Source organism: Sciurus carolinensis, chromosome 17 (genome assembly GCF_902686445.1).
Source record: "Sciurus carolinensis chromosome 17, mSciCar1.2, whole genome shotgun sequence".
Classification (NCBI taxonomy): Eukaryota; Metazoa; Chordata; class Mammalia; order Rodentia; family Sciuridae; genus Sciurus; species Sciurus carolinensis.
Window position 1 is genome coordinate 9,700,089 of NC_062229.1, and position 66,485 is coordinate 9,766,573.

The 66,485-nt window shown below is 38.4% G+C and overlaps 2 protein-coding genes and 1 pseudogene across 2 annotated transcripts; 1 reads left to right on the plus strand and 2 right to left on the minus strand.

Moving 5' to 3' along the window:
* Nucleotides 1-25,560: 25,560 nt before the first annotated feature.
* LOC124969061 (olfactory receptor 7D4-like) lies at nt 25,561-26,499 on the minus strand. Its single transcript, XM_047531875.1, has one exon. It carries the CDS (start codon nt 26,497-26,499, stop codon nt 25,561-25,563), a length of 939 nt encoding a protein of 312 aa, XP_047387831.1.
* A 9,198-nt stretch (nt 26,500-35,697) lies between these two features.
* On the minus strand, nt 35,698-36,306 carry LOC124967996 (olfactory receptor 7D4-like). Its single transcript, XM_047530405.1, has one exon. It carries the CDS (start codon nt 36,304-36,306, stop codon nt 35,698-35,700), a length of 609 nt encoding a protein of 202 aa, XP_047386361.1.
* A 22,260-nt stretch (nt 36,307-58,566) lies between these two features.
* LOC124967997 (olfactory receptor 7D4-like) lies at nt 58,567-59,504 on the plus strand (annotated as a pseudogene).
* The last annotated feature ends 6,981 nt before the right edge of the window (nt 59,505-66,485 follow it).

The window sequence follows — 66,485 nt, forward strand, 5'->3', positions numbered from 1 at the left end:
TGGAGGAAGGACACTCAGGGGAACTGCTTACTCTTCATCAGAACAAACATGGCAGTTTGGGCAGCAAGAGGGCATTTACTGATTTGCAGAATTTCAGGTATGGGGCCTGTGAAATCTATCTTCTTCATTGTGGCCCCAGTTTCATAAATCAAATTCAAAGTTTTGAACTCCTGCATGGATTCTTCTTCCCATATTCATCTCATTTTTGTTAACATAAAATCCCTTTAACTTCCAAAATAATAATGAAGTTTATGTTGAGAATGATAAGGATGAGAGTAACTATCACATCACAAGCTGTAATTGAGACCTTCCTCATGTCAGGGTCTGAGCTATTTTCTAAGTAGTTTGAATCATTTCATATGGATATTCATTCCCATATTATGATCACCTACACTATTCCTATTTTACAGAAATGAAAGCAGTAGAATGTCTTTATGTAACTTCTACTAGGTCATTATGTAGTGAAGGGAAGGTATGGTTTTTTCAGCCTGTCCGACTGGAGACAGCCTATCTTTCCAGGAGAATCGTGGTGATTTGTCCCCTTGATAGCCATTTCATCTTGTTATTCTAGGCATCCTTGGTTAATTACAGACATACTCTATATTTGACACCTGTTGCATCAACTCTATTAAGGACAACTGGGATCACAGGTGAAGAGTAGACACATGGTCAGTATGACCTCTCTTGCCCTCACTCCAGGGAATCCTTTCACCTGTCCTTGCCCAGGATCATTATCATAATCATCTGACTTAATCTCAGAAGTAGACATATGAGGTAGAGCTAGATGTTGGTTGAGTGAGATCCTCCAGCAATCATCTTGCCTCAGACACAATGAGTTGCACAGCTATTCAAGCACCATATTACATATATAAGAGCTGGGGAAATCAAGTGAGAGAGCTTAGTGCCTACTTTTAGCATAAAAAATGAAAAGACATATTGAAGAAGGTAGAAGGGAACTAGTTGCCTGTGTGACCCCTGTCCCATCTCCAAGCAGCCCAGTGCACAGAGACATGCCTCCCACTAAGGAGGGAGGGAGATTAAGTATCTTGGACTTAAAATATAGAACTAGGCCTGCCATGGTGAAATCTAGTGCTGGGAAGAGCCCTGCTACACTTGCCACCATGTCAAAAACCATGGGGCGAGCTGCTGAAATTCATGGAGCAGGTGGCAAAGAGACTGCCTCAACACTGTTGCTCCCAGCTTAGATGACAGAGCAGCACTCCATACACTGGGGACACATGCAGAGGTTGGCACAGGGCTTTGTCTTGGAGTTCAATGTCAGATCCACCCTGGAGATAACTAGATCCCATAAAAACTGAAGATGCTGTACACAGACTAGACCTCCCAGAACTTCTAAACTGGACCCAGTATCAGGCAGAGATGAGTGTCCCAGTGCAACAGACTCAAGTCTCAGCAGCATCATTTTCAACCTTGGATTGTGTCCGGGGCATACCTGCCCTCCTCCCAGTGCTGCAAAGGTCTCTGTGGATCTGAGGCATAAGTGTGACTCAGTTGAGCATCAATTAGCTGGGTAAGACACTGACTTCACTTCACCAACACATCTGCAACTTCAGGAAGCATAGTGTCGTGCAGAACCCTGTCCCCTGTGGGCAGGACAGGGTAGTAAGCACAGATCTTTGCCCCAGTATTTGTACTGGGCTGGTAAAACCTGACACCAGACAGATTCTAATGTCTCCCATTCATAGACCTGCCTGGGAACAAAGTCTCAGAAGTAGATCTAGTGCCAGGGAGAGAAATGTGGCCCAGTCTACCAGATTTCTCTTAGCCACCATCAACTATGACTAATTGCAGCAGTCTTGGGTCATGAGTCCACCAGGCAACCCATAGCACTGTGATCTTTGGCCCTATTCTAGTGTCATGCTGATCCTGACAGACTGTGAGTTCAGAATGTGACAGAGTTTGGCAGCATTTGTGGCCACGTATGTGGTGTAGGACCCTGAGACTGGTCCATCTCTTGTACTCTATCAGGTTCTGCAAAATTCTACAGTGCCTGAATATGGGTGAGTAACTGGGAAAAGCATCTGGGCCTACACTGGCCCCATGAAGATGCTTGTAGGAAGAGACAAAGTACTCTTCTAGTTCATTCTGAACCACACACCAATGATAGATTTGAGATGGACCTTAGTCTTAGATCACCCTCTGGTGCTTAAAGAGTAACAACACACCACCAGCAGATTTCTGAGGACATTCACTGGAAGAGTGGAAGTGTATATAGGTTCAGAGAAAACTAAAACTAACAGCTGGCCTAGAATTTTGGAAAGACAAAACAAAAGAAGTCAGATAGAAAAGACTGGAGTAAATACAAAATCTTTCAAATGCCTGCATGACATTACAGGCCAACAAGTATCAAGAGCATTCAGGAAAGCATAACTTCACTTGACAGTCTAAATAAGGTGCTAGCTGGGTGTGGTGGTGCACACCTGTAATACCAGTGACTTGGGAGACTGGGACAGGAGTATTACAAGTTCAAAACCAACCTCAGGAACTTAGTGAGACCCTAAGCAACTTAGCAGGACCCTGTCTCAAAATAAAATGTAAAAAGTAATAGGGATGTGGCTCAGTTGTTAGGTAACTCTGGGTGCAATCCCCAGTACCAGTAATAATAATGATGATGATGATATACCAGAAGTCAACCACATAGAAATCAGTGTGGAAAAACTCTCAGAGTATTTAAAACACATTAAAAGAAACTCAATGAACTTGAAGAAAGCACAGAGCAGTGATTGAATACTATCACAGATAAACTTAAGAAAGACATTGAAGCAGTTTTTAAAAATCACACAGAAATCCTTGGTCTGAAAATACACTTAGTACAAGGCATGGTGGGCAGACAACTGTAATCCCTGCAGCTAGGGAGGCTGGGACAGGAGGATCACAAGTTTGAAATTCCAGAATCTTCATGAGATCCTATCTCAAAATAAAAAATAAGTAAAGGCTGGGTGCAGTGTCATATGCCTGTAATCCCAGTGGTTCAGGAGGCTGAGGTAGTAAGATCCTGAGTTCAAAGACACTCTCAGCAACTTAGTGAGGCCCCAAGCAATTCAATGAGACCTATCTCTAAATAAAATACAAAAAAGGGCTGGGGATGTGGCTTAGTGGTTAAGAGCCCCTGGGTTCAATCTCTGGTACAAAAAAAAAAAGAAGAAGAAGAAAAGAAAAATATACTTAACAAAAATAAATGCAATATTTATGTGGTTTTGTCTCTGTGTCTTCTGCTCTGAACCATTGGTCTGCCTGTCTATTTTCGTGCCAATACCATGTGGTTTTTCTTACTATAGCTCTATAGTATAGTTGAAGGTCTGGTATTGTGATACCTCCTGCTTCACTTTTTCTGCTCAGGATTGTTTTGGCTATTCGAGGTTTCTTATTCTTCCAGATGAAGAATTGCTTTTTCTATTTCTATGAGAAATGTCATTGGGGTTTTAATTAGAATCGCATTGAATCTGTATAGTTCTTTTGGAAGAATGGTTATTTTGACAATATTAGTTCTTCCTATGCAAGAATGTGGGAGATCTTTCCATCTTCTAAGATTTTCATCAATTTCTTTCTTTAGTGTTCTGTAGTTTTCATTGTAGAGGTCTTTCACCTCTTTTGTTAGATTGATTCCCCAATTTTTTTTTTGAGGCAATTGTGAATGAAGTGGTTTTTCTAATTTCTCTTTCAGAGGATTCATCACTTATGAATAGAAATGCATAAATACAGTCACCTCATACTAGACAAAGGAGCCAAAAATATACAACGGAGAAAAGATAGCCTGTTCAACAAATGGTGCTGGCAAAACTGGAAATCCGTATGCAGTAAAATGAAATTAAACCTCTATCTCTCACCCTGCACAAAACTTAACTCAAAATGGATCAAGGACTTAGAAATTAGACCAGAGAATCTGCACCAAAAGGAAGACAAAGTAGGCTCGAATCTTCATTATGTTGGCTTAGGATCAGACTTCCTTAACAAGACCCCCTAAGTTTGAGAAATCAAAGTAAGAATCAATAAATGTGATGGATTCAAACTAAAAAACTTTTTCTCACCAAAGGATAGAATTGACAATGTGAAGAGATAACCAACAGAGTGGGAGAAAATCTTTTCCACATGCACTTCAGATAGACCACACATGTCCAAAATTTACAAAGAACTTAACCAAAATTTACAGTGTAAAGGTGGGCTAGAGTTTGTTCTTGGCATGATCAATAAATGGGCCATGTAATTGGACAGAGACTTTAGAGAAGAAGATACATAGGCAATTAGTAAATATATGAGAAAGTTTTCAACATCTCTAGTGATTAGAGAAATGCAAATTAAAGCAACTCTAAGATTTCATCTTGCTCCAATTAGAATGGCTATTATCAAAAACACAAACAATAATAGATGTTGGCATGGATGTGGAGAAAAGGGCAAATTTTTACATTGCTGATGGTGTTGCAAGTTAGTGCAACCACTCTGGAAAGCAGTATGGAGATTCCTTAGAAAACATGGAATGGACCCACCTTTTGACTCAGTTAGCCCACTCTTCAGTTTATACCCAAAGGACTTAAAACCAGCATACTACAGTAACCCACCACACCAATGTTTATAGCAACTCAATTCACAATAGCTAGATGCCCTTTAATAGATGAATGGATAAAGAAATTGTGGAGAATATCATGCTAAGTGAGATAAGCCAATCTCAAAAAACCAAAGGAAGAATGATCTCGCTGATAAGTGGATGATGATACATAATGGGGCGTGGGAGGGGTTAGTTTTAGGGTTAGAGTGAGGGTTAGGAAGGGGTCAAGAATAGGGGAAGGAAGGACTGTATAGAGGGAAAAGAGGGATGGGAGGGGTGGGGGGAATGGGAAAAATAACAGAATGAATCAACCAACATCACCCTATGTAAATTTACAATTACACAATTGGTATGCCTTTACTCTATGTACAAACAGAGAAACAACATGTATCCCATTTGTTTACAATTAAAAAAAATTGCCATTTAAAAAAAATAAGAAATTGTGGTATATATTCACAACTCTAAATGGATCAAGGACTTAGTAATTAGACCAGAGACCCTGCACCAAATAGAAGACAAGTAGGCCCAAATAGAATATTATTCAGCCATAAGGAAGAAGAATATTATCACATTTGCAGGTAAATAGATGGAACTGGAGAATATCATGCTATGTGAAATAAGTCAATCTCAAAAACCCAAAGGCCAAGTGTTTTCCCTAATAAGTGGATGATGATATAAAATGAGGGTAGGGAGTGGAGGGTGAGAGAAGAATGGAGGAACTTTACATTATGTAGAGGGAAATGAAAGGGAGGAGGGATATATGAAAAATGGTGGAATGAGACAGACATCATTACCCTATGTTCATGTATGATTATGTGAATGATATGAATCTGCATTGTGTACAACCATACAAATGATAAGGTGTAAGATGTACCCCATTTGTGTACAATGAATCAAAATGCAGTCTGTAAAAATAAAAAAAAATAAATGCAAAAGAAGGCATCAACATGAGTACAGATCAAAGAGAAGAAACAATCAGTAATCTTGAAGACAGGCCATGTGAAAGCACATTTGGAGGAGAAAAGGGATGAAGAAAGCCTATAGGGATTTTTAGACAGTATTAAATGAACAAATATATGGTTATTAGGTTGCAAGAGACTCTTGTAAATTCCAAAGGGATAGAAACCATATTTAAAAATATAATAACATAAATTTACCTGAGGTTTGTGAAGGATACATGTATTCAGGTCAAAGTTCACCAGTCAGATAGACCTCAACCAAGTCTATCCCTGAGACCTCTTATCATCAGGTTCTCAAAGGGGAAATTCCACTGATCTCACCTATGTGTGGAATCTAGAAGAGTGGAACTCACAGAAGCAGAGTGGAGTGGTTGTTAAATGTGAGAGGCTGGGGTTAGAGAGTGTTCTCAGCTCAAAAGCACAGGCAGGGTACAAGATTCCAGGTAGAAATGGAGACATATGTTTACCAGATACATTTTACAACACAGCAACTACAGTTAAGAGCAATGCATTGTACTCTTGAAAATTAGAAAAAGTAGATTTTATGTTCTCTCCACAAAATTCTAAAAGGATGTGAAATAATAAATATGTTAATATACTTGATATAGTAATTTCACAAAATATGTGTATTTGAAAATTATATTTACATGGTAAATATTTGCAATTTTGATGTCAATTAAAAATTAATAGTTTCCTTTGCTGAGAGAAAGCTTTTAAGTTTGAATCTATCCCAGTTGTTGATTCTTGCTTTTATTTCTTGTGCTATGGGAGTCCTGTTAAGGAATCTGATCCTAAGCCAACAAGTTGAAGATTTGGACCTACTTTTTCTTCTATAAGATGCAGGGTCTCTGGTCTGATTCTGAAGTCCTTGATCCATTTTGAGTTGAGTTTTGTGCAGGGTGAGAGATAGGGGTTTAATTTCATTCTATTGCATATGGTTTTCCAGTTTTCCCAGCACCATTTGTTGAAGAGGCTATCTTTTCTCCATTGCATATTGTTTGAACCTTTGTCTAGTATGAGAAAATTGTATTTATTTGGGTTTGTGTCCATGTCCTCTATTCTGTACCATTGATCTACCTGTCTATTTTGGTACCAATACCATGCCGTTTTGTTACTATTGCTTTGTAGTAGAGTTGAAGATCTGGTACTGCAATACCCCCTGCTTCGTTCTTGCTACTGAGGATTGCTTTAGCTATTCTAGGTTTTTTATTCTTCCAGATGAATTTCATAATTGTTTGCTCTATTTCTGCAAGGTACATCATTGGGATTTTAATTGGAATTGCATTGAATCTGTATAGTACTTTAGGTAGTATAGAAACTATGAGAAATGTGAAGAGAGAGCCTACAGAGTGGGAGAATATCTTTGCCAACCATACCTCAGATAGAGCGCTAATTTCCAGAATCTATAAAGAACTCAAAAAACTCTACAGGAAGAATACAAATAATCCAATCAACAAATGGGCTAAGGAAATGAACAGACATTTCACAGAAGAAGATGTACAAGTAATCAACAGATATATGAAAAAATGTTCAACATCCCTAGTAATAAGGGAAATGCAAATCAAAACTACCCTAAGATTTCATCTCACCCCAATTAGAATGGCGATTATCAAGAATACAAGCAACAATAGGTGTTGGCGAGGATGTGGTGAAAAAGGAACACTCATACATTGCTGGTGGGGTTGCAAATTAGTGCAGCCACTCTGGAAAGCAGTGTGGAGATTCCTCAGAAAGCTTGGAATGGAAACACCATTTGACCCAGCTATCCCACTCCTTGGCCTATACCCTAAGGACTTAAAATCAGCATACTACAGAGATACAGCCACATCAATGTTCATTGCTGCTCAATTCACCATAGCCAGATTGTGGAACCAACCTAGATGCCCTTCAGTTGATGAATGGATAAAGAAACCGTGGCATATATATACAATGGAATATTTCTCCGCAATGAAGAATGATAAAATTATGGCATTTGTAGGCAAATGGTCGAAATTGGAGAATATCATGCTAAGTGAGATAAGCCAATCTCAAAAAACTAAAGGACGAATGATCTCGCTGATAAGCGGATGAGGACATATAATGGGGGGTGGGAGGGGCTAGCATTAGGTTTAGGGTTAGGTTTAGAGTTAGGCTAAGGAGAGCGGTAAGAATGAAGGAAAGAAGGACTGTGTAGAGGGAAAAGAGGGGTGGGAGGGGTGGGGGGAGGGGAAAAATAAAATAAACATCATTACCCTATGTAAACGTAAAAAAAAATTAAAAAAATATTCTATCATTAAAAAAAGAAAAAAAAATTAATAAATTTAAAGTTAAAATATACTTTTAAAAGCATTTAGGAGATTGTGAAGAAAAATATCACAACTGCAAGCAGTTCTAAGACCTTTAAAATTCAATGACTTTTCTTTTGTTTTCTTTTAGCACTGGAGATTGTACCCACATGTCTATGTTTACTATATTTTTCAGGACTTATCAATGAGATTTTTCCCTAGCCCTTTTTATTTTATTTTGGGACAGGTTCTCACTAAGTTTCTTAGGGCCTCACTAAGTTGCTGAGGCTAGTCTCAAACTATCAATTCTCCTGCCTCAGCCTCCTGAGTCACTTGGATTTCAGGTTTGCACCACCACGCCCAGCTAAAATCTCATCTTCGTCAAGTGTTTTTGCAATAGTTGACATACCCAAAAATGAAATTACAAATAGACTTGTCTTTTTATCATTCAGTTGAGAAGCCAGAAGGAAATGTCTGTGTCCATGATCTATAAAGGTGATGTAGAATAAAAAACTCATTTTACTAAACCTGAAACACTTTATCCCATAAGGAACCCTATTTGTTATTTTCTGTCAATTTACTTTTACATTGCAAAAAATTCCAACACACCTATTGTCTAATTCCCTAGCTGATAAAGAATACAAACAAATAAATGAAGGGAAGTCATAATGAGAGAGGTGCAGGGAACTTTTATGTGTGGTAGCTGTGGAAATGAGCAGAGAAACTCACCATGACCCTAACTAGCAGGGAGGAGACAGGAAAATGTTAAATGCACCCACCCCAGAAAGTCCCAATGGAATTAAAGCATTTCATTTAAAGCTGAAATGCTTCAATGAAGATAACTAACATGAAATGCAGCACCTTGGTTATTTCAAAGAACAATAAAGTGAGACATAATGGTTAAAAATAAAGCTCATTCAAGCTAAGGAGACAGTTAAGATCACCTTGGTCAATGGGTTAAGAACAAAACAACACAGGTCAGTAATAATTCTCCAAGGAGTTTAAATGTGCTTCAGTTTCAGAACTACTATTTGCATTATTTAACACATCAGAAAATCTAACAGATCAGTAGAAATCAAAATGCATTTGATAGTTTCAAACCCACAGCAACTGGTTTTGTGTGTGTGTGTGTGTGTGTGTGTGTGTGTGTGTGTGTGTGTTAGAGGAGGGATGCACATTCTCAGACTAGAAAAATGAACATTCACCTTTAAAATTATATGTAATGTTGATTTTAAAAAGAAAGTATTTGATTGAACATGAAGCATTATGAAGTTAGAGTTCATGAACAGGCAAAGAATTGTTGCCAAAAACCTTTCAAATAAGTGCATAAGATAAAATGGGAAATGGAGACATAAACTTTGTGAAGTCAAAGATTGATGCATCATTATTTCTTCAGATGTGCAGATGAGCTTTTGGAAGCCAGAGCTTCTCTGAGGACACAGCATTGTGTGGGTCTTTCCTCATCCATTTTAACAAATCCTCGAGGTAGTTGTTCTGAAACTTTTGCCATGTAGAAATAAGATTTACCTAGATGGTTTATTAGACACAAAGAGCCGCCCTGACCCTGGAGCTTCTGATTGCATAGATGGGGTGGAGGCCAAGAATACGCACATCTAACGAGCCCCCAGGTGACTCTGACCCTGCTCATCAGGTGACAATGCTTTGAGAATCATTGTTCTCTGTGTCCCCAGAGCTTGAGTCTAGTAAAAGTTGTCCTGCACTGTTGGCTTCTGCTATTCCCCAATCCCAGTCCTTGTCAGGTGCGGCACTGTTCCAGATGACATCATGGAAGGCCCTGCTGCCCCCGCAGGAGGCACAGGGAGGACCTTACATTCAGGGAATTCCCAGTTCTCGTGCTAGGATTCAAAGAGGCTCTGCCCTGGGATTCTGGAAGCTCACTAAACTTTTTAGGACCTTGGAGACTAAATTCTTAGAGCACCTCATTCAAAGAACTCTTCTGACATCTTTCTAGTCTTTACACAATTAAGCTCCCACAGGGTAGAAAGAGAAACTTCCTGCCAATTCCTTCTCCCTAAAGATAGCTGTTATAGGTGAGTTCATTTCTCCAATTATCCCTCCTTTATCAGTTATGCTCAACAGCTTGCAGTTAATGAGATCATTCTCCTGGGGATTTGAAAAGAGTTCCTTTATCTGTCCTCAAAAACTACTGGGACCCATTAAGATACTGCTCTGACTATTTTCTTCTCTTCACAGAGTCTAATTCCAAAGATGGGAGTTTCTCCCTGAGGGATGTGTTAGTGTTCCAAGTATTCCTGTTAGGCTTGTCTCTGAGAATCCTGCTGTATTGAAATGAAGTCATCACTACCCACTTGAATGTTCAATGACTTTGCTACCAAATCAAGCAGTTAAAAGACTGGAAATGCCCTTCTTCACTAGAGACCTCAGGGCAAACTACTGTGGTAGAAATGAAAAGACCTGCTCTGAGTTAGGTGACGAGAGAGTGAGCACAGTAAATGGAATTTTCAGGTAGAGACAGAAAACTCCCAATACAGAGAGCATGTACCAAAGGGAAGTATAGAGTATGAGTGAGTTTCATTTTTATTAAGATAGGTGGGAATCACTGATTCCATCAGAAATTCCTTAATTACATTTAATTTCACTACATGCAGACACTGGAATACAGGTGATGGTGAAGTTCTTGAAAAGCAAGAAGGGATGGGATGGAAAGCCCAGGAGGAGATTTTGAAGAGGCCATCACTAACAGAATATTACACAAATAAGAATGTCAGTTAAGCGGTGCTCACTGCTGTGTGGATCCTATGGAGACTAATGTGGTCTTTGGGGCTTTCTTTGAGAGTCATGTAAGTCAAAGAGCATTATGGGGTCCCTGGAATGAGCACGGCAGGGACACAGGTAGGACTCAGGGCAGGATCATCTTGCCTTTCCAAATCCCACTCTCAAGCAGGAAAATTCTCTTTCTCTGTATACAATTAATAGAGTTTTATGGCCACTCATAGAGACCAATGAAGGCCAAATCTTTACATTAGACCTCTAAGAGGTGCTCTCTCAGCACCTCACTCCAAATGTTCCATGAACAACCTGATGTTTTAACATCCTCCCTGATATTCCTTTTGCTATTATAGCTGTATCTTTGAAGGTTAACATGATAGCTCTGTCACCCATGGATTCTGCCTTAGGTGTCTATGGCCTATACCTCTCGATTTCTGTCTGCATCACAGACTACTCTCCAAAGCTCCAGGTTCCACTGAGATGTCCAACCACCATCTCAGTTTGTTTATTATAACATTAAAGGTATAATTTTAACCATTTTTATTGAGATTGGCTCTCACCATATTTCCCAAGATGCTCTGAAACTCTAGGATTCAGGCAATCCTCCTGTCTCAGCCTCCACAGTAGCTGGGATTAGAGGTGTGCACCAGCATGCCTGCTATCAACCAGTTCTTTGTGTGTGCAGTTCTGTGGCACTATGCACATTCACTCCATTTTATAACCATCTATCTCCCAAACTTTTCATCATCCAAACACTCTGCACCTATTGAAAGTAACCCTTCTTTCACACTGGAAACTACCATTCCACTTTCTATCTCTATGAATTTCAGTATTCCAGGTACTTCCTAGGAGTAGAATCATGTAATATTTGTCTACTTGTTTATCTTGATTTTGATATTTCAAACCTATCCCAAAAAGGGATGCAATAAAAAGCTCAGGAAGAGATTTTTGAGAGGTAATCACTAACAAAATAATTACACACACAGTTATTGAATTGAAAAGGTGCTCACTGTTTTGTTGGGTGGACGCCGAATCCATGGACAGCATTGGGCATTTCATTGAGAGCCATGCAAGTCAGTGAGGTTCATGGGTCCTATATATGACAGTAGCAGGTTGATGGGTAGGTTTCAACTTCTCATCTTTCTAACTGCCAACTCTCTGACCTAAACAGGAACTTTCCTTACTCTGTGTACAATTAAGTGATTTTTGTTTCTCCCATCAGTACAAACCAATAAAGATCAAATGAATACATTTGACTTCCAAGATCATAACACCATTGGGTGTTCTGTCAGCTCAACTCAAATGTTTCATGATTAACATGATTTTATCTTCCCTAAGTTATTACCTTTTCTATTTTAACCATCTCTTGAAAGCTAATGCCATCAACACTGTCACACAATGCCATCAGCTCTGTCACCCATGGAATTGTTCTGCATTGATGGTTCTCAACTGAGCACAGATTATCCCAAATGACGGTGCCCTGCTCTCTTCAATTTCTATCTCCAGCACAGACTTCTTTCCCAAACTCCAGACTTCTTTCCCAAACTCCAGACTCCACTGGAATATCAAACTTAAATCTCTGTTTGTTTTACTGTGATAAAATAAATGTAACAAATTTATAGTTTTAACAGTTTTCTGATTTTCATTCATGTATTATAATTATACATAATAGTGGGATTCCGTGTGACATAGTTGTACATGCACAAAATTTTCCCAAAACCTCCCCTTACTCTCTCTGATCTCCTTCCTCTAATCGACTGGCCTCACTTCTATTATTGCTTAAATTGAGTGCATCATAATTTTACATGAGGTGGTATTCCTTGTGACACATTCATACACAGCGTAATATTGACCATGTTTGTGCGTACACTTCCATGGTGTTGAGCACTATCACACTATTGTGCAGCCGTCACCACCATGCATTGCCAAAACTTTTTCATCATCCCAAGTTGAAACTCTGTACTCACTACAAGTAACCCCTTCACACTCCCTACAGCCTCAGTTACTCCTGTTTTATTTTCTAACACTATTAATTTGGATATTCTTGTGTTTCATATTTTTCCACTTGGTTATCTCAATTTGCACATTTCACACCTTAAACTTCTGATGGCTCCTTTCTCTCCCACTGGCTCCTCCCATGACCCTCCTTGCCTCAAAGGATGCAATCTCTTCTTCACACCCAAGGTCCTGGAGCAGCTGCCTCCTCTCTTTCTGTATCCATAGTCTGCTGGCAACAATCCTCCCAAGTGTACCATGGAAATAGCCCAGCCTGGGCACTCCCTTCCTCCCCTCTGCCCCCTTGGATCTTAGGTACTCATACTCACCTATACTCAAGATGGGTTCCTCTATCTCCCTAGCATGTGTCACTCTCAGATGTCCTTCACATGCCACTGAAACCTGTTCTCCATCTAAATTCCTACTCATTATTGTTAATCAATCTTCAAGCATATCCTCCCATGGACGTTTTTCCTGAATACCAAGTATTGGTGAAGATGAAGAAAAACTGGAAATTTTACTCATAGTTCACAGGAAATAAAAGTGTTGTAAATAATTTTAAAATAGATTTATACTCTCTTAAAAATTAAACATAAATTAACCATATGACCCAATAATATATAATTGCACACTAAGACATTTTCCCAAGAGAAATGAAAGCACGTAACACAAAGATGTGTGAACAATTGTTCATCACATAACTACTTATAATAATCACAAATTGGAAATATCCACATGCCCACATTACATGAGTAAATGGACAAACAAAATTTGGGATATTCACATGACAAAATACTTTTCATCTATTAAGAGGACAAAAATGCTGATACATGTTCCATGTTATATTAAATGAAAGAATTCACATGCAAAAGACAACTGTTGCATGATTCCACATATTACATATTTATATATCAAGAAAAGGCAAATTATAGTCAAGAGGGTAGATAAGTTGTCCATGGCTGGATGGGAGTGCATACTAATGCAAATTGGAACAGGGGAGTTTGGGGGTGATAGATACATTCATAACTTGGTATGTGTAGGGTTGGCTTCACAGCCCCCACCCAGGCCCAAATGCTTGGATGCCCAAGTCCCTGATATCACATTCCCCTGTGGACTTCACCTGTATTTTTCTGACCTAGCCTCCAGGAACCCAAGTGGACTTCCCCTGGACAGATTCTAGAGAAGAGAAACCTTCTGTGTCAGTCATCAGAGAGAGTCAGAGTGTCCCCGTGAAGCTGGTGGAGCAGGAAGGGAAAGAGGAACGAACCTGGGTACTGTCTTCACTCTATGGTAATAATACTGGGAAGGTCACTTATTTTTCAGTCTGTGAAGGGGGATCCCTGTCTTTTGGAGAAATCCAGTGCCCACTGGGAACAGCATTACTAGGTCTTGTTCTAATTCCTTCTCTCATATTTGGAAGCTAGAGCTTCTCCCCAATAAGAGTTATTTCCTGGAGAGTCTCCAACTCTTCCCTACTTTTTCCTATAAGCTCTAGTATCCTGATACATTTCCTACATCCAAATTATTCTAAGTACTGAACAAGTACTGAACAAATATCTGCTGCACATGAGATACTATTAACGTTATTTCAAATTTCCATTTATGTTTCTATTATATACCCTAACCACTTTTAACGTCAGATTTGACTTACTTAAAGTACTAATTAGGTCAATATTTTTGTAGGAATCATCTCACTTTAATGTCCCCAATGGCATCTACTAGTAATTATGTCTTTTCAAAAATGTTATTGGTGCAGAAAACTTATACATATTAGTAAGATTTTAATTTTTTTTTATTTTTACAGACTGCATTTTGATTCATTGTACACAAATGAGGTACATCTTTTCATTTCTACGGTTGTGCATGATGTAGATTTATACCATTCATGTAATTTTATATGTCCATAGGGTAATAGTAGGATTTATTCTTACATTTCCACACATGCTCACTAATCAATATGATCAGTTTCATTCCTCCCTTTTCCTCTCCTCCTCCTTCCCCCTTGACACCTTCATTCACCTGACTATTCTCACTTCTGTTTTCATCAGATCTTTTTCCCATTTTCCTCTTTGACTTCCACATATGAAAGAAAACATATGACCCTTGGGTTTCTGAGTTGGGCTTACTTTACTTAATACGATCTCTCCAATGCCATCCATTCTCCTGCAAATGACATAATTATTTCTGATAATTATTCATAATTATTCAACATTCAGTCCAATTGCTTTTCTCTTATTACCAGTCCTTTAAAATATTCAGGAAAGTGTTAAATGATCGAAGTGGAAGCAGACTTCCTTGGCATTTGCAAGAATTCAACCACAAATACTCTAGTGCTTTGACTTAACATCTCCTATTGGCTGTGGGTTTGAAAACAAGCCCTTCTTTATTGGTTTTGGAAATTGTCCTTGTTTTCCATCATGATACACATCTTCTGGTCCTTGCTGTTGACCACAGTAACTGCTGTTAATGTTTCTCTAATACAGTTCTCTACGGTGATTATAGCTATTGTTTATCTCCACTGACCTATTTTGGTGAACAGTTATGTTTACAAGCATCATCAGGTTAAGCTGGCTTTCATTTCCAGAGCTGCGATGAATTGCTCATCATGTCTGGTTCTGTTTTATTTTGTAGTAAGGCTATAAATTGAGCCCAGGACTTTGAGCATGCTAGGAACCACTGCCCTCCCATTGAACCACATCCCCAACACATAAAATAGGTAGGAATGCATCCTATTTAATTTTGTAATCTGTTTTGAAATTTATGTTTAGAAATGTGAAATTAGAAAAGTCCTTTGTGACGAGGCTGAGAGCTCAGTCCTGTGGTTATTGTGCATCCAACATTTGTATTGGTGCAACGCCTGCCTGTCAGGCACCTTGGAGTCCTTGGAAAGGCAAATGGTGAGAAAAGCTGTCACAACTTCAGGGCCACAAATGAGCATAAATTTACCAGGTTCAAAGTGACATCAGCAAGAACACAAGGGTCTGCTGTGGGTCACCCTCCTTTCTCCTGACCCTCACCCCTACTGTCCATCACACAGGCCTCTAATCCTTCCCACCACAGCCCACCAGCTGATGGGCAGCTGCACACTCTACTCTCTCAGCCTAGAATGTGCCTTCTTTCCTTACTTCCTCTCTGAGCCCACACATTCCTATTGAAAACAGGCCTCTTCTATCCACTTTCTATGCATTTAGAACAGAAAATCATTGGTCCTCACTGCTCTTCTGCTGTCTTTAATTAATTCCCATTTGGCATGGATTCATACACTAGCCCTTTTAATCAGGTAAATGTAATCAATTTCAAGACTTACATGTGTCTTTAAGTTTTTACATGGTTTGGGATGGAGAAACCTTGAATAATTGAAATCTAGGTCATCAAATATATTTTGGCAATTAATTGCAGATTTTAACATAATACATACCACTCAAAACCATGTGGACACAGGAGCACACACAGTCACACACTCCTTGCATGCATTCTAATGGATGTGCCTTTGTTTTCTCCACTTTTCTGTGTAGACCCCATGTTTTTCCTCTTCTTGGAAGAATTCACCATGCAGGCATCATTGTCTGGAGGAAGGAGTCACAGGATCTTCATTAACTAGAAATGCTCTGTGGAGCTCAAAAGAGGTAAGAAACCTGTTGTAATTGTAGTGATCACAACTCTGGCCTTGTGGGCTGCCACAGGTTAAGAAGGATATTTATTGATAGATGATAGCCATGCAGACACACGTATTGTGATGTACAAAGTGAAATCTCATATTTATGACATGCCCTTTGTATGCCCCAGTAACTGTAGCAGAAGAGTTACAATCCTCAACTCATTGAAATTCCCTCTTCAACTATACCATTGAGGGAACATTTTCAATCCCTACTGGGGAGGTGAGTTAATTTCAACTAAGAGAGTTTAAATAACTTTCTCAAGGTCACACAGATTATAAGCAGGCAGACCAAAACTCTATTTCTAGATGTCTGATTGAAGACGTCATTTTAGACACATCAGGTGGCACCCGCCTGTAATCCCAGCAGCTCAGGGGCTGAAGCAGGATCACAGGGCTGAAGGATCACAGGTTCAAATCTGCCTCAGAAATTTAGAGAGACCCTGTCTCAAAATTAAAAATTTAAAAATGGCTGTTTATGTAACTCAGTTGTTAAGCACTCTTGAGTTCAATTTCTGGTAAAAAATAAATAGTAATAAAAAAATAAAAATAAAGAAGGAGCCAATTTCCAAATCACAGCTCTATTCTGCACCTTGTGGGGAGCTATGTATCTAAGGGGAGAATTTTAATTATAATCTGTAATTATTATAAAAATCAAAACTATGCTTATTGAAATAATACCATGCAAAAAGGCATTTTTAAAATTTCACACCAAGGAAGTAATTATAATGATATTTTTGAAAAGATAAATAAGGCACTGAAAACTAATTCACAGTTCTCAGAAATGTCAAGCCACAGAATAAGAGTTAATCTGAAAATCCATGTTCAATCATTACTGTATGGCTAATAGAATAAGCTAGTATGGGGATAATCAAGCTAATGGTATGAAATGTCCTCACATATATTGGATGGTTCTTACCTAGGAATAAATTATTTCTGTTGATTAATTAACATAAGAGAACTAAAACTAAAGACTTTATGAAGAAAGAGATCTTTGTTAAATTGAGAATTCAAGAATAATTACATTTTTTCAACGTGGAAATGGATACCACTTCTCTGAGTGAATTGCAGGCATGGGTAGGACTCAGCAGTGTGAAGGACATCTGTCCAAGGGTAACCTTGTAGAGTGGAAACTCCTTGAGGTGCCAGTTGCCTGGTGTTTAAATGTTGCTTTTGTGTTTTACTCCAGTGGACACACCAGCTTCATGGAAGAAGAGAACCACACTGTCCTATCACAATTCCTCCTCCTGGGACTGTCAGAAGACCCTGAATTTCAGCCTGTTCTCTTTGGACTGTTCCTGTCCATGTACCTGGTCACCTGGTACTTGGGAACCTGCTCATCCTCCTGGTGGTCAGCTCTGACTCCCACCTCCACACCCCCATGTACTTCTTCCTCTCCAGCCTGTCCTTTGTAGACATCTGTTTCACTTCTACCACCATCCCCAAGATGCTGGTGAACCTCTATTCACAAAGCAAAGACATCTCCTACTCAGAATGCCTCTCTCAAGTGTATTTTTTCTTGGAGTGGATAATTTTCTACTCACCACAATGGCCTTTGACTGCTTTGTGGCCATCTGTCACCCCCTGAACTACACAGTCATCATGAATCCCTGGCTCTGTGTCCTCCTGGTTCTGATGTCTTGGCTCCTCATGTTCTGGGTCTCCCTGATTCATATTCTACTGTTGAATTGACTGACCTTCTCCTCAGGCACTGAAATCCCACATTTCTTCTGTGAACTGGCTCAGCTTCTCAAGGTGGCTGGCTCTGATGCCCTTGCCAATAACATCTTCACCTATGTGGCGACTGCCCTGCTTTGTGTATTTCCTATGACAGGGATCCTCTTCTCTTATGCTCAGATTGTCTCCTCATTAACGAGGATGTCTATCATTGATAGTAAGAATAAAGCCTTTTCCACCTGTGGGTCCCACCTCGGTGTGATCTCCTTATACTATGGGACAAGTCTTCTGGAATACCTCAGTTTTACTCTGACCCATTCTTCCCAAGGAATCACAGTGGCCTCAGTGATGTACACTGTGGTCACCCCCATGCTGAACCCCTTCATCTACAGCCTGAGGAACATGGATGTGATGGGGCCCCTGGGGAGACTGTTCAGCAGAGCAGCCTCATCTCATTAATGGAGCAGTGTCTTCAGTGCAAAGTGGACACTGTGCTCCTAAGGCAAATGCTGAATTTTGACATCCTAGATCTTTTTGTTTTCTAAGACACATGCTTCAGTTTTTACTCAGAAGGAATTGGGAGTGAGATTTGAATATATGATTTTGTACTTGTTTCTCCTCAACAACTCCCTAAGTAATTCCTTTTGAATATTTTTACCTATATTTGGTCCTCATAGTTACATCTTTCATCAATTTGTTATACATCTTTCTAATATTTCTAACTTTATCTTTAACGTACTTATATTACATGAAGACATGGTTTACTCAAAATTATCCTCTTGATGACATCAATGATCTCACTACAGATAAATGACAAATATTAAGGTAAAGGATGTGCCAATTATCCTGGTTTAATCTGTCCACAATATATGTATGTATCAAAATATCACATTGTTCTTCAATTTCCAGATTTACCCCAATCCTTCTTTTCCGTTTTCCTCTCTAGCTTCCACAGATGAGACTCTTGACCTTCTGAGTTTAGCTTATTTCCCTTAACATAATGTTATTAATTTCCACTCATTTTCCTGAAAATGACATAATTTCATTCTTCTTTATGGCTGAATAAAACTCTATTGTCCATATATACCTCAGTTTCTTTATCCATTCATTCATTGATGGACACATAGACTGGTTCCATAGTTGGCTATTGTGAATTAGGCTGCTATAAACATGGGTATGCCTGTATCACTGTAGTAGGCTGACTGTAATTCAGAGGAAAGGGACCAAGGAGAGGGAAAGGGAGCAAGGCAAGGGAGGAGGGGAGGGAAAAGAGAAATACTGGGGAATGGTATTGACCCAATTATATTGCTGTACCGTGTGCACATAGAAATATGTAACAATGAATCCCACCATTATGTACACCATGCTTCCATAATATAAGGAAAAACTCACATTGCTCTCTATAAACATATACACTTATTATGTGCCCACTAAAAATATAACTGAAAAATTATCCTCTTGAATGTTCATGTTGTTCACCTTAACTTGACTGTGTTCCTGTCTTCACTGCATGAAATGGAATGGATGTCATGCAGTAGTCAAGGCAAACTGATTACCATAGGAAGACTGCTTATTGCTTGGAGATACATGTTTTGTTTTAATACTGAAAACATTTCTTTGAGGTATTTTCTGACATTCACTCCACCTCAGAAGATACTGGGATTAAGATGGACTATAACCTTGCAAATTGACACTGAACTCACACTTCTTACTTTGACACTACTTTTTATAAGACATTGACTAGATTCTCAACATGGAAGCTGGAAACAACCTGTGAAAGAGAGTTTGGCCATTGAACTCATATTGATATAATGCCTAGGGTAAGTCTGAGATATGGCTATATTCTTTGTTATCCCTCCCTCCCTTCCTTCCTTCCTTCCTTCCTTCCTTCCTTCCTTCCTTCCTTCCTTCCTTCCTTCTTCCTCACTTTTCTTCCTTCTCTTCCTTCCTACCTTCCCTTTTATCTCCTTCCTTCTTTCTGACTGTTATATTGGTCATTGTTCATTTGGTTCCTTCCTTCTTTCTCATGGCCAAATAATATTCTACTGTATATATACACAGAGGTCATTTATCTGTTCATCCATTGGTAAACATTTGGGTGATTTCCATGTTTCTGGTATTATGAGTAATGCTACTATTAACCTGCATTAATGTTTACTTAAGCATTTAATTTCAGTCATTTGGGGAATTTACCTAGGAGTGAAATTACTGGGTCATATGATAATCATATCTCTAACTTTCTTAGAAATCACCTATTTTTCACAGTTGCATATTTTACATTTACTGCATTATATCAGATGATAATGTCTTACATTATTGCCAATATTTATTTTCCTTTTTTTAAACTGTAGCCTTCTAGTGGATATAAAGTGGTGTATCCTTTGGTTTTCACTTCACTATAACTGATTGAGCATCCTTCCATGAACTTGTTTACAATTTGTAGGAATTCATAGACCTTCTGTGGAGAACAATCTTTCCAACCCTTTACTGTTTTGTAATTGCATTTTTGTTTCTAATTCGTATACATATTTGGATACTAGCTCCTTATGAGTTGTATGTTTTAGGAATATATGTTCCAGAAAGATCAGTGGAGTTGAGGAAAGGGAATTGGGGGAGAGAGAAGAAGAGGGAAAGGGGAAGTACTAGGGATGGAATCTGGACAAATTATATCCCATGCTTTTATGTTAAAATGAATCCCAATATTATGTATAAGTAAAAAGAACTAATAAAAATTATAAAAAGTCATTTCATTCTGTGTGATACCTTTCCACTTTTCAAGTATTCAATTTTTATTATTAACTGTGTACATCATGATGTAGGATAGCTCTATGGAGTTATTCCTTCTAACTGAAAATTTTTGTCCTTTCACCAATATCTGCCCAACTCCCCACCTTACAGCTCTGGTAGCCACCATTCAATCCTGTTTCTATAAGTCTGACGTATTAAGATTCCACATGTGGGTGAGGTCAGCAGAGTTTATCTATCTATATCCAGCTCATCTCTCTTAACAGAGCTGTATTCACTTACTGGGTGCAATGTGATACTTTCATACATGTACAGATTATGCAAAGAGCAAATAAAGGTAGTTAATAACCCAGTACCTCAATCATTTATCATTTCTTTGAATGTGAGAACATTCAACATCCTCCCTTCTAGGTATTTTGAAATGTGCATCCCTGTCAACTGTAGTCACTTCAGTACTCAGGGAAACATCAGGATTTATACCTCCCCTCTAACTGACTCTGTGCCCACTGACCCACCTCTCTCCCTCTCCACTATGACTCCCAGTCACTGGTAACCCTGCTCTGAGCTCTACTTCTGTGAAAATGATTGTTTTAGATTCTTCATATGAATCAGATCATGCAACCTTTGTTTTTCTGTGTCTGGCTTATTTCACCAAATATAATGTCTTCCAGGTCCATTATAGATGTTACAAATTACACAATTTCATCATTAAGAGTATCCAACTGTGAATAGTTTGAGATTTGATGTTTGTCCTTCTTTGATCAGTGAAGCCATCAAATCATTTCCTGGTCTTTTCTTAAAAGAATAACAAATTTATCATTTTAGTGATTATTGGTCTGTTCTAATTTTCTTTTTCTTCAGAATTCAATCTTGGTAGGTTGTGTTTGTCTAGGAATTTGTCCATTTCTTCTATTAAACAATATATTGGCATATAATTATTTATGATGGCCTCTTATGATTTTTGGTCTTTCTGTGGTTTAGAGTTTAATGAAAACTTTATCTTTTCTGATTTATTCATTTGAACCTTCTAACTTTTTGCTTTGTTATTCTAGCTAAAGATTCATTTAGCAATTCATAGGGGAAATAATCCTTTTTCTTTTACTCCCAATGCATTGGTTGTACAAGAGTGTGTTTATGAGTTCTACATATTTGTGAGTTTTTCCATGTTTCTCCTGTTTGGTTACCATTTTTTATACCATTGGGTCCAGAAAAGATACTCAATATAATTCAAACCTTTAAACAAACTTATTACAACTTATTCTGTGGCTTCCAGTATGATCTTTTCTGGAGACTCCTCGATGTGTCACTGAGAACTGTGTGTATAGGGCAGCTGTTGGATGCAACGATGTGACTCACAGACTTACTTATGATCAATGCAAAGGAAGGAAAGTTTGCTCCTAGCTCATGCAGTACACAAACATTGACTTATAAATGGTTCAACAGTTTTAATGCAATAGTCAAAATCATAAAGCTCTCAGAAGAAAAAATAATACCTTCATTACAGGAGATTCTGCAACAGATTCTCAGATATGACATTGAACCCACAAGTAACAAAGCAAAAATAGTTATGCTGAACTTCATCAAAATGAAAATCTGTGATCAAATGACATGAAGATAATGGAGCACAGTAGTGGCATAAAATCAGACATAAATAACCATAGGAAAGTATAGAGATCGAGAAACAAATCCACATTTGTATGGATCAATTAATGGCCAACTGGTTTTGACAATTTGACATGAACACACATTGGACAAAGGTGTCTGTCTTCAGTTATTTATGCTACTAAAACTGAATATCAGTAAAATGCAATTAACCACACACATAAATCAAATGAAAATTATACCAACTCAAAAATCACTTCACATACACACATGCACACACTTTAACTCAAAATGAATTAACAACTTAAATGTAAGACCTAAAGCTCTTAAGTACTAGAAGGAGACATAGAAGTAAGCTCCATGATATTTGCTTAGGTAATGATTATCTTGTTATAAACCTAAAAGCAGAGGCAGCAAAAGCAAACAAAGAACTATGAGATTTATATCACACTAAATATCTTCCACAAAAGAAACAATCTAAAGAGTAAAGACACAACATACAGATTCGGGCAATATATTTAAAAACTATATAATAGATGAGAGGGAAATATCCAAAATGTAGTCCTCATATTATTCAATAGTAAGAAAATTAACTTAATTAAAAATGGGCAAAGGAAACTGGGAGTGGTGTCTCATGCCCATAATCCCAGTGACTCAGGAGACTAAGGCTGGAGGATTCCAAGTTCAAGGACAGTCTCAGCAACTTAGCAAGACCCTAAGCAATTTGGTGAGACTCTGTCTCAAAATAAAAACTTTAAAGCAGATCTGGGGATGTGGTTCAGTTGTTAAGTACCCCCACCCTGGGGTTCAATTCTTAGTACCAATAAATAAATAAATAAAGGCAAATAAGTGGAATAGATATTTCTCAATAAAAGGCAAACAATGGTTAATAAGGGTGCAAAAAAAGTGCTTATCATCTTAATCATCAAGATAATGCAAATTCAAACCACAGGAGATGACACCTTACACATGTTAAAATGGCTAATAACATAAAGACAAAAGACAACTAGTTCCTGTGAGGATGTGGATGAAAGGGCACACTGACACACTGTTTGTGAGAATGTAAATTGTCTATCCATTATGGAAAATGGTACTGAGATCCCTCAAAAAACAAACTAACAAAAAATAGAACTACCAGATGATCCAGCAACCCTAAATCCACCTAAAATTAGTTTGCCAAGATAGGTGTCCAATTCCATTACCATGAGCATTATTCACAAGGCTCAAGATATGGAATCAATTTCAGTGTCTAGCATCAAATCAATACATAGATAAGGAAATATGGTGTACAATCACATTGGAACACTACTCATGCAAGAAAAAGAGGAACCATCATTTGCTGCAACATGGATAAACCTGTATTATATTATATTAAGGGAAAAGGAGGCAGATCTAGAAAGACAAACACCACGTGAACTGACACATGGATTTTTAAAAGTAGAGCCCATACAAACAGGGAAAAGTGGCTCTGGAGGCCGTGTGGTGGAGGACTGGTAGATGTTGATCAGCACACAAAATTTCAGTTAGACATAAGGAATAACACCAGAGAAATCTGCTGAACATCACAGTGCCTGTAGGTAATTACCATAAATGGAGCACTGAAAAAATGTTAAGATATCACACAGGGTGGGGAGATATTTACAAAACAGTCAGTTGATCTGGGTCAAGTACCAAGATTATACATAGAACTTTCCAAGTCCAAAAAAAGAAAAAAATTAAAAATGACAAAGTGAACAAAAAGACATTTTTGGACAGATTTTCACACTACCAATGGCCACAAGGCCAGTTAGTCAGAAGGAGATGAAAACAACACACAGCGAGATGCACTTCCCATCCATGGAGCCTCTACTTGAGACAGAGTTGATGGCATGCCTGTAATCTCAGTGGCTCAGGAGGCTGAGGCAGGAGGATTGTGAGTTCAAACCCAGTCTCAGCAACTTACTGAGACCCTAAGCACCTCAGCAAGACCCTGTCTCTAATACAATATAATAAAAAGGGCTGGGCATGTGGTCCAGTGGTTAAGTGTCCCTGGGATCAATTCCTGGCACACACACACACACACACACAAAAGAAGTAAAGAAAATAACAAGTATTGGCAGGATATGAATATGTTGCTATTTACATCAACATTTAGATTAGAAAGTAAAGTGAGGCAGGTACTGTGAAGCACAGTCTGGCTGTTGCTCAAAATGTTAAACCCACAATCTCCACAGTATCCCCAGGTCCTCTCCTACATACATAAACCAAAGCATTGAGAGCAACACAGCCTTGCCCTGCAGGATGACCCCAAAAGACACCTTCAGTCACTGCAGCCGTGCAGACATCACAGAGCGCACCTGCACTAACAAGCCCGGTTACGACACCAGGAGGTGCTGTGATGTTGATGGAGCCCCGTATACAGTCTGCCCTCACCTGGAGGGTGGTCAGGGGCACGTGACGGAGCCCAGTGTAATAGACTTGCATGAATATCCACACAGCACTGCACACAAGAGCCACAGGTGAGATGGCCTAAAGACCATCCTGGATGAACGGCGAGCCAGCTGGGGTGCACACTCGCCAGGACCGCGTTCAGTCATAGACAGGGATGGAGCGGGTTAGAATTGAAGAAAGTAAACCACAGTAAACAGTCAGAAGTGGGGAGACAAGGAGAGAAGGTGGGCGTGAAGGGAGGAAATCTAGAAGGAAAAGAACAGGGATACCAAGCAATGCAGCAGCGTCCAGAGGTCACCTGGACACTGGACTCCTGGGAATTGCATGAAGAGATCACCATCAAGGTGATCTGGCACTGAAGGACTGGCATTCTTCTTGGAAAAGGTGGTACAACCAGAGGAGGAGAGCGGGCTCACGGCTCCAACCAGGTCCTCGTTCTTTCCGATTTCAGTCTCCTCCTTTGAGAAATGAGTGGAAAGGCACAAAAAGCTCTCAGAAACATGTCCATGACTGAAGTCACCTGTGTGGATTGACAAGCAGTACGCACAGGCTAAACCTTCATTTTGATGATTTTAATTCCAAAGAAAGAATGAAAAACAGTGAAATAGAATTGTGTTCCATAATGGTACTTTCAGGAAACCATGTCAATACTTGATATAAGCTCTTTACATGAAGTTGGAAATCACAGGAATATCTATAGGAAATACCTGAATTTTTAATTAGATTTATCATGTGAAAGGAAAAAAATAATGAATTGCTGAGGCAGTTCATGAGGGGTAAGTACACAAAAATAAATTGCAAAGTCAGGTCGTTTGTGAACACCAGGCACAACTTCTAGGGAGGAAAAGCCAGGATACTGAAATTCACTTGTTTCCTCAGGGGACACAACGTCCCCATAGTTCTGAGGTCAGTGATCCATCAAGGACAAGAGGCTGCTCTGCTGAGGAGTCTCCCCAGGGCCCCCTTCACATCCTTGTTCCTCAGGCTGTAGATGAAGGGGTTCAGCATGGGGGTGACCACAGTGTACATCACTGAGGCGATCATGTTCCCCTGAGAAGAATGGGTCCTGGCAGAACTAAGGTGAACCCCAAGGCCTGTCCCATAGAACAAGGAGACCACACAGAGGTGAGACCCACAGGTGGAGAAGGCTTTAGACTTGCCCACAGAGGAGGACATCCTCATTAAGGAGGAGACAATCTGAGAGTAGGAGTAGAGGATCCCAGTGACGGGAAACACACCCAGCAGGGCGGTCACCACATACAGTAAGATGATATTGATGAGGGTGTTGGAGCTGGTTGCTTTGAGAAGCTGAGAGAGTTCACAGAAGAAATGAGGAACCGTCGTGCCTGTGGAGAAGGTCAGTCGCTTCAGGAGTAGAATGTGAAGCAAGGACACCCAGAACATGATGAGCCAAGACAGCAGCACCAGGAGGACACAGAGTCGGGGGTTCATGATGACCGTGTAGTTCAGGGGCTGGCAGATGGCCACAAAGCGGTCGTAGGCCATCAAGGTCAGAAGAAAATTATCCATCCCTGCAAAAATCATTAAAAAATACACTTGAGTAAGGCAACCTCTGTAGGAGATGTCTTTTCTCTGTGCCTGGATGTTCACCAGCATCTTGGGGATGGTGGCAGAGGTTAAACAGAGTTCAACAAAGGACAGGTTGCAGAGGAAGAAGTACATGGGGCTGTGGAGGTGGGAGTCAGAGCTGACAGCCAGGATGATGAGCAGGTTCCCAAGAAGTGTGACCAGGTACATGCACAGGAACAGGCCAAAGAAAAGGGGCTGCAGTTGTGAATCATCTGAGAGGCCCAGGAGCACAAATTCTGCTATTCCGGTGTGGTTTGCTGACTCCATGTCACCAGCTCTTCTGCTTAAGAAAGAGACACATGCTGAGTTGAAAAAACAGGAAACAGGTCACTTGGAAAGCGACCACTTACAATATCACTCTTGGATGGATGACCTTCACTCTCCATAAGAGTTTCTCGTGACACTGATTCACTGAGTCAAGTGGTAAAGTTTATGTCCATTTTAAATGTGTATCACTGACCAGCCTTTAAAAAATTAGCAATAAGCTCTTATTTATCATCTTCTCACTGCTTTTTCCCCTATGTATGTGAATTTATCTAAACCAACCCATTTTTCTTTGGTATGCCTTTTTTCATAGTAGGATGTCAATAAATAGGAGGAATCACTATTGTTAATGCTATTATTGTGCTCCTCTTGTATGATAATTATGTTAGACAAACAGAACTCCACATTATAGTATGGTAGTATGATTTAGAAATTGAGTCCTTGAGTCAGACTTCCTAGAACAAAATTTTGGTTCAATCATTTTTCGTCTGTGACTTTTAGGAATTTTAGATTCTCTTTGCCACAGATACTCAACTCTATAGTAGGAATAGTAAATATTCACTAAAAGGTGGACCGAAGAGGAAAATAGGATGAGATGGTGCTTGTCCTTTTCTAATGTAGTTTCTGTGACATAATTACAGATGGGAGCTTTTTTCCATAGCATCTCCATCAAATCTGTCTGTATGTTATTCTTGATTAATTTCCCTTTTATGTTCTGGCAGCCACCAAGGCTAGAATTCTGAGGATTGTGATGATCTCGAATAAAGCAGGTAGGTTACCTCTTTTCACTGCCATGACACACTTCTAATAGTGATCCCTGTGGCTCCTTCTTTCAGAGAATTCCTGCTCAGTGAGTTCTTACAAGAAGAGGAAAAAACACATAGTCTACATAGATAGAAGGAGGAAACCAAAGCACACAGGCATTAAAGCTGAATTACAAGACCCTGTGAGAGTGTGTTCACGTGACCATGATCGTCAAAGGGGGACAGTGTGCTCAGATCAGCAAAGTTATGAACAAATATACTATAAATGGATTTGAATAAGATATTCAGAATTATTGAAATTGAATTAAAAATGAAAAGCAAATTTAACTCTTAAAGATCTGGATTTATATTCCAGAGGGTGGTTTTTATGAATGGCTGAGAATGCTAATTATGCTGAAGTAGACAGAGTTCATAGAGAGACTGGTGAGGTGGGTAAGATACATTTCCCTGAAATAGAAATATTTGAACTGAGAGAGGAAGGATGGGTCATTGTAACCAGAGCAATTGAGGCAAAAAGCACTGTTCCAGGCTGAGAAATGTTGTCCTTCCAGTGGGGTTGGTAGAGCAGGGGGTGTGAGAGGCCAGTGGGATGGAGGGTGGGGTGAGGGGCAGCAGGGTGGAGTGTGTGAGAGAAGAGCTGCCTGTGTTCCTGCTCGATGTCCTTCTCAGGTCGAACTTTTCTGTTCACTTGTGGGCCTGACGCTGTGACTGTTGGGACTCATCATGGGTCTTTCCAGGGACTCACATGGATCCTCTCACATAAGCAAATGAAATCCAAGTTTGGCTATGTAACAAGAATTGAGGCTAAAAGTCAACTATATAACCAAAAGAATCCTCAAACTTTCACATGCCTAATATGAACACAGTGTTGAATAATAAGGATAATAACAGACCTTAGTAATGATTTTAAGCAATAAATAGATGACTAAGAGTTGATGTCAACTGTGGGAAGGGAATCCCAGTCACATAAGGATGTTGATTAACATAATTCATCAGAAAAATGGGCAAATGAATATAAATTATAACCATAACAGCAAAAATGCATTTGAGAGAATTTAACTATCATCACTGTGACTAGGGGCCAGGGATGATCCTCTAAGCAAACAAAGAAACCAAGGGTAATTTTCTAACCCAATAAACAGAAGTTACATTCAAACCACAGTCAAGAGGAGCAACTTCATGAAAACACTAGAGCAGTTGTAGTAACTTCTTGGAAACATCCAATACATTCTCCTCCATGTTCAGTCATTGAATATTTTCCAAAGTATTTCAGCGGACTGGAACATAGGGAGTTTGGAGTTCATGTTGAATGTCAGAAATAATCACATTATTGGTAGACACTGCTGTGGATACGAAGATGAAAAGACAACCACCTCAGTGTGGAGCTACAGGAAGGACCATCAGTAATTCATATCTGACTGTAAAAATAGGAAATAGACTAGGAAAATCCAATTAGATTAGAAAGAAAACAGACCATACCTTCTGCATGATAGGTTTCTGGTGCATAGTTATGAAATAAATAATTAGATGCAGGAAATCTGACAGGAGATTGCAGTTCATGGGAAGGAGAGGAGAAGAACTGGAGACTCTCCAGAAACTAACCCTGATTGGAAAGATGTTTTAGATTCTAAAGAGAAGGAAACCAAGTAAAAATGGAATGAGGTCTCAATGAAAGCTTAAGTTCCTTCCACGTACAGGGACTACACATTCAGATACTAAGTAAAAGTGGGTCATTCCAGGACGCATCCTTGTAGAGGCAATGCCCTGTACTCACGTCCACCTGTGCTTTCCTTCTGACTCCACCAGCCTCACTGGGACACACCAACTCTCCCAGATATCTGTCAGGGAAGCTTTGTCTTCTCCACATTCTGTCCCGAGGAAGCCCACTTGGGTTTTGATGGAGGCTGGATCAAGAATGGTCAGTGAGGAGCAACATGGGCATGTTTAAACATTCTGGCATCTCAAGTGTTGAATTCTCAGAGCTCCTGATTAAACAAATTGTTCTATTATCTCTCCAGTCTCCAAACATGTAAGCTCCCTTGGGGTAAAATGAAGATAGCAAAATGGGAAATTTTCATTCAATTTCTCATCTATGTAGGAAGAAGTAGGATGAAATGACTTTATTTCCTCCAAGAAGAAAATTTTCTCCCCATGTGGTTTGAATTCTAGGTCACCAGCCATTCTCAAGGGAAGTCTCATGTCCACAAGTAGCACATGGTGGGAGACAGGGCAGGGGAAGGGAGCACCCCTTAGGGCTCCTAGTTCCTCAAAGGGACCTCCCAACCTCCCACCTAAAGCTCCTTCCTGTGAGGGGAAACTGGGTCATCATGTTAAAAGGAGGAAGCTGGGTACCACTAGGGGAATTTGAGACCATGAAGGGAAAGTCCCCAATCTCGGCATGCACAGTAGACCAAGCACTGGCCTCAAGTTAACTTGTTGCTGTTTATATACCATTAGCATTGCATTGCTTCCCACTGTGCATTTGCTGTGGGGGGAAGAAACTTATGCGTGGGCAATAGAAAATAAATTATATAGAATTCAGCTGTCTATCAAGGTGCCAATCAACCCAAGATATGCCCAGGGGAGAAGGGGGAGAACTAGCACAACCCAACAAAAGGCAGCTCCAGTGTGTAGCCTGGGCCTCGAGTTACCTGGCAGCTCAGCCCCTCTGCTCTCCCAAAGTGCTCCCTTTGCTTTCAATAACCCCCATCTTCCCTGCCAATATCTCTCACTTTACTCAATTCTTGGCTCACACCAAGAACCTGGAATCCAGATCCTCTAGGGCCACTTGACCCTGTCCTGGGGGAACCATCTTCCTGTGACTCACCCCTCTTGAATCAAACACTGGAGGTTTCATGGACCATTTTGGGTGCACAATGTTGTGGAGACAAAGAAGTCCTTGATATTTTTTCTTAATTTTTTCAGATTTATTTATTTTTAAAATGATAAATACAATTGTATGCATTTAAAGCATACACATATTTTAAAGAATTATAAATTATAAAATTACAAAATTCAAAAAATTAACACAAGCATTACCTCATATTGTTATTGTTCTCATGGTAAAAACACTGACATTCACTCCTCATTTTTTTAAAAACATGTGCATAATCATTAACTATAGTCAACATGATATACAATTGCTCTCTTTAAATTATTCCTCTGATTCACCTGGAATTTGGTATTCTTTGACAAATTTTACATTCACAAATTGAACTCCCAACTTCCTAATCTTGGGTAAACATCATTCTGCTGTTTCTGTAAGATCAAGTTTTTAAAATTCTACATATAAATGAGATCTTGGGGTATGTATCCTTCTTGCCTGATTTATCCTTCTTGCCTGTTTTGAATGAGAATGTTTCTCTCTCATTCATGCCTGAACAGTATTTCACTGGGTATGCTTGCCACATTTTCTGTATCCCCTCATCTGCTGGACATTCATGTGAATTTTATAAGTTGGTGCTGTTAATGGATCAGAACATGAGCGGTAAGATACCTTAGAAAGACACTGGTTTTATTTCCTTGGACATATAATCAGTCCCAGGATCACTAGATCATTCATTTTTTAAATTTTTTGAAGGAACTTCTTACTGTTTTCTGCAGTGGTTGTACTAATTTATATTCCCACCCATGATTTACAAGAGTTCCCTTTCCTCCTTATCCTCCTCAATAATTGTCTCTTATCTTTAACATTTTGATAACAACCATTCCAACATGTGTGAGAAACCAGTACAGAGCTTTCATACAGCAAAAGAAAATAATCCACAGAGATAAGGGACAATGAATGGAATAGGAGAATTTATTCAGAGGCTGTTCAATGGATAAGAGGTGAATATTCAAGATATATGGAACAAAATAGGGAAAAAATAACTTTATTAAAAGTGAGCAAAGGACCTTAAATCCTCATTGTCTTTAATCACCAGGGTAAAGTAAATGAAAAGCATAATGAGGTATGACCTCTCACCTGTTGGAATGGCTATTATTAAAAAGACGGAAGAAGTGAGGCTGAGCATGTGGAGAAAGAGGATCCCTGAACACTGTGGGAAGGAGCAGAAAGAGCACGGAGGTTCCCCCAAAACATTAAAGTAGAACTGCCTTGTGACACAGCAATTTCCCTACTGCATGCATATCTAAATGATCTGAAATCAGTATTCAAGATTTGTGTCTGATCCCATTATCATGACAGAATGTCCACAGTAAGCAAGGTGTGGGATCAACCTAAGTGTTTATCATCGCATGAATACATATATCCACACACACACACACACACAAACACACACACACATACAGGAACCAGGTATAACAAGAAGGAAAACCTGTCATTATCTTCCACCTGGGTGAACATGTATAACATTATGGTAAGAGAAATTAGCCAGGCATAGAAAAACACATACTGCATGAACTAACTTAAGTGTGGAACCAAAAATATAGAACTCATAGAAAAACACCAGAGTCTGTGAGATGAAGGATTAGGTGTATGTTTGTCAAAGGGCACAAATTTCACTTAGCTGGCAGGAATAATGTCAAAAGTCCTATCCTGCCAGGTGTGGTGGCACACATCTGTAATCCCAGTGTCTCGGAGACCGAGGCAGGAGCCTTGCAAGTTCAAAGTCAGCCTTAGCAATACATGGGCCCTAAGCAAATTAGTGAGACTATCTCAAAATAAAACATAAAAGTTGTGGGGGAGGGTCTCAGAGGCAAAGCACCTCTGTGTTAAATCCCCAGTACCAAACTAAAAGAAAAACAAAAACCCACAAAAGTTCTACTTTATATCATGTTGTGTATACTCTATATCAATAAAATATGTACTTGAAAAAAATGGAAAATAATCATATAGAATAGACAAAGCAATATTGACCAAGAAGAATGATGCTGGTGGTGTTGTAATACCTGATCTTAAATTATACTACAGAGGTATATTAAAAAAAAAAAAAAAACAGCATAGTAGTGTTTTCAAAACAGACATAATGACCAGGGGAGTAGAATAGAAGACACAGAGACAAACCTACAGAGATACAACCATCAGGTACTTGAGAAAGGTGTCAAAACATATGTTTAAAAGATAGCCTCTTTAAAATATGGTGCTGGGAACCTGGATATCCATATAAAAAAAAAATGGAACCAGATTCCTAACTTTCACCCTGAATAAAATTCAAATCAAAGTAACCGAAGACCTAGGAATTAGAAACTCTGTAACTCCTAGAAGAAAACATAGGGTCGATTTTCCAACATATTCCCACCAGCATTGACTGGGCCAGGCAAGATTCCTAAAGCTCAAGAAATGAAAACAAGAATGGATTAAGTCAAATGACATCAAGTTAAAAAGTTTCTGGGCCACCCAGTGACAAGAGTGTGAAGAGAGAGCTTACAGAAGGGAATAAAAATTTTGCCAGCTACTCTTCTGGGAATAAACATCTAGAATATACAAAGACTCAAAAACTTAATGCCAAAAACCCCATTTAACCAATTAAAAATGGGCAAAAGAATGAAGAGGCACATCACAAAAAAGAAATGCAAAAGAAATGCAAATTACCAACAAATACGTGCAAAAATGTCCTGTATCAGGAAAATACAGAAAAAAAACCCCACATATTTTATGTCACTCCAGTTAGAATGGCAGTTATCAAATAATGATACAAATAATACAATTAATAATACAGGCTGGCAAGGATGTGTGGAATAAAATGTACACTCATACACTGTTGAGGGGACTAGAAATTAGTACAACCCCTCTGGGAAGCAGGATGCAGAGTCTTCCAACAACTGGGAATGAGACGCCACGTGCCCACCTGTCCCACTCCTTCGTATGGATCCAAAAGATCTCAAATCAGCATATTATAGGGACACAGCTACATCAATGTTTAGAGCACCACAATTCACAACAGCCAAGTTATGGAACCAGCCCAGGTACCCTCGACAGATGGGTGGATAAAGACATTGTGGCATACACACACACAATGGAGTTCTAGTCAGCCATAAAGAATAGTGAAATCAGGACATTTGTGGGTAAGCGGATGGAAATGGAGAATCTCATGGTACGTGAAGTAAGCCAGACTCAGAAAGTCAAGGTTTGAATGTTTTCTCTCCTCTGTGGAAGTTAGAATAAAATGAGGAAAAATAGGGGTATCCCATGAAAATTGAAAGGGGATCAGTGGTTGGAGGGGGAGGGAGAAAGGATAAGGAAAGGGAGGAAATGTGGAATAAAATTGACCCAGTTATGCTATGCGTACATATAAAAATATACATTATGTATATATGAGGATCTATATATCACAGTGAATTCCACCTTTATGTTTATTTATAAAGCACCAATTAAAAAACAATAAATAAATAGAAGGCAGTCCAGGCGAGTAGAGGAAGAAGAAAAGCAGGAAGGAAGATGGGAGTGTATGAGGAAGAATTGAACTGGAGACATTTATACTCCAAGCTTGTATGATTGTGTCAGAATGAAATTCACTATTATGTATAATTATAATACACTAATAAAACATTAGAAATATGAAAATAATTTTATTTGGAAATACTAAAATCAGTTACCACTTGTTGAGTTATTACTAAAGGCTAGGCAATATTCTATACCTATAAAATATATGCACTTATTTCTCACAAAAGCTCCTGTTAATGTTCTCTTAAATTTCTCTCAACAGTGTTTTGTAGTTTTTCTATTCTCATAAAATCAAATGACACAATAAGGTCTTGCATATTCTTCATTTTCTCTGAAACATATATAAATGTCAAATAGATCACAACTATTGATAATTCTACTCTAAATTCTGTCCTATTGTTTTTGGTCTGGTTTATTGTATATCAAAAGATGGATATTGAAATTTCCCTCCACCACCCACCTCCCAAAATTGGGAAATAATTGAAAAACACATCCAGATCAAGTGTCCAGAATAAATGAAAAATTTTATAGGTCAGAAACACAAGCACAAACTATGCAATTAAATTACATAATGAGCAAAGACTTGAAAAGCTGTTTCTCCACTGAAAATATGTAAACTTCCAACAACTCCTAAAAAGATGCCCAAAAGTCACAGGGAAATGGAAATTAAAGGCAGAATGAGATAGTACTTCAGAACACATTGGGAGCTATTTGGTATATAAAATGAAAATAACAGGTATGGACAAGGATGTGATGATGTATTAGAATATAAAATGCACCAGGTAATATTAAAAATAGTTTGGAAATTCCTCAAAATGTTAGATATTCACAACTCTCTTGTCACCCAATGGTCCTATTTGTAGATATATTGACCAAATATTTTAAAAAATATAGTCATGTGTTGCTTAACAGTGAGGATAGGCCTCAGAAAGACATTATAATGAAATTTATTCATTATACAAACACCACAGAGTGTACTTTAAAAAGCTCAGATGGAAACAAACTTTCAGGGTGATATCATGTTTTGGGACTACCATCATACAGCTATGTGGTCTTCATTATTTGAAATATCATTACTCAGCACTTACATGTGCTCACACAAATACATGTGCATCATATCCACAGGATCCCTGTTGGCAATAACTATAACAAGGATCATACTCTGATGCTCATCATTGAAATATTAGTCATGAAAAGGAAAAAGAGATAATTATCATTAATCAATAAAGCAACCAAAGGGAATGAAGGAAGAAAAAAAGGGGTAGTGTGGGAGGCCAGAAAGAAGGAAGAAAGGGGAAAATCAGGGATCACAAAAAAGGAAGTAATGTCTCAGAGTTCTCCTACGTATTATATCTTTATGATTCCTATGAACAAGCCAGCTTTCAAAGATTCCTAGATTCCATGTTCCTTTTTCAAAATCTAACCATGTTGTTACAAAAGACAGGATAACAAAGGAGAAGTCTGCACTCAAATTTCAGGGTCCCATTATACTCAAATCTAAGCAAGTCTCCATTATTTAGAAACTATGTGAAAGAAAGAAAATCTCTCAAAGAAATCTTTTCAGGATAAATAAAGTCACACAAGGCAAGTGACAACTGCACTCATGAAATGTTAATCATTTTCCTTTGACCGTTGTATGATTTCATTCCAGTTCCTTCAGGAAGAACAAGAGGTTAAGCACCTTAAGGTGAAGAAGCCTCATGTTCAAGAGGAAAATGTTCAGGGGACACATGTCAGCATGTGCCGTAGTAAGGACATTAAACATCAAGTTAGAATTCTTACAACAAAACCTAATCCAGGTTGGAACCATCTGTAGATTAAGGATCCTATAGATTAAAGACTATCTGCAGGGAGAAAACTTAAGAAGGATGTACTGATGAAGTGGTTCAGGAGAAACAAATGCAAATTCTTATAAAGCAAAGTCAAAGGTGCTTCTGGAATGGAAATATGAAGAAGCATAATTTTCAGGGAAGAAAAGGGTCATGATAAGTACATTCTCAGCATTTGCCTCAGAAGTCCAATTATCCACCTGCTTCTGAGGTCAGTGATCCCTCAAGGACCAGATGCTGCTATGCTGAGGAGTCTCCCCAGGGCCCCCTTCACATCCTTGTTCCTCAGGCTGTAGATGAAGGGGTTCAGCAGGGGGTGACCACGGTGTACATTACTGAAATGACTACTCTTCTTGGAAGAATGAGTCACAGCAGAACTGAGGTAAACCCCAAGTGCTGTTCCATAGAACAAGGAGACCACACAGAGTTGATACCCACAGGTGGAAAATGCTTTATACTTGCTCTCAGAGGAGGACATTCTCATTAGGGAAGAGATGATCTGAGAGTAAGAGAAGAGGATCCCAGTCACAGGAAAAACACAGAGCAGTGTGGTTGCTACCAGCAGGATGATGTTATTGATGAGGGTATCAGAGCTGGCCACCTTGAGAACCTGTGCTAATTTACAGAAGAAATGTGGGATTTTGGTGCCTATGGAGAAGTTCAGCCTCTCCATCAGTAGAATATAAAGCAGGGAGCTGCAGAAGACAATGAGCCAACTCATCAGAACCAGGAGGACACAGAAGTGAGGGTTCATGATGAGCAAGTAGTTCAGGGGGTGGCAGATGGCCACAAAGCAGTCATAGGCCATCACAGTCAATAGGAAATTATCCATTACACCAAAAAACATTAAAAAAATACACCTGGGTGAGACAGTCTATGTAGAAGATGCCTTTGCTCTGTGCCTGGATGTTCACCAACATCTTTGTGACCGTGGTGGAGGAGAAACAGATGTCTACAAAGGACAGGTTGGAGAGGAAGAAGTACATGGGGTGTGGAGGTGGGATACAGAGCAGATGGTCAGGATGATGAACTGGTTCCCAAGCACTGTGACCAGGTATGTGGACAGGAAGAGGCCAAAGAGGATGGACTGCAGTTCTGGGTCCTCCGAGAGACCCAGAAGGAGGAATTGTAATAAGACTGTTCCCTGCTTCCATGTAGCTGTTTGTTCCCCTGGAACAAACACAAATGAAACAAACACACAAATGAAAGAATCAAACAAATGAAATAAAAACAATACAGCTGGATCTTAAGAAGTCCTCCCTTCACAATGTACCCTGGGTGGATGTCCTTTGGCATCCATGATTCCTTCCCACAGTGGTTTGTGTGGCTAAGTGGTAACTCCCCTTACTTTTGCATGTCTTTAACAATTCAAACTTTCTTTAACTCACCAGAAGTCTCTCATTTTACATCTACTCTCTTGTTTTAATTCCCTTCTTAAAATTTAAGTACATGAGCTAATTTCATCTTTGTTATGACCCATCCAGAATATTTGAACAAATTGCATATTTGATAGTCCTCATATTTCCTTAATTGTAATAACTCTATAATAGTGATAAAATGTGGACTTATAAGTAATAACGAACTTTATTCTATGTTTCTGTTATTCCTGATGATGTGATTGCTAAGTCAATACCTTTTTTTAACCTAAAGGTATTATTTAGTATGATTATTATTGCTTTATTTTTGAAGTTAAAAACCCCTGTGTACAGTAGGAGTCTGAATAAGTGATACATTTCACTATTAACATTTATGATAATTGTTTTGTATAACTAGCTCTCCCAAGAAGCAGAATACAGCTTGATTTGCATCTGGGGTTCTTGAGTCAGACTTCCTGGAGTAGATTTGACCTACCCATAGTATCATGTATGACCATGATAAAGTTATTTAAACTCTATTAGTTACAAAAGCTTCACCTCTCCAGGGGGAGTAGTAAATATTCCCTAAATCATAGGATGGATAAAGGAATTCAGTGATGTGATGATATAATTGTTGTTTTGTGGTTCCTGCCACCTTCAGTGGGCACTTTAATGTGAATTTCTATTCTTAACATCATAATATATTTTCCTGCATTGATATCATTTAGCAATATCCCCTTAACTCAGGCAGACATTAGGTGAAATTATGATCATTATAAGTAAAACAAATCTGGTAGGCACAGTGGTACACATTTATAAAGCCAGTGTCTTGGGAGGCTGAGGCAGGAGGATTATAGGTTGGAAACCAGACTCAGCTGCTTATCAAGGTCCTGAGCAATTTACTGAGACCCGTTCTCACAATAAAAAATAAAAAGGGCTAGGGATGTGACTCAGTGGTTAAGTGCCCCTGGGTTTAATCCCCCAGTGCCAAAGAGTAAACACACACAGACAGACAGACAGACACACACACACACACACACACACACACATCCATTGCCTCTTAGGACTGCTGTGCAGCATTTCTAATCAATGAAGAGCCTCATAGCTCCTACTTTCAGATGGTCCTGCCCCGTGAACTCTTCCAAAGTGAGGAATAAGGATGTGGGCCACATAGGTAAGAAAATAATACCTCAGTGCAATTAAATTCAAGCACAGTGCATATGTGAGAGTGTTCTTGCTCATCTTGCTATTGTTTGGGTATGTTTTTTGTTAAAATATTCCATGTAAGGGCCACAATGTATCCTTAATGGATTTGATTAAAATATTTAAGACTTTGATAAATCAGATCATCTTAGAATATTAAAAGACAAATTTAAGCTTAAAAATACATGTTTACCATCTAGAAGATAGAAAAAGGGCCAGCATTATTGATGTCTATAGGATGGGAACTGAAGACAGACAGATCAGTGAGGACCAATTCAATCTATGATAGCGGCAGGAGAGTCTTTTCTGAAGTAGGAATGTTGCACGGGGAGAGGAGGGTGGGTCATTGTTAATTAGAGGAAGGAAGGAAGGAAGAACTGTCCCAGACCTAGAGAGCAGAATGTGTGGTTGATCTGTCAGACCCTGAGCTTGGTAGAGGACAGTGTTTCCGAGGCCGGTGGGATGGACAGCAGGGCATAGGGTGTGTGGGGCAGAGCAGCCTTGGATCCTCCTGATGTCCCTGCCACACTGTTATACATTTCACCTGTGGCCCTGAGATTGTGAGTTTGGGGTCATCATTTGCTCCTCCAGGGACTTACATGGGGCCTCTCACATGCATGTGCTGAGCAAACACAAAAGCTGAATCACATACATATCAAGACCATAAAGTCAACCATATCACAATGTGGAACCTTGAAACCCATCAAAACCCTGAACACAGACACAAACCCGAATTGTAAAGTTAAATAAAATAAAACATATTCACATCTGTTTCAAAAGAATAATATGTGATAAGCAAGTAATTCCAATTCCATAACAAGAAGCCCACTTAATACAAGTATAGTATTAGTTGACAGAATTCATCATAAAATAAATCAATGAATAGGAATCCTAGTCCTAGTCACAGGAGGAACGTGCATTTGATAATATTTAGTGGACAGAATTGTGGGGAGCAGCCTGAGCAGAGATCACCAGTGAAGAAAGGAACCATGCAAAATTTCCTGAACCAAAAGAGAATGGTTGTTTTTCTTTTTTTTTTTTCTTTAATTGTAAACAAATGGGATACATGTTGTTTCTCTGTTTGTACATGGAGTAAATGCATACCATTTGTGTAATCATAAATTTACATAGGGTAATGTTGTTTGATTCATTCTGCTATTTTTTCCCTTCCCCCCACCCCTCCCAACCCTCTTTTCCCTCTATATAGTCCTTCCTTCCTCCATTCTTGCTCCCCTCCCTAACCCTAACTCTAACCCTAACACTAACCCCTCCCATCCCCCACTATGTCATCATCCTCTTATCAGCGAGATCATTTGTCCTTTGGTTTTTTGAGATTGGCTTATCTCACTTAGCATGATATTCTCCAATTTCATCCATTTGCCTGAAAATACCATAATTTTATCATTCTTTATGAATGAGTAATACTCCACTGTATATATATATACCACAGTTTCTTTATGCAATCATCAATTGAAGGGCATCTAGGTTGGTTCCACAATCTAGCTATTGTGAACTGAGCAGCTATGAACATCGATGTGGCTGTATCTCTGTAGTATGCTCATTTTAAGTCCTTTGGGTATAGGCCAAGGAGTGGGATAGCTGGGTCAAATGGAGGTTCCATTCCAAGTTTTCTAAGGAATCTCCACACTGCTTTCCAGAGTGGCTGCACTAATTTGCAGCCCCACCAGCAATGTATGAGTGTACCTTTCCCCCCACATCCTTGCCAACACCTGTTGTTGCTTGTATTCCTGATAATCGCCATTCTGATTGGGGTGAGATGGAATCTTAGGGTGGTTTTGATTTGAATTTCTCTTATTACTAGAGATGTTCAACATTTTTTCACTATGTTTGTTGATTGCTTGTAGATATTCTGTAATTGTCTGTTCATTTCCTTAGCCCATTTCTCAATTGGGTTATTTGTATTCTTGGTGTTGAGTTTTTTAAATCTTTATAGATTCTGGAGATTAGTGCTCTATCTGAAGTATGATTGGCAAAGATTTTCTCCCACTCTGTAGGCTCTTTCTTCACATTGCTGATAGTTTCCTTTGCGGAGAGAAAACTTTTTAGTTTGAATCTATCCCTGTTGTTGATTCTTGCTTTTATTTCTTGTGCAATGGGAGTCCTGTTGAGGAAGTCTGGTTCTAAGCCAACAAGTTGAAAATCAGGACCTACTTTTTCTTCTATAATCTGCAGGGTCTCTGGTCTGATTCCAAGGTCCTAAATCCATTTTGAGTTTAGTTTCATGCACGGTGAGAGATATGGGTTTAGTTTCATTCTGTTGCATATGGATTTCCAATTATCCCAGCACCATTTGTTGAAGAGGGTATCTTTTCTCCATTGCATATTTTTGGCCCCTTTGTCTAGTATGAGAAAATTGTATTTATTTGGGTTTGAGTCTGTGTCCTCTATGCTGTACCATTGATTTATCTGTCTACTTTGGTTCCAATACCACGCCGTGTTTGTTACTATTGCTTTGTAGTATAGTTGAAGTTCTGGTATTGCGATACCCCCAGCTTCATTTTTCCTGCGAAGGATTGCTTTAGCTATTCTGGGCTTCTTATTCTTCCAGATGAATTTCATGATTGCTTGTTCTATTTCTGTAAGGTATGTCATTGGGATTTTAATTGGAATTGCATTGAATCTGTATAGCACTTTTGGTAGTATGGCCATTTTGACAATATTAATTCTGCCTATCCAAGAACATGGAAGATCTTTCCATCTTGTAAGGTTTTCTTTAATTTCTTTCTTTAGTGTTCTATAGTTCTCAGTGTATAGATCTTTCACCTCTTTTATTAGATTGATTCCCAAGTATTTTATTTTTTGCGAAGCTATTTTGAATGGGGTAGTTTTCCTAATTTATCTTTCCAGAGACAGGAATAGTTAAACTCAGAGGTGAAATCAACGAAATTGAAACAAAAGAAACACTACAAAAAATTGACAAAATGAATAGTTGGTTCATCAAAAAAATAAACAAAATTGATAAACCCTTAGGCACACTAACAATGAGAAGATGAGAAAAACCAAATCACTAAAATTCGAAATGAACAAGGAAATATCACAGCAGACACAATTGAAATACAAAACATAATTAAAAGCTATTTTGAAAATCTATACTCAAACAAAATAGAAAATTTCGAAGACATCAACAGGTTTCTGGAGACATATGAATTGCCTAAACTGAATGAGGAGGACATACACAATTTAAGTAGACCATTCAAGTAATGAAATAGAAGTCATCAAAAGCCTACCAACAAAGAAAAGTCCCGGACTATATGGGTTCTCAGCTGAGTTCTACAAAACCTTTAAAGAAGAGCTCATTGCAATACTTTTCAAAGTATTCCATGAAATAGAAGAGGAGAGACCCCTCCCAAATTTATTCTATGAAGCCAATATTACCCTGATTCCTAAACCACACAGAGACACATCGAGGAAAGAAAATTTCAGACCAATCTCCTTAATGAACATCGACGCAAAAATTCTCAACAATATTTTAGCAAATTGCATCCAAAAACATATTAAAAAGATAGTGTACCATGATCAAGTGGGTTTCATCCCAGGGATGCAAGGTTGGTTCAATATCAGGAAATCAAAAAATGTAATTCACCATATCAATAGACTTAAAGTCAAGAATCACATGATTATTTCAATAGATGCAGAAAAAGCATTTGATAAAATACAGCACCCATTCATGCTCACAACACTAGAAAAAATAGGGATAGTGGGAACATTCCTTAACATTGTAAAGGCCATCTATGCCAAGTCCATGGCTAATGTCATTCTAAATGGTGAAAAACTGAAAGCATTCCCCCTAAAAACTGGAACAAGGCAGGGATGCTCTCTTTCACCACTTGTATTCAATATCGTCCTTGAAACTCTAGCCAGAGCAATTAGAGAGACCAAAGAAATTAAAGGAATATGAATAGGAAAAGAAGAACTCAAACTATCCCTATTTGCTGATGATATGATTATATACTTAGAGGAACCAGGAAATTCCACCAGAAAACATTTAGAACTCATAAGTGAATTCAGTAAAGTAGCAGGATATAAGAGAATGGTTGTTTTTCAAAGCACTGTCTACAGGAGAGTTAATATTAAAACACTGAAGTAGTGTGTTAAATACACAAACACAACAAAACAGTCTCCTGCAGTTTCTATCATTTGATACTTTCATGAACTTTCAGAGAGATTGGTAACATAAAATAAGGAAGCTGGACTGATTATTAAGCACCAGAATTAACTGCACTACTGGTGGATGTGATTGTGGACAATCAACAATAAGCATCATGACATAAGAACTGTCAAGGAATAAGAGCTATCAGTAAGTCAAATCTGCTTGCAAAACTAGTAAGGGAACGGTACAGAAAGTTTCCATAGATTTTGAAATAAACAGTACCTGAATAAACAGATCATCCATGAAGGTGAATGTTTTCTCTGATAGGTGGAAGGTAGTCCAAAATAAGGGGAAAAAAAGAGTGAAAGGGAAAACAAGGAGTTCCATCAAAATACAACATAGATGGTTGAACCAGATGAAGGGGACTGAGGGGAGGGAGAAGGAATGGGAGAAGGAAGAACAGAGGGAGGAATCTGACGGAACTTTCCCTTGTCTGTACATGAATACCACAGTGAGTCTCAGCATCTGGATATCCACAAGACACCACTGAAAATAAATAAATATAGAAATAAAATAGAAAATTAAAGTAAATAGCAGAAGATTAGTGGAGTAGAGGAAGGGAGGAGAGAAGGGAGAGGACCAATATGGGGGACTGAACTAGAGCACATTACATTCCATGCTTCATTATTACATCAAATGAATCCTGTTATGCATAACTCAGAAGAACTAATAATAATAATGAGACTTTAAGAATACATAAATAAATAAATGAATACCTGGGTTCAGCAAATCCAATATAGGAAAGTGTGGAAAAGAGTTGGAGACTCTCCAGGAAATAACTGACTGGAGACAGATTCTAGAATCCAAAGGGAGAGAAGAAAACAGAATAGGAGCTGGGAACAGAGATCTCAATGAAAACTAAAGTTCCATCAGGGTGCAGGGACCACAGCTTCAAAGAACACGTGAGTCCAGAACATTGCTGGTGTCCTGATTGTGGAGGCAGAGCCCAGGATGCAGGTCCTTCCCTGTCCTCTTCCTGCTCAGAAGCCTCACTGGGACACATTGGCTGGAGGCTAAGGCTGATGCTTTCTCTTCTCTGTCTTCTGTCCCTGGGAAGTCCACGTGGGTTTTCAAGAAGGCTGCATCCCAGAATCACAGGAGAATGGCCCAGGGGCATGTTTAAAGTTTCTGTCCTCTCAAGTGCTGAATTATCAGAGTTCCTAATTAAGCAGATTGTTCCACTGTCTTTTCATTTCCAAATAATTCTGCCCCCTTGGAGTATGACAGAGAGAGCAGAATGGAAAATTTTCAGTCAGTTTTGTGTTTATCTATGCCCCCAGTCAGTAGAGAGAGGGTTTCCTCCAAAGGAAAACTCACTTTTTTCGGTCAGGTGTAAAAGTCACAAGGTGTCCTGTAAGGAATTATTACTTGCTATAAGGACACAATCCTGGGAGCTTCCTATGACATCGCCTTTAAAGGGTCTTTGGAGGTTTAATGGATGATTGGTGTCCACCACAATGTTATTGATGGAAAAGAATTCCATCCTTTCTTTTATAATTATTTTTTATTTAGCTTTTAATTTTTTACAGACTACATTTTGATTCATTGTACACAAATGGGGTACATCTTTTCATTTCTATGATTGTACATGATGTAGGTTCATACCATTCATGTAACCATACATGTACATAGGGTAATCATATCTGTCTCATTCCACCATTTTTCATACCCCCACCCTCCTCCCTCTCATTTCTGTCTACATAATCTAACAGAAGGAATTAAATAATTTTTAATGGACAGAATTGTGTTGATTGTGTATGACCTTGTGTTTAGAAGCATTACACACTGAAAGACAGTTAAATCTAGGAAATCAGCGTGTGTGTAACCTCATATTTATATCATTTTTGTGATGAGTCATTTACTATCCATTCAGAATTTTTCAAGAACATGACATATTACTAGCTATAGTCACCAAACTGTAGAGGACTTCTCTTGAACTGTTTCTCCCTAGCTAGCTGTACTTTGTTTCCTCTGACCAATATTGCTCTAGTACCACCCCTGGCTGCTCTAGGTTCTTATTGAGATCAAGTTTCTAAAATTCCATGAGTGAGTAGTGACCTTCCTGTCCCTGTTTTATCTCACCTAATATAACGTTCTCCAGGTTCATCCATGTTCTTGTGAATGACAGGATTTCCTTTTTTCTTATGCCTGAATACCCTCCTCTGTGTGTCTGTCTGTCCACCTGTCTGTCCACACACAGAGCATGTTTTCTTTACCTATTTAAGAATACATAGATGGACCCTTATAGAAGCATGAACTCTAATCTGCTCCACTTCAGTCCTCAGTAATTCTCCTTCCCCTCCTCTCATTCCTCCCTCTGTTTCCTTTCCTCTATTCTATTACTTTTTCTTTTATTTATTTAGAGTTTTATTTAACATTAGTGCTTTATAGATATACAGAAGGGTAAAATTCAGTGGGTGGGACTGGAAAAGGGAGGAAACATAGGATGGAACTGACCAGACTCTCCTGTGTGCATGTATCTCTTCTTCTGAGGATCGTCTGTTCAGGTCCTTGGTCCTTTTTTAAAGAAGCTGTTTGTTTTCTTACCATTGGTTGTTTGATTTCCATATATTTTCTCTGTTTCTCTCTTATCTGAGTATGATTTATATGATTTCCAAATATATTCTCCTGTTCTGGAGACTGTGTCCTCACTCTGTTAGTTGACTCTTTTGCTCTGTGGAAATGTTCAGTGGCATGCAATCTCATGTTAATATTTTTGCTTCTGCTGTCAAAATATTTGCTTATATAAAATAATCATTGTCCAAATGCATCATGCAACTTTTTCCTATGAATCCTTTTAGTATTTTAAGCTCTTCTTATGTCTTTTATTCATTTCGATGTGTGGGTGAGTATGTGTGTGTGTGTGTTCATAGTGTGACATAAGGGTCTATTTTACCTCTTCTGAAGTGTAAATCCAATTTATCTAGCACAACTGACTGAAGATATGATCCTTTCCCACTGTGTGTTAATATCAAATTGTCAAAATCAATTAATCATATATTGAACTGTAAGCTTTTATACTTATTTTTGCATCTTTATACATTTCCATTTTTCTCTGTGTCTTCTTTTTATGCTTCTGCTATGCTTCATCTTTTATTTTATTTTATTTTGATTCATTGTACATAAATAGAGTATAACTTTTCATTTCTCTGGTTGCACACAATGTAGAGTCACACTGTGTAATTGTACATGTACATGGGGTAATGATGTTTGTCCCATTCTATTATCTTTCCTTTCCCCTGCCCTCTGCCCACCCTCATTTCCCTCTACACATTCCAAATTTCCTCCATTCTTCTCTTAACCCTTCCCCCCTTGTGTATCATCACCATTTATCAGAGAAAAAATTGTTTTTTGGTTTTGGGAGACTGGCTTATTTCACATAGCATGATATTCTCCAGCTCCATCCATTTACCTGCAAATGCCATAATTTTAGTCTTCTTTATGACTGACTAATATTCCATTGTATATATGTATATATATATATATATATATATATATATATATATATATAACAGTTTCTTTACCATTCATCTGTTGAAGTCATCTGAGTTGGTTCCACAATCTAGCTACTGTGAATTGAGCTGCTATAAACATTGATGTGGCTGCATCACTGTAGTACGTTGATTTTAAGTCCTTTGGATATAAACCAAGTAGTGGGACAACTGGGTCAAATGGTGGTTCCATTCCAAGTTTTCTGAGGAATCTCCATACTGCTTTTCATAATGTTTGAACCATTTTACAGTCCCACCAGCAATGTATGAGTGTACCTTTTTCCCACATCCTTGCCTATACTTAATACTGCCCGTATTCTTTATAATTGCCAATCTAATTGTAGTAAGATGAAATCTTAGGGTGGTTTTGATTTACACTTCTGTAATCACTAGATTTGTTGAACACTTTTTCAGACATTTGTTGATCACCTATATATCTTCTTCTGTGAAGTGTATGCTCAGTTCCTTAGCCCATTTATTAATTGGTTTCTTTGTATTTTTAGTGTAAAGTTTTTAAAGTTCTTAATAAATTTTGGAGATTAGTGCTCTATCTGAAGTGTGTGTGAAAAAAGTAGACCCAAATCTTCATCCTGTTGGCTTAGGACCAGATTTTCTTAACAAGACTCCTAGAGCACAAGAAATGAAAGCAAGTATCAATAAATGGGATGGATTCAAATTCAAAAGCTATTTCTCAGCAAATAAAACAATCAATAAAGTGAAAAGAGAGCAAGGGTGGGAGACAATCTTTTCCACATGCATTTCACATATAGCACTAATCTCCAAAAATTATAAAAAACTTAAAAATTTACACCAAAAATACAAAGAACCCAATCATTTTCTTATTGATGACTTTTGAGGCATAGATATTCTGATTTTGATAAAGCCCAACATATCTATTTTTGCTTTTTACTACTCATATGTTTGGTGTCAGATGCAAAAATCCATTGCAGAATTCAAGATAATGAATTCATTTCTCTGTTTTCTTCCAAGAACTTTATGTTTTTAACCATTACATTAAAACCATTGAACATTTTCGAGTTACTTTTTGTATGTTGTGCCTTCCAAAAGGGGTCCTCTACTCAATAAAGCAGTCTTTCAGAAGTGCAGGAGAGGTAAAGACTCTCTCAAAACAGGAGAAAAGGAGTTAGTCACCACCAGATGGCCTTCAAGAAATGCTAAAGAGAGTTGTTGCTCGGGGAAGCAAAATGTGAATGAGTTTGTAGAAAGCACGCTAATGAGTTAACCAAACACTCTGAAAGTGTATCAAACTCACCAGTAAAACATCTCAAATTCAGAATATTCTAATACTCCCCATAGGGCTATGTAAATAAATCATATTTACATATATTTTTACATATTTTTATATATTTACATATATTGTTAATATGAAGTTTAAAAAACTAAATTATTAATATACTGTTAACTATAATAATATGCTAACCAAATGAAAAATAAAAAGACAGCTTCCTTTTATGAATACATCAAAATGAACTCAATATTATTGATGATCATAGTGCAGTAATGAAAGACACAGGAGCAGGCAAGAGAAAGGAAAGGCGCTGGGGTTAAAATGGAACACACTGAGCTTTATGTATTTATCAATGTGTCCAAATGAACTCCACCATTATATATAACAATGACACCATAATAGAGAAGACACACAAATGGAAAATTGGTGTATAAAAATGTTCAGCATCGCTAATAATCAGACTAATGCAACAAAAACCACAGTGAGATATCACCTTACCCCAATTAGAGTGGCCACTATCATAAATACAAAAGGTAACTGGTGTTGACCAGCACCTGCTGAGCACTCTTGGCAGGAATGTAAGTTAGTGCAGCCACCACAGAACACAGTATGGAGGTGGGCCATGCCACCCAATCACCTGGAAGACCTCTTCTTGGACCACAAATCACCTAACGTGCTATCCCTCTTTGTTCTAAGGATGAATGGAAAAATTAAAGCAAGTTACCATACTTTATTAAAAAAATGAAAAATAGAATTACCATATGATCCAACAGCACCACCTCTGCATTTATATACCAATGATATTGAATCAGTATGTCAAGATACATGCCCAGTGCCTTTGTTAAGACATCATTACTCACAACATACAAGACATGAAATCAAGCCAACGTTCATCATCAGATGATCAGAAAGAAAATGTGATCAAAAACACTGGAAAGAAAGAAAGAAAGGAAACAGGAAATTCCACCACCTACTCCATCATGGAACTTGGAGGACTTCATGTTTAGAGGAAGAGCCAAGCATACAAACAGAAATGCTGCATGAGGTCACGCATGGGTGGAATCCAAATGTGTCTGACTCATAGGCACAGAATAAAGTGGTGGCTGTCAGAAGTCATAAGCTGGGGACCTTGGTAGCTTGGAGAAGGACATGAAATCTCAGGGAGGCAAGAGAAGTAATGCCATGAAATCTCTTGCAAAACTGATTAGTGTTGTTAATAATAGGAATTGTGAACCAGAAAAGGTGGAAAGAAAACATACAGAATGGGCAAGTATTGTCAAAATGCACACCAAAAAGGACCAAGTATCCAAAATATGTTCAAGTCAAACACAAAAATACGAGCTAGATATTTACAGAAGAGTGAAGGATTGAAAAGAATGCTTCTCCACAGAAGACCACAACTCTCCACAAGCATAAGCAGAGATGCTCCATCAGTCACAGAGAAAGGGACATCAGAAGCACAGGGACATGCCACTTCTCATCCACTGGGAGGCTGTGAGCATTTTTTTTTCATTATTGAAAAGACAGAACCTTTATAAATTTGCATCAGTGTTTGCTTTACAGAAGAAATTGTAATGACTTCATATAAAACAGTAATGTTTTAAAAATTATTTTAAAAATATGATCATTATGTTTAATTTCAATATTAGCTGTGATATAGAAATAATAGCATTCTTATTATTTTCTTATTAGTTATATAAAATATCAAGATACACCCTGACAGAATCACAAAAACCTGGAGCACAACCCGCTCCAATTCGTCCCCAACAATTCCCCTCCCAACTCCCCTTCACTGATACCTCTTCAATCCATTTGTAGTTAACTTTTTTTAAAAACTAGTATACTGTGGATACACCCAATTCCGGGGCTAACCATGCCACATCCATGCATGCACATACACAAGTTCAGTCGGAATAAGTCCACTGTTCTTCCCTTTCCCCAGTCCTTCTCGTCCTCCTTAATCAGCTTCATCTCCTCTACTGATCTTACCTCTGTTTTGATGAAATCTACTTCCCCATCCTGTATCTTTTTAAGAAAAAATATTATAGGCAAAATGTGATGTTATAATCTGAGGTATTGTGGTGAATGTAAAATATATCAGCCACTCTTAAAAACATTTTGGTGATTCCTCAAAAATATGACCCTGTAATTATCACATGATTCTGTATTCTCACTCATAGGAATATTCCCCAAAGGACTGAAAAATGCTTAAACAAATAAATGCACATGAAGACTGATAGCAGCATTATTTAAAATACCCAAAGAAGGACATTACACAAATGGACACCAATGGATGAATGGATGAACAACTTCTGTGTATTCATACAGTAGATATTACTCAGCCAAAAGAAGGAAGGAATTGGGTTAACTTTAAAAGTCAGAGTCAAAAAAAGAAAGGAGGGAATAAGGGAGCGAAAACAGAAAACAAGAAAGAAGGAAGAAAGAAAGAAAGAAAGAAAACATCAGGAGTCAAAATGGACATATCCACATCTGAGACTTCTCCTTGACTATCAATATGAACCCAATGATCAAACCTCTGTCAAAGTATATTCGAGCTGTTAGGTCGAAAATCCAAGCAATCTTATGAAAAGTAAGGACACTGCAAGGTTAAAATCAATCTTAATCTCACAGTCTCTCCTGCTCAAAAATAGAGTAAATTAGAGAAAATATCTCAAAAAAATGTTTTAAAGAATAAACAAAGTTACATGTCTAAAAGCAATAAGCATGGTTTTGATATGGTAAGCAATTTGCCTTGATTGTATTCTTTTCATTCCATTATCACCAAGGAAAATATGAAAACAATCAAGTTAAGGTGAAGAATATTAACATTTAAAAGGATAATTTTTAGTTTTAATTTATTTTAAATGGACACTCAATTGTATATCTGAATGGGCTAAATGTGATGGATGTTTTGATAAAGGACACATTGCAGGAACAGTAAATCAGGGTTATTAGCATAGACAGCACCTCAAATATCCATTATTTCTTGTGGTTAGAAAACTGAAATTCATTAAGAGGATAATTTTTGAGGCAACCATGTCAGCCTTGATATGTTAGGTGCTTTAAACATCAAGTTAGCACTGGGAGCAGAGGCACACACTTGTAATTCCAGCTACACTAGTGGCTGAAGTAGGCCGATTGTAAGTTTGAGGAGAGCTACAGCTTACCAAGATGCTGCCTCAAAATGAAAAATGAAAAGGGTTGATAATGTAGCTCATGGTAAAGCACCATGGGTTCAATCCCTAATAATCAAAAAAAAAAAAGGAAAGAAATTAAAATTATAAGGAATACTTATAAGAAAACTGATGAAAATATGGAACTTTAAGGACCATGCATACAGAGGAAATAATGTAAAAGGGAGTTTTTGAAGAGAAACAAGTAAAATATCACATACACAAAAGTCTTTTCAACTTTTGGGGATGGGAAAAAGCAGTATGTGTTTTAGGGAGGACACTGAAATTCACATCATTTGACATAGGGGCACGCAACATCACTTTAGTGCTGAGGATCCAAGTTCTGAGGTCAGTGATCCATCAAGGACAAGAAACTGCTCTTCTGAGGAGTCTCCCCAGGGCCTCCTTCACATCCTTGTTCCTCAGGCTGTAGATGAAGGGGTCAGCATGGGGGTTACCACAGTGTACATCACTGAGGAAATGGAGCTACTCTGGGAAGAATGGGTCACAGAAGAACTGAGATAAACACCAAGTCCTGTTCCATAGAACAAGGAGACCACACAGAGGTGGGAGCCACAGGTGGAAAATGCCTTATACTTTCTCTCAATGGAGGACATCCTCACTAAGGTGGAGACAACCTGAGAGTAAGAGAAGAGGATCCCTGTCATAGGAATCACACAAAGCAGGGCATTTGCCACATAAGTGAAGTTGTTATTGATAAAGGCAACAAGGCCAGCCAACTTGAGAAGCTGAGCCAGTTCACAGAAGAAATGAGGAATTTCAGTGCCTATGGAGAAGGACAGTTAATTCAGTAGCAGAATATGAATCAGGGAGATCCAGAACATGAGGAGCCAAGACATCAGAACCAGGAGGACACAGAGCCAGGGATTCATGATGACTGTGTAGATCAAGGGGTGACAGATGGCCACAAAGTGGTCAAAGGACATCACAGTAGGAAATTATATACTCCAAGAAAAATAATAAAAATACACTTGAGAGAGGCATTCTGTGTAGGAGATGCCATTGCTCTGTGAATGGATGTTCATCAGCATTTTGGGGATGGTGGTAGAAGTGATACAGATGTCTACAAAGGACAGGTTGGAGAGGAAGAAGTACATGGAAGTGTGGAGGTGGGAGTCAGAGCTGACCACCAGGAGGATGAGCAGGTTCCCAAGCACTGTGACCAGGTACATGGACAAGAACAGTCCAAAAAGAATGGGTTGTAGATCCAGATCCTTTGAGAGTCCCAGGAGGAGGAATTGTGATATGGCTGTGTGGTTCTCTGCTCCCATGTACCTAGTGTACCTTGTGGGTAAAAGGTGGAGGGAAGTAACATTCAAGGTCAGCCAAGGGGCAACTGAGGTAGCTACCACTTTACAGTATGACTCTTGGGTGAACACCCACACTGCTCATTCTCTAAGTCCCACCATACCTATTGAACATGGACTTTCAGGTCCACTTTTATTCCATGACTTGACATTTTATAGGAATGTGCATTAGTTCCTAGAGGATTGTTTATCATCTTTTAAAAAATATAAATGTCTTTACTTCCTTGATTTTTGAATTTTAAATTGTCTGTATATATGGTAGAATTTCAATAAGTCATAGATGTGACTTATATAATTATTACTTATTATTATTAAAATCTTCCTATAAAATCTAAGATAAATAATTTGGATATGTGTCTTCTCACAAGATACAGAAGAGTTGTGATTTAGATATTGGCTTCTTGAATCCAGCAACCTGGAATGGAGTTTTGGTCTACCTGCTTATAATGTGTGTGACCTTGAGAAAGTTATTTAAACTCCCTTAGCTGAAATTACCTCACCTCCCCACCAGGGATTGTGAAAGACCCTAAGACCCCCTGTCCAAGGAAGAACTCACGTAATCACTGGCTGCAAAAGCAAGAGGCAGTTTATTGTTATGTTACACAGGCGCCTGCGGGTGCTCAGCGAAACCTCAGCCAGAGCTTCAGTGAACTGGCACACCGGGCTTTGGGGTACAGGTTTTTTATAGGGTAAAGGGGCAGGTTTCGTGCGTGGTAGGCAACAGGTTTCTTATTGGTTATTTTGAATCCAGCATTTAGACATCCTTGGAAAAGCCATGAATTTACTTTAACTGGAGAGGGGGATGATAGATAGAGACACAGACAGAGACACAGGCTTCCCCAAATTGCCCGCAGCCTCGCACTTCCGCACCTGCATAAACACAGGTTTTTCCCTAATTGCCTGCAGCACGGGTCGTAAAAATGGTAAAGAATGTATAAACACAGACTTCTCTCATCTTATCTGTGAAGTCCCCTATTTACTCTGTCCTTGGTCAGGAATCTGGTATCAGAAGTTTTACAGGACAGTTTTATAGTTCCTGCTTATCAGCTCCTGTTAGTTCAGACATGCTCTGACTTTCCCAATTATCCTGCCCCTTTCTTAGCTAAATCTTCAGATAAATTCCTTTAACATGCCCCGTTAATGATTTTTCTTTTTCTCTTAAAATAGGCCTGAGCTGATGGGGCAGGGGTCTTTTCAATTGAAAATGTTCACTGTATAGTTGAAGAGGGAATTTCAGTGAGATGAGGATTGTAACTTTTCTGCTACAGTTTTCAGGGCATACAAAAGGCATGTCATAAATGTGAGCTTTCACTTTGTACATCACAATAAGTGTGTCTGCATGGCTGTCATCTATCAATAAATATCCTTCTTAACCTGTGCCAGCCCACAAGGCCAGAGTTATGATCACTACAAATACAACATGTTTCTCACCTCTTTTGAGCTCCACAGAGCATTTCTAGTTAATGAAGATACTCTGTCTCCTTCCTTCAGACAATGATGCCTGCATGGTGCATTCTTCCAAGAAGAGGAAAAACATGGGGACTGCACAGATAAGTGGAGAAAACAAAGGCACATACATTAAAATACTTGCAAGAAAATGTGACTGTGTGTGCTCCTGTGTGTACATGGTGGAGTGGTATGTACTGTGTTAAAAGCTTAGTTAAATGGCAGAATATAGTTGATGACCTAGATTTCAATTATTCAGGGTTTCTCTATCCCAAACCATCTAGAATATTCAGGATATATATAAGTGTTAATAACTTTCACCTTTTCCATAATAAAAATATGGTCAGCAGAATGGGAGTAAATAAAAACAGCACTGAGAACCAATTTATGATGGAAAGTGAATAGAAGAGTCTTCTTTGAAATAGAAATGTGTGGGCTCAGAGAGGAAGTATATTTTAAGGAGCTGGTAGTATGAGAAAGGCAACTGAACTGAGTGTTGAACATCAGAAATACCTATGTAATTTGCAGGAGAATGGATATATAGGAGAGCATTGTGTTAAAAAATCCAAAGGTCATGTGTTTTCTCTCATATGTGGAAACCAGAAAGAAAAGTTTGGAAAAGATCTCATAGAAACAGAAATGAGAACACTAGGGTATATAAAGGGGGTGAGAGGGATGGAGGAGCTGAGGGAAATGGAGGAATAGAACTTATCAAATTATGTTTTGTGCATGTGTGGAAATGTAACAATGAATCCTAGTATTATGTATAATTTTCTTCACCTATAAAAATTTTTAAAAATGTAATTACAATATGGTTAGATGCCATTTGGGGACATTAAGGTGAGATGATTCCTGCAAGAATATAGAACTAATAAGAGCTATATGTAAGTCAAAATTGCCATTAAATTAGTTAGGGTATATAACAGAAAAAGAAAGTGTGGAACAAAATTTACAATATCTCATGTGTAAAGATTTTGAAGTGCACTTGTTGAATAAACAATTGCATGTAGGAAATGTGACAGGAGCCAACAGCTTATATGAAGAGTGGGGAAGAGTTGGAGAATCTCCAGGAAACAACTCTTATTAGAGAGAAGCTCTACATTCCAAAGGCTGAAAGAAGGAATCAGAACAAGAGCAGGGAAATGCAGGTCTGGGTGGGCACTGAGTTTCTTAAAGGGACAGGGATCCCCCCTTCACAGACTGAAGAAATAAGTGAACTTCCCATACACAATAAGTACATACAATTTTATCTGACAATTTGAATAATGTGAATACCAAATGATCCTTAAAGTCCCTACATAATCTTCTAAGGAGGTAGAGCACAGAAATACTGCTCCTGGGATTGGTTCCTTGTAGAAATTAACATTGTTTAGAGTAAGCCTTGTGACTCTGAAATCAAACCAAATGCTTTTTCCTCAAAGGAAATAAACTGGTGTCACTCCATGTTACCTCCCTAGACACAAAATTGACTGAACAATTTCCACTCTGCCTACCTCTTTGTACCTCAAGGGAGTTGCATTTTTTGGAGGACAGAAAGACAACACAGTGATTAATGAGGAGCTCTGAGAATTGAAACTTTGAGGTGCCAGAAACTATAAATGTGCCACATTGTCCCTCAAATGTTAATTCTGTGACCTCAGCCCTCATACAAACCCATGTGGGCTTCCTGGGGACAGATCATGGAGAAAGCCTCAGTGATAGTCATCGAGGGAGTCACTGTGTCCCCCTGAGTCTTGTGGAATCTGAAGGAAAACAGGAGAGAACATGGGTACTGGGATTTGCCTCTAGAAAATGACACTGGGGAGCCTCCTATTTATGTTGTCAATGCAGTGAGTTCCTGTACTTTGGAAGAACTTTAATTTCCATTGTCTCTTCCAGCTATTCTGTTTCCTTTTCTTACTCTTTGGATTACAGACCCTCTTTCCAATGAGAATTATATTCTGGTGAGTCCCAAACTTGTCACCATGCTTTCCTATGAATTCCAGGCTCTTGTGAGACTTCCTGCATCTAATTCTTTATTGGATGGTTTCTCAATGAGGACCTATTATGCAAAAGGTTTTGTGTGCTTTGTTCAAAATTGGTTGAAATTTTCTATTGTATTTTGCAAATATTTTTTACTGACAGATTTGACCTACTGAAAACTTTTGTTAGTTTATATTATTGTATTTATCATTTCACATCAGGGTCACAACATCTACCAGTAAAGTCATTATTTAGGATGTTTTATAATCAGTCCAATTCCTCTTTTCATGTGTCAATCCCTCTAAATGCTCAGAAAATATGAAATGATTTAAGTTGGAGGGGACTGCCTAGAAACATTCATGAATTTAACACAAATACACTCTAGTGTTTTAATATAAGAACACCTGTTGATTGTGGTTTGAGAACAATCACTCTGTACTGTTAGGAAAATGTATTTGGTGTCTTTGTTGACCAGTAGCCCCATCCCTGGAAGCTAATCCCATAAATGGCTGTTGTATAGTCTCAAATTCATCTTTTCTATTTTGATCATGAATTCAATTTATATTCACCTATTTTCATCATGATTTATGTCAACAAACATCCTTAGGTTAAGAAAGCTTATATTCTTAGAATTGGTATTACCTTATCATCATGTGTTATTTTTTAATAGATTGAAGCACATTTTATTTAACTCTTTTTAAGCAGTAGAATCACGTTTACATCTTTATTTCCATTTAATGATACACTAAGTACATGCATATATTTTAATGTTTTTATTAGTGCACTGCAGTTTTATATGATAGTAGGGTTCATTTTGACCTAATCATGCATGGAATGTAATTCGCTCCATTTCAATCCCCTCCTTCTCCTGCTGTCCCTTTCCTCTACTCTCCTGATCTTCTAATCTGACCATGGGCCTCATACACTCCATCCCTCCTAGCTGATCCTCTGCTCTCGATCACTCTGGTTGGTCCTGTTCTAATCCCATCCTTTAACAAACTCACAACCACACTTTCTGGTTCTTTCAGCCTGGGTTATTTCCTGACCCTTACCTCCGCTGATTAGCAACGACCCATCCTTCTCTCAGGCTGGCATTACAACTTCAGAGAAGACCCTCCTACCCATCTTCACAGACCAAATTGGTCCTCAACAAGGATTTTCTGTCTTGAACTAATTGACAACCTTTAGGCCTTCAAATACTGACACTTTTATTTTTTATCCTACAGAATGTAAAAAATATATATATATATTTTAAAATCTTTAATTTGCATTTTAATGTTTATAAGAAAATTCTAATTCCTGAATAGTTTAAATCAATTTCTTCAAACATATTTTTGCCACCACCTGCTGATTTTACACACTACCCACCCACTCCAGACCACAGACACAGACTCCCTTCTGTGTCATCTTTATGGTTTTAACTGAAGTGTGCTTTTTCTTCCTCTTATCTATGCAGTCCACAATGTCTTTCCTCTTCTTGGAAGAACTCACCAAAAGGTATTCTACGGAAGAAGGAAACATAAAGGTCTTCATTATTTAGAAGTGCCGTATGGCAGTTAAAAGAGGTAATAAGCCTGCTGTGTTTATAATGATCAGATTCCATCCATATTAACTGTCACAGTTGAGGGGATGTTGATCAGTGCAAGAGAGTAAAGATTCACTGAGACTTTAGGAAGAGAAGTTCACATTTATGAAATGCCCATAGTAACACAGGAACCACAGAACAATTGCATCATCTCATCTGTCTGACTCAAAAACCCAATTTTTATATCATAACTCTAGACTGTCCTTGGGAGAGATGGACATCCAAAATAATTATAATAAACAGTATTAGAGTGACAATGATTATAATAAGAGATATTATTTATTGAGACTGCTTCTTTGAACACAGACATTTTAAAATCTTACAACATGAACATAATAACCACATTTTTGAAAGGAAATATTCACCATATTACGAATTAACTGTTACATCACTATGAAGTGTCAGGGTGGTTTGTGTAAAACATCGATGTTTAATCACCAATGTAGAGAAGCATGGAGATTATCAAGGAAAAGACAGGAAATTTCAACTAATTTGGAAAGGTCAAATCAAATAAAAAATTAGTTTATGCCCATAATTTCAAATGGCACAATTACAGTAAAAGTGTTTACAACATGCAAAGAGAAGAAATTTCTGCTACATGAAAGGAAGTGTAAACAATCACACACATTTAAAAGAAAAAGAGGGGGAGGGGAAATTTGCTGGGTCCAGCCCTAGCAGGAGTCCATTGGTTCCACACTGGTAAACAGGGCACGGGAGACAGCGTCGGCAATGGGTGGAGAATGAAAGACACAGACTCTAGTTCTGGTGCAATCAATCCCACTTTATTCTGGGGAAGGCTGTGTTTATATACATTTTTCTTCAGGCTATAATGGCAGCCTTGTGGTTAATATTAAAGAAGTTTCCAAAGCATAGGCAGAAATTGTTTTTAACAAGGTACAGAAAAATTATGATAAAACAGTAACCTTACAGATCATCCTTACCTAATCACAATTGTTTTAAGAATATCTAACTACATAGATGAGCTAATACAATGTTTATTTCCTTAATATCTAAACTATATGTGATCTAAGACTATTCTTATTATTCTCGGTGTTAAAGTGATAGACAAGTAATCTCATGTGACCATCTCTACTAGGTCCATCTGGTTAATATCTAAATTGCTGAGTTAAGGGTTACAGGAGGGCAGCAGTCCCAATGGTTATTGTGTGCCAACGTTTATTATAGGGGTTTATTATTCTTTGTTGGAAGGAAGGAATGTTTTGGAACCTTCTTCTCTTACCTCACACATAAACAAAACCATGGTTAAAACTTAACTAGTCTGTTGGAAACAAAGGCAGGTTTATAACTATCTTCTCCAGAGGCTTTCAGGGACTCATTGCATGGTTGCAAAATTATTTTTAATTTTGGTAGTGGTAAAGACCCATTGTTTTTCAAATTGTAGGTAATATTTTCTGGAATTTTTGTTGTATTCTGCTCATCCCCTTAAGCAATTCATTCAGACTTAAATGAGTAATATATTATCAGAAAAACACAGCAGAAAGAACACCATGCTTCGGAGCAAAACATCTGGCAATTCCTTTTAGGATGAGCCTTTGCAGTTATCCTCCAGAGGATCTTTGTCAAGCACTGGATGGAATTCCAGACACCCCTGCAGAAATTCTATGAAAATAGAAGGGAGATCAGTGGAGCAGATGAGTGGGAGGAGGGACAGGGAAGGAGAAGAAATGTACAATGAAATTGACCAAATTATTCTCTCCACATATACAAATGTGCTACAGGGAATTTCCCTGCCTTGTATGCCTATAAAGCATTAATTAAAAATTTTAAAATATATGTAAATCAATAGAAGGAAGACCAAGAGAGTAGAGGAATAGCAATGGGGTTGGAGAGATTGGGAGGTGTAGGGGAAGTACTGCGGACTGAAGTGGAAAAAATTATAATCCATCCTTGTATGATTATCTCAAATTGCATCCCAAAATTTTCTGTAACTAAAAATACATAAAGGGACATGGCTTGCCCCTTGGCTGAGTGAACCACTGTTATACTGAGAATTCACTAAAGGGGCTTCCTTCCAAAGAGTGTGATGGTTAAGTGGTAACTAGCCAAGGTGCCAGTTGGCTAGGCAGCCACCTTGCTTTTACACCTCTTCCAGCAGATACACCAGCTACATGGAAGTGGAGAACCACACAGTTCTATCCCAATTCCTCCTAGTGGGCCTGTTGGAGGACCCAGAACTGCAGCCCATCCTCTTTGGACTGTTCCTGTCCATGTACCTGGTCACAGTGCTTGGGAACCTGCTCATCATCCTGGCTGTCAGCTCTGATTCCCATCTCCACACCCCCATGTACTTCTTTCTCTCCAACCTGTCCTTGATTGACATCTGCTTCACATCTACCATAATCCCAAAGATGCTGGTGAACATTCATGCACATAGCAAAGAGAGTTCCTACTTAGAATGCCTCACTCAAGTATATTTCTTCATGATTTTTGTTGGAATGGATGATATGCTACTGACCATCATGGCATATAACCAGTTTGTGTCCATCTACTACCTCTAAAATACACAGTCATCATGAATCCCCGGCACTGTGTCCTCCTGGTTTTGATGTGTTGGCTCATCATGTTATGTTTCTCCCTGATTCATATTCTACTGGTGAAGCAACTGACCTTCTCCATTGGCACTGAAATTCCTCATTTCTTCTGTGAGGTGGTTCAACTTTTCAAGGTGGCCAGCTCTGATGCCCTCATCGGCATCATTGTTATGTATGTTTCAACTGCCCTGGTGATTGTGTTTCCTGTCACTGGGATCCTCTACTCCTACTCTCAGATTGTCTCCACCTTAATGAGGATGTCCTCCTCTCTGAGAAAGTATAAAGCATTTTCCACCTGTGGTTCCAACCTCTGTGTGTTCTCCTTGTTCTATAGAACAGGACTTGGGGTTTACCTCAGTTCTGCTATGGTCCATTCTCCACAGGGAAGCACAATTGCTTCAGTGATGTACACTGTGATCACCCCCGTGCTGAACCCCTTCATCTACAGCCTGAGGAACAAGGATGTGAAGGGGGCCCTTGGGAGACTCCTCAGCAGAGCAGCCTCTTGTTCTTGAAGGATAGTGTGTACCCTTAAGGTGAATGTGAATATCAATATCCTGGCTCTTTTTCTCCACTAATTGACATGCTTAATTACCTATATCCTCAAAGTACCTGTGATTTTTCTTCCACATATTTTTGTATTTTTTTTCTTCTCAAAAACTGCCTCTGTAGTTCCTTTTGAACATTTCTTCCCTATATGTGGTCCTTAAAGTTTCAAGTTTGGAATGTTTTCTTGCAGACAGTCCTGTGATTTCCAGCATGATTTAAACACCTTCATTATGTGCTGACATGGTGTTCTATCAATCTATTGCTTGATTGTTCATGTTCTTCACCTTGATTTGCTTCTTTCTTGTTTTCCTTAGAAGAAGTGGCATTAAGGTCAAAGTGCTCACCATCTAAGGACACTTCTTCTCTTTCTACATGTAGAAATGTATTTAATCCCAATAATATTTATATGAGGTATTTTTTCTCATTCAGTTTCTGGAAGGAAGACCATGAGGTCGGGCTCCACAATAACCTGGGACCTGAGTCCATCCCACTTTTTGAAAGAACATTTCACTGTACGTATTTTTGTGTATTCGTGTCATTTCTCTTATTGATAGACATCAAAGTTATCCCACTGTGGTGAGAGAATAAATATGATTTTTATTTTTTAAATATTCTGTCTCTTATTTTGTGGCCTAAGAGACCACCTATTCTGAAGACCATTTCCCCTGCCATGGAGAAGAATGTAAATTCTGTTGTTCTTGGACAAAGTGATCTATAAATGTCTGCAAGGTGCCTTTGTTCTATACCACATTTTAATCTACAAGTTTCTGGGCTGATCTTTTGTCTGGATGATCTGTCCATTGATGATAGTGTGGCATCTAATTTCCTCATATGCTAGAATATATTATTAGTATAATGGAGTTTATCTCTTCCTGTATCTAATATATGCTTTTTATATATGGGTGATCCTGCTTTGGATATATTTCTATTTATAAATCTTTGATCATTTGCTGAGTTGATTCTTCCATCATCATAGAATGAACTTCCTTGTTTCTTCTAACAATTTTTGGCTTAATGACTTTTCTCTGACAGCGAAGTCTTTGTGCTATGAGCATAATTTGTCCTGTGTGCTATTGGCTTCTACTAGTGTGGAATAAGCTATTTATTTCCCTTCCTTTTCAATCTCTTGTGTCTTTTCTGGGGATGAACCCAGAGGCATTTAACCACCTAACCACATCCCCCACCCTTTTTATTATTTATTTTTAGACAGGGTCTCCCTAAATTGTTTAGGGCCTCACTAAGTTGCTGAGGCTGGCTTTGAACTTGCAATCCTCCAGCTTCAGCCTGCCAAGTCCTTGGGATTACAGGTATATGCCACCACACCCAGATCAATCTCTCCTGACTTTACTAGTAAGATGAATTTCTTGGGTTTTGGAAGAGGGTTGAGCTTTCAACCAGCTTATATCTTTCTGTTTTAATCATTCAGCTAGTCTGTATTTTGTGTATTGCTTTGGATTGAAACAAGGACCTTGAACATGTTAGGAAAGTGTCTACCAGTGAAATACATCTCCAAATCCATCTTTCTTTCATTTTTGAGACAGGATCTCACTAATTTTCTCAGAGTGATCTCAAATGATAATCCTCCTGCCGCAAGTCCTCCTGAGTAGTTAGAACTAATGCATATGCACCACTGTACTTGCTTAACCCATACCTTTTAATGGGATAAATATTTATTTACATTCATAGGAGTAGAGAGAAAAGAAAAATGATCATTTATACTCAGGGTTTCCTCTTTACAGGAAGCTGTGACTGTACTCTGCATTTTCATTATGAAATTCAGAGATGGTAATATAAAATGTCACTTTTTAAATTGACACAAAAGATTGTGCATATTTATGGGTTACCATGTGATATTTTGATGCCACTTATATTGGGTATGTTCAAATCAAGGGTAAGCATATCATAGCATTTATCACTAGCTTTGTAAGTGAAATACAGGTGGCCAAAATTACCTTTCTTTTGATGTTTTTGCTACTATTTAAAGAAACCAAAGTGTTTTTTATTTTCTAAAAATATTTTGCCTAATTGTGTAAACTAAGGGAGAATTATTAACAATATAGAAAAAGAATCTGAGGCAATTTTCCCTTAGTGCAATTCAGATTATTTTTGGTCTCTAAAGGCCTCCCTATTTTATTCTTCATCTTACTCTTCCTATAGTTTGGGTATTATGCACTGGTGATTTATGTTTTTGACAATACAAATAACAATCCATTCTAGTTTTTTTCTTCCCCAAAGTGATATGTGTTGGTATAACATAAAGTTCAATTCTTGATACTGTCATTGTTGACTTTCTACTCCCTTCAAATGGTTCCACAAACAAGGATAGAATCAGGGGTCGGCCGAAGTTGCAGCGATCTCATGGTACACCTGGAGAAGATTTGTTTTTGACCCAACTCACCTGGTCACAGGAGGATTTAGGTCCTTTCAGAATGATGGCAAGAGGCCTCTCTCAGTTCCTTTCCACAGGAACACGTGGGGAATGTAAAAAATGCCAGGAGACTTCTGTTGGTACCAGAAAGTAGGTGACAGAGCCAAAAAGGGCCAGGCCTAGTCCATTATCAATACACTGACCCCTATGCACCCCAAGATGGTGGACATGTACCTCTGCTTGCCAGTTAGTCCCCAACCACCAAGCCAATAGTCGCTCAGTCCAATTTCCCTACAGAACACCTGGCAGATGGGTGAACCTACCTCCCCACTATACTGGATATTTCTACCCACTCCATTATGCTGCTCCTGCACCTGGAGTCTAAAACATCCACCCTGATCCTCTTCCAGCCACAGAGTCTCACACATAACAATGAGCTGAAGTCATTCTGTTCCCTGTCACAGCAAGTACAACCAGTGGCTTCTGATTTGGACACTTTGAGAAGGTGCTCCTCTCACTCCAGAATGCAAGCCAGTGGACGGCACCTGTGTTCTCACCTAGTGAAGTTGTCAATAAGATTTACATTTATACTGCCATTTTTGAAGTTGATAAAATAGACTGCATGGGAATTATGATCTTGGAAACCTCGCACATTCTACCCATGAGGCCCTCATGGCTCACGGTGACATGTTCAGTCATCAATGTGACATTGAGGACATATTTAAACCTGAATTCATGAACCATTGGGTTGGATATGTAAGAGAGGATGCTGTTTACCTATGCATGAAAATATTTTGAAATCAAATTTGCCAGGAGCATGAAATCAAGTAGGAGGAGTTCAGAGCTGGATTAGTTGGGGAAATGCTTGATATAAAGAACTTTGAATACATTTTGATGTCACCAAATTTTAATATTAAATAACAGTTATTTCAAAGTGAATCAGACACTAGGATCCCCATCATGATGTAATTTAAAGAACATGTTGAATGAAACTAAGAAGAGCTATGTTTGTGCAGTAAATGAGTCATTTCGTTTGTGCTCTTCTTAATTTTCCTCACAGAAGAAAAATGACCCTGACTTCAGACTCTTTGATGCACATAAATTTCTGCCCTCCCATTTTTAAAATTAATTATTTGTAGAACTTTTTCAATCTCAGTCCTCATTTCATGATTCTTTATATTGTTAATACTCAGAAATCTAGATCCTTTAACAGTCCTGATAAAACACAAACAAACCTTATATTTTATCTCTGACAAGTGCTTAGAGATCTCTTTATTTGGTTTTGACTTCTGGCAAGGAAAGAAGTTACTGGATGTATGAATGTCAGATTGTCTCTACCTTTTCTTGGAAAAACAGTTAAATGGATTTCTCCAATGCACATTGAATATGAACCAGTGAAAAAGGAAGCTAGGACTCTTTCCAAAGACCTGGAAGCCTAGCAGAGTAATGGCAGAGATAGACTCATCTGTGTTTTGCATATTGGTTAAACAGATTGTTCACCATCTGTATAATTCAAATTTCTCCAGAGGAAAGGAAGCAGTAGGGTTCTGTGTGTATAGATAGAGGAAGATAAGAGATGGGCTAATCTTGGCCCTTACTGAGTAACATTTGAGGTGCAAAAATAATGATTTAAATTACCTGCTGTTGATCTAAAGAAGGAATAATTGTGTAAACATAAAAGTACAATGGCCTGTCAGTCATTCAGGATAAGCACGCTGGAATGGATGTCCAATCATCAGCATTAGTGTAGTTGATGATATTTGTGTCACTATTCCCCTACCAGGTGTGTACATATCTGCTTCATCCTTGAGTTACTTCACTAGTACCATTAAAATGAAAAATTGATGTTCCAAGAGTTCAAAACTTTGTTCCAATTCACTCAGCTAATAATTTCCAGCTAATGATGAAAATCAAATTAAGATTGGAAAGTTCCACATATTGGATGATGCATTAGCTTTCCTTTATCCATTAATATGGACTAAATATGGTTCTGATCAGTACATTTTATTATATCTTCTGAAAGAGCTTTTCAATTAAGTGATTTTATATCACAACACTGTATATGTGAAAGTTAAACATGTTTTCTATCACTCTTAAGGTCACGTAGTTTGTAATATCAAGTTACTTATATATTCTGGGAATGAACATTTGAAACTAAATCCTTTGATTTAATAATCAGAGTTAGCACTGATACATAATTATAATTTGAGGGTTATTACTGGTGTAATATACATTAAATTTTGGTCTCACGTGCCCTTAATCTCCCAAAGAATCCTCCATAGTTCAATTAATTGTCATTCCTTATATTTCTGCCCAACAAACTCTAAATGAAAGAGGGAATGCAGGATTTGGTTTCACTATTTTAGGAGCATGTTAACCTATTACTGAAAACAGATAAAAATTATCCCTTTGTTTAAATGGACTGTCAATCACAGGGTTATCTAAAAGCTCCCTATGGTCCCAATGCTCCACCCTTCCAACCCACAAGTTATTCCTCACATTCAAACACACATTATGGCATTTCCCTTTCTATATGGGGCAGAGGCTTCTTACTCAAATCACAAATGTCTATGGAGTCACCTTTTTTATAGGGTCCTCTGTGGAATTGACCACCTTACCATTAAAATGGAAGGTCACCACTCCTGTCTGGGTAGAACTATGGCCATTGTCTAAGGAGAAGGTGGCAGCCACAGAGGCCCTCAGTGAAGAAACAGTTACAATTGGGACATATTAAACCTTCTACCAGTTCATGGAATACACCATTTTTATCATAATGAAGAAATCAGGGAAATGGAGATTATTACAAGATTTAAGAGCAATTAATAAATGGTATACAACCTATGGGCCCACTTTAGTGTGGATTGCCTAACCCTAATTTAATCTCTCAAGATTTTTCTTTATATGTAATAGACTTAACAGATTGTTTTCTTTACTATTCCTTTCTTTCCTGATGATCGAGAAAAATTTGCTTTCCACAGTTCATGTTTTCAACCATCATAAGCCTGCTGATAGATATCAGGGGAAAGTTCTTCCTCAAGGTATGTTAAATAACACTACATTATGTCAAAATTTTGTAGATAAGGCTCTTCAGACTTTCTGAAAATTATTCCCACATATTCTTGGTTATCATTATATGGATGATATTTTGATTACTGGGCCAATACTTAAAGAAGATACTTTAACTAAATTACAACACATTCTATTACAATCTGGCTTCCATGTGGCCTCAGAAAAAATTCAATGACAACTCCCTATTAGCTAATTAGGACATAAGATACTCCAATGTTATTCCATTCCTCATATTCCAAAACTGACTCTTCCTTCTAAATTTTCCTTCATTCATTTAGAGCAATTTTTAGGACATTTGAATTGGGCTTGACTATATATTTCTTTTTGATTGTTGTCGCCTTTTTTCAGCTGTTAAAAACAACATAATCCCACCAGTTTTTTTCCAGTTATTCCTGCACTGACTACAGCTCTTCATCATGTTAATGAGAAGCTTAGCTACAGTTCTTACAGACAGAATCCCAACACTCATGTTCCCTTATCTCTAATAATCTTTCTGGGAAAGCCCTTATGCCTTTGCTGCAGTTGTTCCATTTATAATCAAAATTTTTGTATAATACAGTGGTTATGTTCTCCTCAATTTTCAGGAAGAAATGTTCTTCCTTATGCTAATATGTATGCTCAATTGCTCTCACATGGTTGCAATCATATTTTATCTCTTATAAAGGAACAGATATTCATGTATATTATCTTACTTATGGAGACTTTACATTGCCAGTATTTACAGTTTTCTTCATATATTAACTGTCTTAACTGATTTTTTAGCTCCTCTTGCTTTCCGTGTACCTCTGATGAATGCCTTTCCTCGTTGTGTCAAGTCTCTCATTCTCCTTTCTATAACTCATCCATTCCACTTTCCAGCAGGATACTGTCTATACTGACAGAGGAAACAATGGGGTATGGTATCTATATTCACTGATTAAAAAATGGACTGATAATACACAGATAATTCTCCTCAGTGAGCAGAATTTGCTGTGATTATTTTTGGCTCTTCATATGATCCCCCTGCCTTAAACATCATCATCACAGATTCTCAGTATATAGCCAAACTGATGCCTCATAATTCCTCTGCAGTCTTGTCCCATCCATTTGAACTCTAATCTGCTATCCCTTTTATCTGCTCTTCAATCTCTTTACAGGATCCGTATGACTCCAGTATTTCTTGCTCACATACACAGTCACACTAAGATTCCTGGACCACTCACTGAAGGAAATGCTCAAGCTGATGCTGCTATGAAATCACTTCATCCTCTCTTTCAGATGCCATGGAATCACACAGTGGTTTTTCAATCAAAATGCTCACTTCTTAATGGAAAACTTTTCTATTTCCTCTCAACAGGCCCATTTCATCATTAATAACTGCTCTCATTGCACGCCTCCCTTCCCCTATTTGGGAAACTGTAAACCCTGAGGTTTATACTCTAATGTCCTTTGGCAGATAGATGTGACTCATTTTCCTCCCTTCCACCCCATTCCTTCTTACATGTTACCATAGATATCCTCAGGCCCTATG

Bases quoted from the DNA above. Each gene is read 5' to 3' on its own strand.
- LOC124967996 (XM_047530405.1), bottom strand. From the start codon at position 36,306: ATGGATAATTTCCTATTGACTGTGATGGCCTATGACTGCTTTGTGGCC.
- LOC124969061 (XM_047531875.1), bottom strand. From the start codon at position 26,499: ATGGAGTCAGCAAACCACACCGGAATAGCAGAATTTGTGCTCCTGGGC.